Below are 72,089 nucleotides of genomic sequence, written 5' to 3' on the forward strand. Positions count from 1 at the left end.
CTGTGGGGATATTTTTCATCTTCAGGGACAGGAAAGCTGGTCAAGATTGAAGGAAATATGGTTGGCACTAAATACAGGGCAATTCTGGAGGAAAATCTCTTTGAGTCGGCCAGAGATTTGAGACTGAGATGACTGTTCACATTCCAGCAGGACAATGACCCTAAACGTACTGCTAAAGCTATACTGGAGTGGTTTAAAGGGAAACATTTAAATGCCTTGGACTGGCCTAATCAAATCCCAGACCTCAATCCAATTGAGAATCTATGGCATAACTTGAAGATTGCTGCACACCAACGCAACTTGAAGGAGTTGGAGCAGTTTTGCCTTGAGGAATGGGCAAAAATCTTAGTGGCTAGATGTGCTAAGCTAATAGAGACATAACCCAAGAGATTTGCAGCTGTGGGCGGCACGGTGGTGTAGTGGTTAGCGCTGTCGCCTCACAGCAAGAAGGTCCTGGGTTCGAACCCCGGGTCCGGCGAGGGCCTTTCTGTGTGGAGTTTGCATGTTCTCCCCGTGTCCGCGTGGGTTTCCTCCGGGTGCTCCGGTTTCCCCCACAGTCCAAAGACATGCAGGTTAGGTTAACTGGTGACTCTAAATTGACCGTAGGTGTGAATGTGAGTGTGAATGGTTGTCTGTGTCTATGTGTCAGCCCTGTGATGACCTGGCGACTTGTCCAGGGTGTACCCCGCCTTTCGCCCGTAGTCAGCTGGGATAGGCTCCAGCTTGCCTGCGACCCTGTAGAAGGATAAAGCGGCTAGAGATAATGAGATGAGATGAGATTTGCAGCTGTAATTGTAGCAAAAGGTGGCTCTACAAAATATTGACTTTGGGGGGTGAATACCTATGCACACTCCAGATTTCTGTTTTTTTTCCATCTTAATTATTGTTTGTGTCACAATTAAAAAAAAACAATTTGCACTTTTAAAGTGGTAGGCATGTTGTGTAAATCAAATGATGCTAACCCCCCAAAAATCCATTTTAATCCCAGCTTGTAATGTGACAAAACAGGACAAACACCAAGGCGGATGAATTCTTTTGCAAGACACTGTACACTGAAAAGATCTAGATGCTGTTCAGTTTCATCTCTAGAATTATTCTTTTCAGGCTGAAATATCTAGATTAAAAGCTGAGCTGTGTCAAGATCTCTTCAAAACAGTTGTGCACATCCACAGAACAAATTTTTCGTCACAAGGTGCCCTTTTTGTTGAACTTCAAGGTATATCCAATTGCTGTTTCTAAACATTCCACCAGGGAACCAGCTGAGAGAAAATCCAGCTCCACTTCAATAAATTTTATGTACACAGAAGAGGAGCCTCCATCCCTGGAGCAGTTTTCCTGCAGAAACTTGGTGATGGCAGGCTCAGGACGGCTACCACACTTCCCTGAACTCTGAAAGTGCTGGAAGAGGCATTGCTGAAGTGTGCGATCTTCTGCTATGCCGAGGTAGCAATAAGTTACTTTGGATGAAGTCCTCCTTCGCTTATTCTCACTCTCACCAAGTTCTTGGTCTTTTTCACCACCTAAAGAACCACTATTTTCTGAGTTAAAGCTACTCATCTCTTCCTGCTCCTCATATCCGATAGCGTAGAGGCCATAGGTTTTCGGAATGCCGCCCGGAAGCAGGTACTGTGATCCGTTGCTGTAACCCGAAGAGCTTGTTTGTGCAATAGAAATCCAGTCCACCTCCATGTGGAGCTCTAAGCAGCGCGCTTCACTAATCGTAATGTCCAGAAATTTATAATACACATTCTTCCAGTTCATCTTCTGCACCTTGGTCATGATCTCCCTGCCCTCTGTCTTCTCAGGGTTGAAGTACTCCCGTAGGCGCTTCCCGAGAGGTACCTGGGAGCTGATCTCTGCGTAGTGGTAGCGGATTTCCTCTCGCCATCGTGTGTTGTAGCCCACACCAAAGATGGCCAGCTTGTTAGAGAGGTGCAAGCGTGAGAAGTCTGTCCACGTCTGGAAGTGCTCCCATTTGACGTCCACTGATTCCAGTATGCGTACCACATTCTTCATCACTTCCTGACGCCTGCAGGAAATCACAGTACGATGTGGGCTTTAAAAAAATAAACAAACAAACAAACAAAAAAAATCATACAGCCATCCTGCATATAAAAGACAAAGATATATTCACAAAAGTTACTTGAAAACCTTAATTTAGAATAATATAGCAGAAATCTACTAAAGCTGATCTTGGATTATCTCTACACCTGCCAGGATCATCAAATTTGCATGAATACACAAATTGAGAACATTTGTATTTATGACTGCTAGTTAATCATTAATAACCTAGCATGTGTAAAGACTACTGAGATTTGTATTGTCATATACAACCCCAATTCCAAAAAAGTTGGCATGCTGTGTAAACTGTAAATAAAAACAGAATGCGATACTTTGCAAATCAATCATAGCACAATATATGCTATATTTAGCATACATTATGCCAAATATATATTATTTAGCACATATTACAACTGCATGGCTCCATAGTAAAAGAGTCTGGGTGCTAAACTGGCCTGCCTGAAGTCCAGACCTGTCTCCCATTTAAAACATGTGGCACATTATGAAGTGCAAAATACGACAAAGGAGATCCTGAACTGTTGAGCAACTGAAATTGTTTATCAGGCAAGAATGGGACATTTCTCTTTCAAAACTATAGCAATTGGTCTCCTCAGTTCCCAAACGTTTACAGAGTCTTGTTAAAAGTAGAGGTGATGCAACACAGTGGTAAACATGCCCTTGTCCCAATTTTTCTGTAATGTGTTGCTGATATCAAATTTAAAATGAGCATACATTTTTCAAAAAACAATAAAAGTTCTCAGTTTCAACATACATGTTGTCTTTATACTATTTTCAATGAAATATAGGGTTTCCATGATTTGCAAATCTGCACATTCTGTTTTTGTTTTACAGTGTCCCAACTTTTTTGGAATTGGGTTGTATTCAGTGCTTTATTGTGAAGACAATTCTGTCAAAAAAAAAAAAGGCCATCAATCACAATCATTACTAACATCACGTAGGTTATCTAGTTAGCAAGCTTCATGTCATTCTGTAATATGCATTTGCATATCAGACTGTGATAGGCTCAGCAGCTCAAACACATTTGTGACATCACAAGTGAGCTTATATGCTACATGCACAGATTTTGAGCAAATATTTATCTAAACAGAAAATGTGATTTTTAGTGCTATGTTGACAAATTACACATGAATCGGAATTACAGTTAGGTTCATATATATTTGGACACTGACACAAATTTTGTTTTTTTACCTGTTTACTGAAACATATTCAAGTTATAGTTATGTAATGGACATGGACATAAAGTTCAGACTTTCAGCTTTCATTTGAGGGTATCCACATTAAAACTGGATGAAGGGTTTAGGAGTTTCAGCTCCTTAACATGTGCCACCCTGTTTTTAAAGGGACCAAAAGTAATTGGACAATTGACTCAAAGGCTATTTCATGGGCAGGTGTGGGAAATTCCTTCGTTATGTCATTCTCAATTAAGCAGATAAAAGGCCTAGAGTTGATTTGAGATGTGGTGCTTGCATTTGGAAGATTTTGCTGTGAAGAAAACATGCGGTCAAAGGAGCTCTCCATGCAGGTGAAACAAGCCATCCTTAAGCTGCGAAAACAGAAAAAACCCATCCAAGAAATTGCTACAATATTAGGAGTGGCAAAATCTACAGTTTGGTACATCCTGAGAAAGAAAGCAAGCACTGGTGAACTCATCAATGCAAAAAGACCTGGACGCCCACAGAAGACAACAGTGGTGGATGATTGCAGAATAATTTCCATGGTGAAGAGAAACCCCTTCACAACAGCCAACCAAGTGAACAACACTCTCCAGGAGGTAGGTGTATCAATATCCAAATCTACCATAAAGAGAAGACTGCATGAAAGTAAATACAGAGGGTTCACTGCACAGTGCAAGCCACTCATAAGCCTCAAGAATAAAAAGGCTAGATTGGACTTTGCTAAAAAAAAGCATCTAAAAAAGCCAACACAGTTCTGGAAGAACATTCTTTGGACAGATGAAACCAAGATCAACCTCTACCAGAATGATGGAAAGAAAAAAAAGTATGGCGAAGGTGTGGTACAGCTCATGATCCAAAGCATACCACATCATCTGTAAAACACGGCGGAGGCAGTGTGATGGCTTGGGCATGCATGGCTGCCAGTGGCACTGGGTCACTAGTGTTTATTGATGATGTGACACAGGACAGAAGCAGCCGGATGAATTCTGAGGTATTCAGAGACATACTGTGTGCTCAAATCCAGCCAAATGCAGCCAAACTGATTGGTCGGCGTTTCATAATACAGATGGACAATGACCCAAAACATAAAGCCAAAGCAACCCAGGAGTTTATTAAAGCAAAGAAGTGGAATGTTCTTGAATGGCCAAGTCAGTCACCTGATCTCAACCCAGTTGAGCATGCATTTCACTTGTTAAAGACAAAACTTCAGACAGAAAGGCCCACAAACAAACAGCAACTGAAAACCGCTGCAGTAAAGGCCTGGCAGAGCATTAAAAAGGAGGAAACACAGCGTTTGGTGATGTCCATGAGTTCAAGACTTCAGGCAGTCATTGCCAACAAAGGGTTTTCAACCAAGTATTAGAAATGAACATTTTATTTACAATTATTTAATTTGTCCAATTACTTTTGAGCCCCTGAAATGAAGGGATTGTGTTTAAAAAATGCTTTAGTTCCTCACATTTTTATGCAATCATTTTGTTCAACCCACTGAATTAAAGCTGAAAGTCTGAACTTCAACTGCATCTGAATTGTTTTGTTCAAAATTCATTGTGGTAATGTACAGAACCAAAATTAGAAAATGTTGTCTCTGTCCAAATATTTATGGACCTAACTGTAGCTTTCCGAGAGGAGTTAGCCATTCAAACATTTGGCATAAGTCTTCTTCTTCTCCTTCTTCTGGCTGCTCCCGATTAGGGGTCGCCACAGTGGATCTTTCGTCTCCATTGCTCCCTGTCTTCCACATCCTTCTCTACCACACCTGCCACTTTCATGACCTCTCTCACCACATCTCTCCTCTTTGGCCTTCTTTGTTTTCATGTGCCTGGCTGCTCCATCCTCAACATTCTCCTTCCAACATGCTCTGCATCTCTTCTCAGGATGTGCCCACACCATCTCAGTCTTTTCTCTCTTAGCTTAATTCCCAAGCTCTCCACATGTGCTGTCCCTCTGATGTGCTTGTTCCTTATCCTGTCCAACCTTGTCACTCCCATCGGAAACCTTAACATCACCACCTCCAACTTTGCCTCCTGTCTCTTTATTAAGGGTACGGTCTCCAATCCATACATCACAGCTGGTCTCACTACTGTCTTATACGTACATCTTACATTTCACTTTTCCTGGGACTTTCCCATCACAAATGACTCCCGTAATCTTTCTCCAACTGCTCCACCCTGCCTGCACTCTCTTTCTCACCTCACTATCACAGCCCCCATTTTCCTGCACAGTTGACCCCAGGTACTTGAATTCACCAACTTTCTTTACGTCTACTCCTTGCATCTTCACTACACTCTCATCCCCATTCTCACTGATGCACATGTATTCTGTTTCGCTACTGCTCACCTTCATTCCTCTTCGTTCCAATGCATACCTCCATCTCTCCAAAGGGTCATTCCACGTCAATTCAACCGGGGCCCACGCACTTAGGTCTCAAAAAATTCTGAAAAAGTCACCAGATGCACCCATGTTACCTAGGAGAAACACTGTAAAGTTATTTGAATGTAAGATGTATACTTTCCATGTTACAGCCAGTTTTACTGGGGGAGGGGGGTGTCAATTTTGTTCAGACTTTTTTTTTTTTGTCAAAGTTCACAAGCCCATAGCTCAAGAATTAAACCATGTAGGAGGCTCAAATTTTGCATGTTGGTACATAAATAGGAATAGTATGTAGCAAAACTGTCATTTTGGGTCTGGATGATCCTGCATGGTCATAGCACTCCCTCAAAGATGATCAAAATTTTATTGGAGTTTTTGGCTGTGCTCTGTTTGGGCCTTCAGAAGACATATTTTTACCCAACATAGGCTCTTGATTTTTTTCCCTTATTTTGATAAGTAGAAACACTCTCAAAAAAAGCAATAAACAGAAAGGAAACTCTATCAGTGTTTGAACAGAAGACCTCACAAGTCTGACAAATCATTTTGGATGTCATTTTCAGAGCACTGTAACACCTTGTGGGAATGTGCACAGATTTTTAAAATATTTTTTTCTTTATTCTCCATAATCCCTTCTTTTTAAAAACACCAATTTGGCTTGTCTTAGGGCGTATTCACACCTACGTTGTTTGGTCCGGACCAAACGACCAAACGAAACAAATTTCCCTTGGTCCGGACCTTTTGGGTTGGTCTGAATACAAACCACCGAACTCTGGTCCGGACCAAACAAGCGGACCGAGACCGAGCTGCAAGGTCGGACTTGGTCTGGACCAAAGGAACTCTGGTGCGGACCTTTTGGAGGTGTGAAAGCAGACCGGACCTAATCCGACAGTTTTGCTTTTTTGTACCTCGGGAGCTTCCGTCATTTGTCGAGCATTATGGGAAACAGAGTCTTGACACTCCACCGCAAAGTGTAAACACTGTTTCAGTTGTCAAGGGAACCTTACAACAGTCGTTCAGTCATTCAGACCAGTGGTAGGCTAGACTACAGAGTACAAAAAATGAGTAGGGGCAAACGTGGGCCGAGGAAGAAACGCGCACCCTTGTGGATATGGGCAGATGTCCACATATCTGAGCTTTTGGAGAGAACACACAAAAATACCGACATGTTTGCTGTATTCAGTGAGAAAATGAAGGAGAAGGGGTTCACGCGCTCCCCAGAACAATGTCGGCTAAAAGTGAAGAAACTCCGTCAGACCTACATTAAAATCAGGGACATTCTTTCAAAAAGTGGCGGTACTAGCGACGCAAAAAAGAAATTCATCTATTATGATGGATAAGGCGAATATCCCGACACATACCTCCTCCGTCTTGCGTGAAGAGCCAAAACTGTCACAACATGATGTGCGCTCATCAGCGCTATCCTCCGTAGCCACCTTGCCCTTTGAAGTCGTCGTTGATAAATTACTTGTACAACAGCATAGTAATCGCACAATTGTGAAAACAGTAAAAACTGGAAAAAACATATAGCTTTGATGACATTAAAAAGAATAACAGTACGAAAAGCCTCCATGACTACTTTTGAACTTAACGCTTTGTGCGCGTGTCGTCTCTGACCAATAGCTGAACGACCTCAGGGCGCGTGGCTTTGTTGACAGATTTTGGTCCGCTTACTAAAATGTACAGTGTGAAAGCGAACCGCACCAAAATGAAAAAATAAAAAAAAAACATTTGGTTCGGACCAAAGCAAGTGAACTATCGAACTATCCTGGTCTGAATACACCCTTACTTGAATCTTTCTTTTTTATTTTCCACCCTGAACATGGGCAAAATGCACTGATACTAGATTACAATCTAGTATCAAATAAAAAAGAAAGATTCGAGTAAGACAAGCCAAAATGGTGTTTTAAAAAGAAGGGATCATGGAGAATAAAGAAAAAAATATTTTAAAAATCTGTGCACATTCCCACAAGGTGTTACGGTGCTCTGAAAATGACATCCAAAATGATTTGTCAGACTTGTGAGGTCTTCTGTTCAAACACTGACAGAGTTTCCTTTTTGTTTATTGCTTTTTTTGAGTGTGTTTCTACTTATCTCAATAAGGGAAAAAAATCAAGAGCCTATGTTGGGTAAAAATATGTCTTCTGAAGGCCCAAACAGAGCACAGCCAAAAACTCCAATAAAATTTTGATCATCTTTGAGGGAGTGCCATAGCAGGATCATCCAGACCCAAAATGACAGTTTTGCTACATACTATTCCTATTTATGTACCAGCATGCAAAATTTGAGCCTCCTACATGGTTTAGTTCTTGAGCTATGGGCTTGTGAACTTTGACCAAAAAAAAAAAAAAGAGTCTGAACAAAATTGACACCCCCCTCCCCCAGTAAAACTGGCTGTAACATGGAAAGTATACATCTTACTGTACATTCAAATAAATTTACAGTGTTTCTCCTAGGTAACATGGGTACATCTGGTGATTTTTTCAGAATTTTTTGAGACCTAAGTGCGCGGGCCCCAGTTGAATTGACGTGGAATGACCCCAAACCCAACTCAACCTCCTTTCTACTTTCACCACATATCACAATATCATTTGCAAACATCATGTTCCATGGTGACTCTTGCCTCACTTCATCCGTCAAGCTATCCATCACTATGGCAAACAAGAAAAGACTCAAAGCAGATCCTTGAGGGAGTCCCACCTTCACCTTGAACCATTCAGTCATTCCAACTGCACACCTCACTGCTGTTTCACTGTTCTCATACATGTCTTGCACCACCCTAATATACTTCTCATTCACTCCACACTTTCTCATACAATACCATAACTCATCTCTCGGCACTCTATCATATGCCTTCTCCAGGTCTACAAACACACAATGTAACTTTCTCTGGCCTTCCCTGTACTTCTCCATTAACATTCTTAAAGCAAAAATTGCATCTGACGTGCTCTTCCTTGGCATAAACCCATACTGCTGTTCACAGATTGCTACCTCTCTTCTCAATCTCGCCTCCAATACCCTTTCCCATAACTTCATGGTGTAGCTCATCAATTTTATCCCTCTGTAATTACTGCAGCCCTGCACATCTCCCTTATTCTTGTATATTGGAACTAGCACACTTTTTCTCCCTTCATTTGGCATTTTCTCATTCTCTAGGATCTTATGAAACGATCTCGTGAGGAACTCCACAGCCGTCTCACCCAAACATCTCCAAGCCTCAATCAGGATACCATCTGGCCCGACTGCTTTCCCAGTCTTCATTCTTTTCATGGCTGCCCTCACCTCATCCTTACTAACCAACTCCGCTTCCTGATTTGCTGTCTCCAATGAATCTGACCTTTTCTCTCTTGGATTCTCCTCATTTAATAAATCCTCAAAGTACTCTTTCCACCTTCTTAATACACTCTGTTTGTTAGCACATTTACATTTACATCTTTCATCACTCTTACCTGCTGTACATCCCTCGCTTCCCCATTTCTCTGCCTAGCTAGTCTGTACAGGTCTTTCTCTCCTTCTTTGGTCTCCAGTCCTTCATACAACTCCTGGTATGCATCTGCTTTTGCCTTCGCTACCGCTCTTTTTGCCTTCTGACTCGTCTCTCTAACCACCTGCTTTCCTCATCTCTCTGATCGTCCCAATTCTTCTTTGCTAGCCTCTTCTCTTTTATAATTTCCTGCACTTCTTTGTTCCACCACCATGTCTCCTTGTCTTCCTTCCTCCTTCCTGATGACCACCCTAGCACCTTCCTTGCTGCCTCTCTTACTAGTATAGCAGTAGTATCCCAATCTTCTGGCAGACTTCCATTACCACTCAATGCTCATCTCATTTCTTCCCTAAACTCCTTCTGATGTTCAACCTCTTTTAGTTTCCACCACTTAATCTTTGGCTCCACTATTTCACGCTTCCTCTTTTTCACTTTCAAGCTCATCCTGCACACGACCACTCGATGTTGTCTAGCTACACTCTCCCCTGCCATCACTTTACAGTCTCCAATCTCCTTCAGGTTACCCCTTCTGCAGAGTATGTAGTCCACCAGTGTAGATCTTCCTCCACTCTTAAACGTCACCCTGTGCTGCTCTTTCTTCTCGAAGTATGTACTGACTATTGCCAAATTCATCCTCTTTGAAAAATCAACCATCATTTGCCCTTCCACATTTCTCTCTCTTACACCATATCTGTCCATCACGTCCTCATCTATTCTGTTTCCCTTGCCAACATGTCCGTTGAAATCTGCTCCTATCAGCATGCGCTCCTCCCTCAGTATACTTTCTACCACTTCATCCATCTTTTCCCAGAAAGACTCTCTCTTCATTCTCACATCCAACCTGTGGGGCACACACACACACACACACACTGATTACCACTTCTTGAATCTCCAACTTCATGCCTATCACTCTATCTGACACCCTCTTCACATCAATCACACTGTTGACCAACTCGTCCCTCAAAACAATACCAACACCATTTCTCTTTCCATTGACTCCATAATAAAACAACTTGCATCCACCTCCAATGTTCTTGGCCTTGCTTCCTTTCCACCTTGTCTCCTGCACACAAAATGTCCAACTTCCTTCTTTCCATCATACCTGCTAACTCTCTTGCTCTGCCAGTCAATGTTCCCACCCTCAATTCTAAGCTCCTTCCCTTCCATCTTTCATGCTCTCTCCTAACACGCCTCCCCCCTCTCTTTCTCCTCCTCCATTTTGGTGCAACAGTAGCATACTTTCCACTGGCACCCTGTTGACCAAGAGTACTGGAGGCGGCCATTGTTAACCCGGGCCCCGACTGATCCGGTATGGTATTTCTCTTTTCAATCCGCATGTTAGATTTGGCACAGTTTTACGCTGGATGACCTTCCTGATGCAACCCTCTCCAATTTATCCGGGCTTGGGACCGGCACCAAGAGTACGCTTATGCACCCCCAGTGGCTGGATTAAACATTTGGCATAAGTATATAAAAATATAAGCTGAATAGCACAAAATGACAGCTCTAAAGCTCCCAAAACTATTTGTCTCATGGAGTAGTAGGAAATCAAGCTACAGTACTGTGCAAAAGTCTTAGGTACCCTAATTTTTTCCATATAACTTTATTATAGATTTCTATTTTATAACTTCTACATTATCATGTCAATACAAAAACATTTTAGAGTTCCAAACATTCGTTTTTCAGCACAAAATTAAATGCTACAGAAGAAAAAAATATGTTTGTATCTGAGTAGCACAGAACATAGACCACTTTTCAGATTAAAAAAAGAAAACATAACGAAGGCTACTGGGATTTGCTGCAAAATTAAGAAGCAAGTGTGACAAAGTGTCCAGAAGAACTGTGGTTGGTTCTGCAAGATGCTCAGTAAAACCTACAGCTCATTTCCTTATAAAACTGCACTCACTGTACCTGGAGGCTACTATTTTTTTTTTTTAAAGCAAAGGGTTGTCTCACACCAAATATTGACTATGTTTCATTTATTATGGCTTACTGCTGCTTATAGTATTTTTTAATGCTGAAACGTTTCATTATTTTCTCAGCCATTTTTGGTCTACAGCATTTCTTTCCATGTGCTTAAGACTTTTGCACAGTACTGTATAGTACTACACAATCCTCTGGGGAAAAACAGGGCTGGAGGAAAGGCTTCTGAAGGTAAAGTGACTACAGTAAATACTACTTACTGGGCATGCTCAGAAGCATCCGGTCTTAACTGTAGAACTCTGTTCTTTGGAAGCTGGATCTCCTCTGTGAAACACATAAAAGATTTATTACACAATTATAATTATTTTCAGACTGTATAACACCCACAACTTGTAATGTGGCACCAATAACCTGTTTGTCGTTCTATTTGCACTACTTCACCACTACTACCTCTACCTCATTGATGCAATTATTATATGCATATATATATATATATATATATATATATATATATATATATATATATATATTTCTTGAATTATTTTTTACATATACACATATATATTACACACACACACACACACACACACACACACACACACACACACACACACACACACACAGAGTCTACCTGTAATGTGCAATTTTTTTCCGAGCCTCTCAATAAGGCAATATTTCTATACTTTTTCACGGTAGATAATGCAAATAGCCCTCTGTATTTAATCTTTCATTTATCTAATTTTTATTTCAGTTTTATTTGTTATTTGTATGACATTTTCTTGCTACTGTAACACGTGAATTTCCCCGATGTGGGATCAATAAAGTGAATCTAATCTAATCTAATCTAATCTAATCTAATCTAATCTAATCTAATCTAATCTAATCTAATCTAATACCCCATGGATTCTGTTGTAATAAAGTAGCTCTCTTTTTGAACTAAAAGAGAACATAGCAGGGCTCGGCATTAACTTTTTAATCCACTTGTCCAGTCAGACAAACAGCAAGATTTTTCACTTGTCCCAACCAAACCTTTTTATTACAATGTATTTACTAGTTCAATGAAAGAAAAGTGGTTGTGACACCCGCGCACACTGGCGCACACAACAGACTTTCACTTGAGCGCTCTGAACAGTGTGTGCCTCTAACGACAAGCACCTGCCCTGGATTAAGCGCAATCAGCGCCCGCATAAAAGGACACTGCCAACACCTACATGGTGTGAAGTACTGCGTTGTTTATCACCATCACTGAGCCAGTGTTACTGTTTTGCCTTGCTGGTTATTGGCTCTAGTTTCTGTGTTTTGGTTTCCTATCTTATCCTGCCCAGTTTAGTCTGTTTTGTGCCTCACTTGACCCTTTTGCCTGTTTATCGTTATTGATTCAGCCTGCCATTTTGAACTTTATGCTTGTTTGTTTCTTTTATAATAAAGACACTCTTCCTGCACATACTGTACATCCGTCTCCAAACAACCTGCGCTTTCTGACAGTGGTTAACAAAAGTTTATCAAAAAGTAGGTATAGTCATGATAATCATTATGCTTTAATGATTTATAATTTTTCAATAAAACTCAAACTTTCACTGTAACAATAAACAAAAACTATCCAATCCCCATTATGGTGCATGTGTTGTGATAACCCATTACCTGAGCTGCAGTTTTAAGAGTTAGACTCACCCAAATTCAAAGCTTCTGGAGGAAATAAAGTTAAATCTTGATTAATCCAGTAAAACATGAAGTATAAATTAATTTAAAAATAAAAAAGAAACCAAAGAAAACAAGTTGGATGTGATAAGGGGGACAGAATCACAATGTGAATGAAAACAAACCGTAAGTGAAATGAAATGAAAACGTCACCACCGTAAAATTCCCCCAAAATATTTTACAATAATGTGTTAATGTGTACCATACAAAAGAAAAATACAATAAAAAGTCTGAATGAAATGAAGATTCGCCACAGATATTTATTTTACTGAGGTATTTGATTGCCAGTTCTCCGATTTCGATTAATTCAGAGTTTAATAATCTATAATTAGATATTACGCCGTGGTTATTTTTACACATGCACATGCTGTACTCTGTTTCCCCAGAATTTTGCAAACAATGACACAGTCGGCTCACTGAGGGGATTGAACTGGTTTTGTTGGAACTTTACTGATGTAACTCTGGAATAATTATTATTAAAAATGGTGATTTTCAAAAATCCCTAAAAGATGTAGTCCCTAAAAGATATAAAAGCATAGGGTATCATTACTATAATGTCTGGGGTGGCTATATGTAATACTCTGAGTAATTTTCTCTCGTCTGTAAACCAAATTAGATCGGCCTATATGTAGAAAATGTAACAAAATATGCAGACTACTTATACTATTTATGTAAACTGCTTATTATACCCCTGCAAACAAAGTTGGGGGGGGGGGGGGGGGGGTGCATATATAGGAATCACCCTGTCCGTCCCTCAGCCTGTCTGTCCGTCCACGTGTCTTATAAGCACAACTCCTCCTAAACGGTTTGATGGATTTTGATGAAACTTTACACAGCTGCAGTATACCACTTGAAGATGTACAGAAAAGAAAATAATCTCAGTCCGATGTTTCAAAGGGGAGATAATTCAACTTATTCCCTTACATATGACAATATATGATGACAGGCTTGTAAGTGCAACTCCTCCTAAATGGTCTGATGGATTTTGATTGCACAGTTGCAGTATACCACCTGAAGATGTGCAAGAAGAAAAATAATCCTGAACCAAGGTCTTAAAGATACTTAAAAGTAAATAAAAAATCCCTGTCAGAAATACAAACGATGAAAAAAGATGCTAAATTCTCACTCTCTGTTCCACTGTCATTACAAAAGTCAGCTACCAGATATTTGAAAGTGAATATCTTGAATATCAATTCATTCATTCCTCATTTTTGTTCTCCGGTGAAAGATGAAAGTGTCCACCAGAGACCTGGCTAATTCCTTGTGACATCCACCCGGAAATACAAAACTTTAACTGCTTGCGTCTTGATCATGTAGGTTGCCAAAGAAAATGAAGAAATGGTGGATTGCTTCTCTATATTCATCAGGACATGTATTTAGTGAAGCAAATGAATGTGAGAGATGTACCGATTTGATTATCAGATGATTATTGTGTCACCAGCTGAGGATAGAGCAGTGCGTTTTGTGTTTCTCACACTATACAATCATCTGAAAACCAGCGTTCAGGATTTTCTTTATGGAATGGAGAGACTTTTATCCCAGATTTCAGATAGTGTTAAAGCTGTAGTTATGGGAGACTTCAATGTAGACATTTTCACTCAAAACAGTAATACAAAGAAACTCTTGGATCTTGTGCAAATATTATGGATTTTGCCAGTTGTGCAAGTTTCCCCACACATAGAAGAGGAGGGTCTTATTGACTACTTCTACACAAACATTCATTTAGAAGATGTCATTCTGTCAACAATACCCATGTACTACAGTGATCACCAACTTTTGTCTGCAGCCATACCATTCAAGTTTTTTCAGCAAATTATGCTGAGTTTTTAAAATACTGAGTGCATATAAGTAATATTACAAATATTCTTGGCCACATCAGTTGATTTATAGATTCTTATCCATAAAATACACAACAGATGTGAGCATTTCTTATTGAATGGTTTTCAAAAAATTAAGAATATTAATATATATTGTTTTCAAAAATCTTTAATCAACCAATTTCGGTTTCAAAAACGGAGATGATAGAGACAGTTATAAATCAGTTTATAAAATCAATTTGAAATGGCCTTATTCAGTCTTCAAAAAGACACACTGTGTTTGCTCTGTTTCTTAATGTGTCCTTTCTAGACTTTGCTGTTCCACTCTATGAAATTGTATCAAATGAATTTAGACCCCATATATTATTGAGATGAATGACTAATAGGAATTTGAATCATGGTGTTGCAGGTAGGCCTGTCACGATAACAAATTTTGTTGGACTATCGTCCAACAAAATGTATTGTCTCAGAAATTATTGCAATAAACGATATTACTGTTGACGTCTTTTCAAGACAATTTTATCCCACTAGTAAAATAATAATAATCATGCAAATTTACCCTTTCAAAGAACAGTAAACTTTTTTAATTAAGTCAACTTATTCAATTCAACAGTGGAACATAAAAAATATATAAATAAATAACCTAAAGAAATAAAACAACAATCAAACAAAACCACTCACAACAAAAACAATAAATAAAATACATGGCTTTTAAAAATTGCACTTAAGCAAGTATTAACTTGGCACAGGGTAATAAAAAGACACTCTTTTCTTCACAGGCAACATTCTGCCAATCCAGTTTCTCAAAGATTAGTACCCAGATAAACAAAAAGTGCAAAGGAACAACGTATTGCCAGCTGTCATTTGGATAAAACTAACAACAATTAGAACGATATAACATGTAGGCAAGGGCATAGGTTTGGTATTAACATTGGTGGGGACATAAACCCAATGCCAACCCCCAGTGGTGCCAACTTCAAGTCAACATTAGAGGGTCACAATATTTTGCTCCGCTGTGTTCCACCAAAAGAGTATCCATCATCTCTCCAAAGTCCAGACTTTTAAAATTTGAAGTTCAGAACTGTAGTAATTCATGAATAATAATATGCAATTCATTTGATTAATTGCAAATATTGCATGTGATGATTAACTCATCCTACCAATTTACAAATGTGTTTTACAAGCAAATAACGCACTGACTGTCGGGAAGGAGTATGTTCCTTCCTCTCATAAATAGAAGTAAAACACATACAAAGCCTTAAACACTGCGTTCCATGAGGCTGGCAGGGAGAGTAGGCTATCTTCTGTATGAGCTTTCACTAGTTTTAAAATGCTAGTTTAAGCTGATATGTGATTGATCTAACGGTAAAACAGGACGAGGTCTCTAGAATTTTTCTGACACACTGAAAGGTTACAATTTTACTTGGCAACAGAATGTATCTGAATTCTGATTGGTTATTGTTATATTACTGCCCTTTTGTTGTCTTCTTGAGCTCAGAGATGAGAGGGGAGGGAGAGGAGGTAGTGACAGGGTTCTACAGAGAAAAGTTTTAGCCTACCGCTTTCAAATGAACCCCCTTGAAAATCAATCAGTTCAGCATATGTATGTACTCGGTATGTGACATTTTCAAAAGAGAGGTGGGAGTAGAGCTGTGCAATATATCGTATTTTTATCACGATATCGATATTGGTGTCAAACGATATCAAAATTCATAATATCGATATGAAACGATTTTTTGTCATTTGTAAGGTAAAACAACCCTTCTGTCCCCTAAGGCACACCGTAGCCTTGTATACGTCATCCATTCTACTCCCGCGATATCTCCGCAACAGTAAAAAATCAGTTCTTCTGTTTTCATACGTGTTGGGTGATTTGATATATTGATTTGTTAATATGTTGTTTGATTTGCTTGCTAATAGTTATAATAATACAATTAACATATATTTATGTCATATTTTTGGATGTGGGACTGGGTAATGTAAAAATGGCATCTACGGAAGAAAACAAGCACAACAATATTAGCACATATCCAGCTTGCTAGCTGTGTTAGATGTGTTAAACCGTGTGGATTTAAGTGGAATAATTGCGAGTCGTCCTGTGGTCAAGGCAGCGTTTTAAGGTAAGGCAATTTGGTTATTAATGTTGCCCGCCGCGGCATGTTTACTTGGGTTCATTTGATTTTGACTTGTGCATCTGCAGCTAGCATCATGCTTTGAAGTAGGTTCTGCTAAGGACGGGTTTATTGCGCGATGTAGACGGACTCAGATGTAATTACATTGTTTTTAAAATTCCGTGCGCTTAAAACGGTGTCCCCCTGCTAATCATGTAGCCCTAATCATGTGTTGCTTTTACTTTTCCTAATGGCGAGTGAAATATCTCTGCAAATGGTATTTCAATGCTGACATGCCAAAAAGATAGCGGAGTCCACATTTGGAAGATGAAGGAAGAGAAGCCTGATGCTTGAAAATAGATCGCTTAATCCACAACGCATATCTGTATTTGAGACATAACCTGCAACTAGTGGGGATGTTTTGGAATGACTGTGCATAGGGTGTTTTTGGCCACAGAACACTAACCCACAGTAGTAGGAGGACTACTGGGTTCGTGGATTTTGTCTGTTGACTGAGCGAAGCATGGTGTTTGCCTTGTGCCATTTCACGTAGCATCTAGCCGCAGTGCCACCTACACTTTCAGGGAATGTTTACATGCCGCTGAGCTATTTTCATGCATGTTAATTCTTAAGGACTTGTCTCTATATTGTGCATGTTCACACACGGACTGGCCATCGGGAGTAGCGGGAGTTTTCCCGGTGGTTCAGTGTGGGCCGGCGGAGAAAAAAAAAAAAAAAAACAGTTGCGCGCTGGCCTTTTAATATGATAAGCAATGTTAACAGTTTCTTTAAGAAACAGTTAACATTGCTTATTACAGTTGCGCGTTGGCCTTTAATATGATAAGCAATGTTAACAGTTTCTTTAAGAAACAGTTAACATTGCTTATTACAGTTGCGCGCTGGCCTTTAATATGATAAGCAATGTTAACTGTTTCTTTAAGAAACTGTTAACATTGCTTATCATATTAAAGGCCAGCGCGCAACTGTTTTTTTTTTTTTCCTCCGCCGGCCCACACTGAACCACCGGGAAAACTCCCGCTACTCCCAATGGCCAGTCCGTGTGTGTGCGTGTTTAATGTTGGTGTCTTAACAACACACAAGCTTACGTTGTAGTGTGTGTGTGTGTGTGTGTGTGTGTGTGTGAGAGAGAGATTTTATCCTTGGCTGGCTACGAGCCAGTGTGGACGTTACGCAGTAATCACTGGTAATACCAGCGCTGGCTCCATCCTCTGTGATCGGAAATGTTGAGTGAGGAGAACGTGAGCCTTGTGCAGGCTATAGGACCTATGCAAAGTACGCGCTTGCACAGTAAATAGTTTAAGTAAAAGGCGTTTCAGGGTACAACGGGAAGGGTTGACAGGTAGCCTATGAGGCCTGTACTATAAAAATGTGGCCCGGTGCCTCGGGTGTTGATGATCGGGGCTTTAAAAAAAAAGGTGTATAAATATCGTTTTAAAAATCGCGATATCGATATTTACTGAAAAAATCGTGATATTGATTTTTTCCAATATCGAGCAGCCCTAGGTGGGAGTAACCAAAAATTTCTGATCAAGAAGGCGGAGGCTGTTATGCTTATTACGTGAAAATGTTTTATTTGATTAAAAGGTGTCTGGGCCACGAACAATGTCCACATCACCATTGGGTTGTTGTTTACATGTCATGTTACACGAACTTGGTCAGAGCTCTCTGTAGGTCTTCGCTGAAGCACTTCAAATTAAGGGTTAGTGGGCTGCGAAAGTTTGCAGGCACTTCACAAGCAAGACTAAGTGCAATATTAGCCAACATTAGCACAATTTTATATGATTTAATGATGTCTTTGTGACCTTAATGAACACCAGTTGTTGTCGGTATCAAGTCAGATTGCTATTTACATGCCACACAAACTTAGAAAACAGTCGTCATATTCATATGCTGTCATTGTCGTTTTTACACACTGAATATGAACCGTTGTTAACTGATTAATTTTACGAGCTAATCTAACATTACATTCCTCAAGGACAGTTTACTAGCTTGCTAGTTAGCAGCCAGTCACTGCACTGCAACTGCACTTGCTAACTGACATGGTAGCCAAATTTGCTTGCTGTTTTCGTGACCACACCCCCAGAGTGAATATTCTTGAGCGAATTTTGCGTGGCGTTTTGCCCAGTGGAAACCTACAGTAACCATTTGTGTACCGCCCATGGAGCGTGATTTTTTTTTCCTTCTATCAGAAATATTAGGAGCGTCGTGGCTCAGGTGGATAAGGCGCCATACCATAAATCCAGGGACCCGGGTTCGATTCCGGTCCGAGGTCATTTCCCGATCCCTCCCCGTCTCTCTCTCCCGCTCATTTCCTGTCTCTACACTGTCCTATCCAGTAATAAAGGTGAAAAAAGTCCCAAAAAAAATCTTTAAAAAAAAAAAGAAATATTGGTAGGGACACGTTCATACTGTCCATACCCAATTCTACACCTATGGTCTGTACAATGGAGCAACGTGTTGTCTTTTCCCCATTCGGTGGATACCCTGGTTGGATAACTGTTACATGCTGGGAGGCCCTGCCTCTGACAGAGAGCCACGTGAGACGACAGAAAACAGCGCAGTGTTTTATTCAGTCAGTGGGTCAAGCTAATACTCTGGCGACTTCCCTATGTAGATGCACAGCGCGTAAATGCCAAAATCGCAGTGTAAAAAAAAAAAAAAATCGCCGAGTTAATTTTCATTTACCGTACGATAAGTCGGTATATCGAATATCGCGAAAAGCCTAGTTGCAGGGGTATTATTTAAGTTCACACACAGTTCCAGTTGACAAATTTTGTTGTGAGCGGGGGGTATTCTACAGTGAGTTACTCACAGTTCTCGTTGCTATTTAACTAATTTTTAATATTCTATTGCCAGTTTAACCCATTGATGCCTGAAACGCCTGCAAAAAAATGTCTGCAAATGCCTAAGCCAGTTTTTAGAAAAGGTCCCCATCTGCCTGAGGGTTTTCTAAAATAAAAATAATTAATTGAAAACGCCTATGAAAAATTCAATATCTCAGCCTCTGAAGCACATAAAGACAAGAAATAAGTTGCATTTAAAAGATAAGATTCTCTGCTTTTATTGGATCATGCTCATTCAGCATTAACACTAACACATTTTTATAAAAAAAAAACAAATCTGGCATGCGTCTTGAAAATAACGACAAATCAACAATGCTGCGTTATGCAGCAACCAGCATTTGGGGCAATGTTGCGTTATGCAACAACTGGCGCTAGGGGCAATGTTGCGCGACGCAGCATCCGGCGTCAATGGGTTAATCAAGTTTTCAAGGAGTTTGGCCTTATCATGTGGCCTTAGCAGCGAGCTAGCGGGTATAATCTGTACATGAACAAATGACACTGTTAAACTCACCTCAACATGTCTTTTACAATCGTTTATCTGAGCAATGCTCAGGTCACTGTTACAAACAGTACAGAGCACAACACCATCGTTATTTTACCCCTGTGAGGCAAGGGGACACTTTCGTGTAGTTTGAGATGAAGTGGATTTTGTATTTTTGTTTTTTGGGGCACTATGGATACACTGAACTGATGGACTCTTAGTCCGGGAGAGATGTCAAGCTCGCCCACACAGAACACTGATTGCTCTGTCTTGTTCAGTAGACCAATCAGGATGCGCGCTCTCTCTCAGTCTCTCTCTCTCTCTCTCTCTCTCTCTCTCTCACGCTTTCTCGGTTCGGGAGAAAAGATGTAAAGCCCGCCCACACAGAAAAGTGATTGATCTACTTAGCAAGACAGAGCAATCAGCATGTGAGCTCTCTCTCTCTCCCAGGGAGCCAATATCAATATGTGGGTGACTCCCGGAACTTCTGGGAGAGCTGGAAATAATTCAACTTGTCGTGACGGACAAGCAGATGCGGATTTGACTTGTCTGGACCAAATATTTAGTTGTCCCATCCAGTCAGACAATGTCGAGCCCTGTATAGCACTTTAAATAAATGGGGTTACATTTTGGTCCACTCACAGGCTTAGCTAGCAAGCTGTGCAGCCGTGTTTTACATGGCCAATTCTCAAAAAACACGGCCATAAATCCCCAAACACGGCTTATAAATTTTATATAAACCCGTGTTAACCCAAATTTTGTGAAATTTTGCTGTTTTGTGAAGTAATTTTGTGCCTTTCTGTGGACATTTTTGTCAACGATCAGAGGTTTCCCGGGGTGTGCCCGGCGCGCGTGCTTTCCATACATGGAAGTTAAATCGAGAAAATCAAATTTACCGCCAAAAATGTAGTGTTCTTATTGGTCAGACTTCGAAACAAGGCTTGAATGGAAGCAAAATACTACGAGTTTTGAGAGCTTCACCGGCGAAGCTCGGCAGGTTTAGAATGAGTAGGTCATGTATTTAGATAAATATCTTTGCGAGTTTTTTTTATCATAAAAGCATGATAAACATATTGACAGAAACTTTATACTTTCCTATGTGCCCACTGCCAAATAATATTATAGTTTTTAAATGACCTAAATTAGATGAAGCATAAAACTTGTCACCTTCCTCAGTCACACCAGACTTGGCGTGCTGAGAACCCATTTCTGCATTCATAAAAGACTGTTCCCATGGTAACGGCATGACAATCACTTTCACTCTTTCGGTTTCGATTGGTTTCTCTTTCACCAAGATTTACATAGCACTTTCATAAACTAAAATTATTTAATTTTTTGTATTGTTTACAGTATTTACATTTCAAGTAACTACAGGAAAATTTCCTTTCATTTGTAACTTAATTTCACTTACTTTTAACTCCTGTTTATTGCACTTTTTAACAGAATCAAAATGATTCCTAACATTTTGTGATGTAACATTTGCATTATGTATATTTTGTAAAATCAAAGCTTGCTAAAGGTATCTATTATTTTCAGTTGTATATATTTCATAATATTAATCTTCAGAGTTGGCTGAATCTCATTTGTTATCTTTATTGTATATAGTAAAGATGTATTCTGTGTAATAGGACTTGATTGCAACAATTTGTATTTTGTTTTTTGTCTTAAGTGCACTAGAAATGATAATTTAAGGTTTCTGCTTTTATTGCAAGTATTCGTAGAAGATTTTATTGATAATTACCGTGATTTCTAAAGTTCTGGTTAATGAATAAGAAACTAAATTTATATTTTGTTATAACATTTTATTAAGTTAGTAAATAAAATGTGTGTTAAATGCCTAATAAAATATAATTCACATATTAAGGCTCAATTGCAGCTCCAGAAGTCCCCCCCCAGTTGCGACTAAGTTACACTCCCTACTTTCAGAAAAACACTCCCAACCTTCCCAATCCTGGTTAAGCCCCTGGGTCCACTCACCCCCTTATTCTATGATGAAAATTTTCTACGCATGTCGACTATGTTGATTTTAACATTTCATCAATGTAGATTTTTATAGTTGACACCAGGGCTGTGTTGAAAAAATCGATTTTCCGATTCTGAATTGATTTGCATATTATTTCCTGAAGATTGATTCGTACGTCCAAAGATCGATTTTTTAATTACATTTTTCCCGGTGAACTTTAACCCCACTCATCGCGTCATTGAATTCGCACAGGCGGTCTGGATGCAAACGGCGCGCCTTTTGGCGGATGCCGCCTTTTTCACGGCTGAATCGTGCAGATCCGATTTTTTTTTTAGGGGGGGGCGTTGGAGTGTCAGAAGAAAACAGTAAATCAGAAAGCTGCGCACATTTGCGCAGCTTTCGCGCAAACTTGCGCAGCTTTCTGATTTACTGTTTTCTTCTCATACTTATACTTCCTATGTTTCATGGACTGTAACGGCATTTGCTTATTTAGTAATTTTAACACAGAATTTACTTTGATGAAATTATAATCAGACACTCCAACGCCCCCCCCCCCCAAAAAAAATCGGATCTGCACGATTCAGCCGTGAAAAAGGCGGCATCCGCCAAAAGGCGCGCCGTTTGCATCCCTGCAAGAAGCTGCCTTACTCCTGGGCATGTAAATGAGCTCCTTTTTCTGCAGAAGAATCTTTTTGTACCCAAGTGATGGCAGTTGATGGACAGTTTACCCAGTCTGTCTCAGGTCAAGTTTAAGGTCCAGTCAGAATTTATTTTTGTGTACACTTTAACAGGAAACAGCGTTTTTATTTACAGTCTGAAGTTGAAATTTAAGGTTTATTATTTATTCAAGTTTAAAATTTAAGGTAAATTTAAAGTTTAAGTTTAAATGTCCTGTTTACATGTTCGCACTTTAAAGGCAATTGAATGTTTTATACTTTTTATATTTTGAAGATTTTACACAAAACTGTGAGACACTTATGTTTCCTAAGGTGCTGTATCTTTGGTTCTTATTTACAAACGGTATAATGACCATTAGGTTACTTTGAAGCCAGTAACCAGCAATCTGTTTACATTTACACTGGCTAAGAATCTCTTTTTTCACATTATAAAATAAAAATGCATTTGTGTGCAACAGAACAGCTTTTGGGTGAATTCTTAATCTTAATAATGCACCAGGTTAGTGTCCCATTTGGACACTATTGTTGCAGGTATAGAGACCTCTGGCGTCCTCTGTTTGCTGTCTTGATTGGCCTTTCTGTGAGGGGGTTTGATCATTATCATTTTCACCAGTCTTACAGCCATCATTAACTACTAATACTTGATTAATTTGCTGTTGAATGTCAATATAATACAAGTATTAATATGTTGCTTAACTACACAGTCAAAAATGGTTCTAATAACACTAACCCGAATCGATATTGGATCGAATCGAATCGAGATCGGATCGCATCAAATCGTATAGAGTCGTGATAATCGATTCTGAAGCTTCAGAATCGGAATCGAATCGATTCTTGAAATTTGAATCGATACCCAGCCCTAGTTGACACTGGCAGTTCACAAATATGACAAAAACATGATTCTTGAAGACATTTCTACGATACACAATATCTATCATGATACACACGTTTGGGAAAAGTTATCCAGCAATCCAGTAGCATTGCATTAAAAAAAAAGTTAATTTCTACAATTTTTAATATATTTATTGATGCATCATTTTATTTATGAAATATTAAAAATATTAAAACTGAAAAATTCTAAATCTGCATGGATTTTGTATCCATTGTAGCCTCTTGGAAGCATACACTCTTTCACCTGAGCAGCAAAGCTTATTTTCAGCTTATCTTGCAAAGTGTGCAGATTACAGTTTACTTACCAGCTTCTATCTCTCCCTCCTGGAAAGCAGCAGAAAGATCCTGGCTGCACCAGTCCTCTTGAGGGTAGTCCTCCATTGTGCTGCCATCTGACTCCATCTCCTGATAGAGGCCGCTGCTGTTAATTAGCACGGGCTGGCAGCTCTGAGAGTCCCAGCCACCCTGGCCAAACACCTTCTCCAGCTGCTCGATGGAGTAACTGCTCTTCCTCTTCCCAATGCCGTGCTCCTTCACACGGCTGTAGCATCGCCGTAGTGTCTGTGAGCAACCAAGACAACATTCCCTATTAAATATCACAATATCAAAATTTAATTATAAACTACCTGAGAATTCAATTACCATCACTGATCAGACTAGTGTACAGTGCCCTCCATAATTATCCGCACCCTTTAAAATCAGCAAACGTTATGGTATAAAATAAAGAATACAAGCAATAATTAAACATTCCCACTCAACCAATTGGTGAAGTGGTTTATCTTTGTTCTAACAAAGAAAATGTCACTGGAATATTGTTAAATGATATTTTTTAAACTAACAAGATTTTTCAAATAATAGTATTATCTCTTAAAATGTATGTTCTAAAATCATTGACACCCCATGGAATACTTAAAAAAAAAAAAAACATACACAGCCAACATATACTATTTTTCAGTACCCAGAAATTCTGCTGCTGCTTTAAACTATATCCTGTTTCCCTGAAGTATAATTGAGATGCTGCACAAATGTTAAATCCCTTTGTCCCAACTCAAAAGAAACAGGTTGTTGTTGTTGTTGTTGTTGTTGTTGACCTGCACAGATTAGGCAAAGGGTTAGAAAAAGGTATACGCAAACGCAGCCATTAAGCAGAACTAGGGCAATAAAAAAAAGCTTAATATTTTTGAAACAGAAGAAAATTTGCAAGGCATACGAACGCACTGCCCCCAACACAGTGAGAATAGTGTTGGTGAGAAAAGACAGTTTAAAAATCAACTATTAAATGGCACTTTTCTAACAACTGGCTGCAATAAGCACCAGGTGTTTGACCTCTGCTCTGTATGCAGACTCTCACTCAGTACGTTTACATGCACATCCAAATCGAGCTACTGTCGGTAATCGAGCTAAGGGTCCCAGCAGGGGTGCCAAAGAAATCCAATGCACACAAGGAAATCGAGCTGTGTGAGGTACATTGTGCACCCGAGCCACAGGTGGCGCTACACGCCCCATCGTGTTGGTACACTTCTGGTTGTCGTCATGAAGAAAAGCTATTCAAGAGTATAAACAAAGTTATCAGCAGTGTTGCCAGATACTGCTGACGTTTTCCAGCCCAAAACATGTTCAAATCCGCAAAAATGCACTTAAAACCTCCCAATCTGGCAACACTGGCAGTTCCGTGTTCACAAGTTCCGTGCTCAAGCTGTTAGGCTTGCTCTAACAGACTGTATGGCTACAAACTGTCCTGCGCAGACCACTGTTTTGTAAGACAACTTATTTTGCACAATTGTATATTTTTCTAAAGTCCATTTTTTGCTTACAATTTAACTTATGTCTTAAACACACAAAAAAGTTCAATTGTTTTGTTTTTATTGACATTCTTCAGATGTTGGACATATATATACACACACACACAAATACAATGACTTGTTTATGTACACAATTCACAGCTATGCAACAGCTGTACAGATGTATTTGGTGATACAATAAGTGAGCTAAATTTTAACAGTGTAAACAATGTCACAAAAAGAAAAGATTCATGCCATTGTCATGCCGACCGAGGCTGTTGTGTTTCCCGCTTGTGGTCTCGTCACTCGTCACTTCCAGAAGGGGCAGTGCTGAAGTAAGTAGCTCGAATACGTAGCTCAATAGGGTTTACATGCACTAAGTAGCTCGGCAGAAATCACATAATCTAGGTCGTGTAGCTCGATTCCGAGAAATCAAGTTCGGTTCAATTTCAGCTGAATTAAGGTGTATACATGGCATTTTGAACTTCGATTTCAGTCGAGCAACGGCAGAAATTCGATTCTCTCTATGTGCATGTAAACGCACTGACTGTTGTTACTGATGAGACCCACTACTGTTGTGTTGTCTGCAAACTCTAATTACATCAAGTTTGGAGACGACAACAGTAATGGGTCTCATCAGTAACGACAATGAGTCTGCATACACAGCAGTGGTCTCACACCTGGTGGAATGGTGTCAGTACAACAAGCTGACTCTTAGAGGCTGTCCACACGGCAACGGATTCAGGTGAATCTGATAAAATTGTTTATCGTTTCGGCCTGGTGTCCACACGGCACCGGCGTTTTGGGTGCCCCAAAACGATATTTTTTGAGAACGGGTTCCAGAGTGGAAAAATCTGGCAACGGTGCCGTTGCGAAGTCGTCTGGATGAGTAGAACGGGTTTGTTTATGATGACGTCACAACTACATGACTAGAACAAGCAGCAGTCTCGCTGTTTTGTATGAACCACTGCATTGCATTCACTTTTGCATACAGCTTTTCTTTTAAATAAACAAGTAACTGAACCATTTCTTGAATTTCTTTTTTTTTATCGGATAAGACTGCTTTTCAAAATGTTCACACACACTATAAAAAGTTATATAAATTATATAAAAATGCTTTTCAAAATGTTCACACACAATAAGAAAATTAAGTTATATAAAACTATGCACACTAATAAAACTAATTTGTACACACAGAAGGCACGATTTCCTCGCGTAGTCGCAGCCATCTTCTTCTTCTTGTTGTGTGTTCCTGTGAGTGCTTCACGCCAGGTAGAGGAAGGGGTTTATGTGCATGCGTCCTACTTCTTCTATTGTTCTGGTGTCTCCAATGGGACCGTCTTACAGCGCACGTAGAGGTGTGGCATGTGCATTGCATCGTTTTCAGCAAGCGTTGCGTTGCCATATGTACCTGATATTTTACTGATCCGTTGCCCATGTGGACGCGATATTTTTTTTAATAAAATCTCGTTGCCGTTGTCGTGTGGATGTAGCCTTAGGCTACATCCACATGACAACGGCAACGAGATTTTTTTTTTAGCGGGTAAAAAAAATATTGCGTCCACATGGGCAACGGATCAGTAAAATATCAGGTACATATGGCAACGCAACGCTTGCTGAAAACAATGCAATACACATGCCACACCTCTACATGCGCTGTAAGACGGTCCCATCGGAGACACCAGAACAATAGAAGAAGTAGGACGCATGCGCATAAACCCCTTCTTCTACCCGGCGTGAATGAGTGAGTGCTGCTTGTTCTAGTCATGTGGTTGTGACGTCATCGTAAACAAATCCGTTCTACTCATCCAGACGACTTCGCAACGGCGCCGTTGCCAGATTTTTCCACTCTGGAAACCGTTCTCAAAAAATATCGTTTTGGGGCACCCAAAACACCGGTGCCGTGTGGACGCCAGGCCGAAACGATAAAAAATTTTATCGGATTCACCTGAATCCGTTGCCGTGTGGACAGGGCCTTAATGTTGAGAAGATGAAAGAGATGGTTGTTGACTTCAGAAAGAATCCAGCTGCTTTCTCTACACTGCAAACCAGTGGCTCTACTGTTGAAACAGGTCAGCAGTATGAAGTTCCTGAAAGTGCATACAGAAGACAACCTCTCCTGGACCCTGAACACCACTGCCATCACCAAGAAAGCTCAACAGCATCTACACTTTCTGTGAAAGCTGAAGAAGGCCAGCCTCCCTCCTCCCATCCTTCTACCGAGGGACCATTGAGAGTGCTCTCTGATCTTACATCACTGTCTGGTTTGAGAACGGCGACATCGCTGAACAAAAGTCCCTGCAGCAGATAGTGAGGATGGCAGAGAGGATCATTGGGGTCCCTCTCCCACCCATGTCCCAACTCTATAAGAAGCACTGCCATGCCAACAACATAGTGCAGGACAAGGCCCACCCATCACATACACTGCTCTCCCTCCTGCCATCTGGCAGAAGATACCAAAGCATCTGAACCGTCACTGGCAGACACTGCAACAGCTTATTCCCCCAGGCAGTGAGAGTCCTCAATTCACTGTTACCGCCGAAGAACTGACAGTTCAACCTGAAGCTACAGTTTTCTCATTCATTTGCACCACACTGCCCATACAAAATGCTCACTTTGCACTTGTTTGTAAAATCCTGAAAAAAATTGAACTCTTCAAACTGAACTGCAGTCTCTTGTATTTTTGCAGTAAAATGAACATTTGCACACAAATGCACAATGCCACTTTGTACCTGTCTTTGTCATTTATTCTACTTAGATAGCTAGATGTTTAGACATATAAATATCTACTTAGATAGCTATAGATCATCATTTATATACCTTGTTTTGTAATCTATTTTCTCTATAAATGCACCTTGGGGAGCCTGAGAAAAATCAGATTTCAATGCACTGTATACTTGTATATGGCAGATTCTACCGTAACTGGATCCATTAACCATTTGCCCACAAAATAAGAAATTTTTCTTGTCCTTTTTTCAGTGAGGTAATATTTTCAAGATTGAAAATATGGTATTTGGTCTTCTAAAACAGCACGTCATTTAAAAATACACTGAGTATATCAACAAAAGATCTTTAAAGAATAAAGTTCTATTTCTTTGACATATCTGACAGACATAACTCCCATTTTAAAAATCACTTTCATTATCCCTGTTGCTATCGTCAGTGAATTTCTGTCAGATGACCTGACGATAGACTCAGCCATTATGGATCTTTGGTAGTTATCGTGTGGAAGCAGGCTTTATAACTTTTGGGTGTCAACAGATAGAGTTGAAATAGATTAACAGCAAAAAAAACTATTTCGTTCACGAGAGAAGCCCACAGTTATTTTAAAAAATGCTATCGTCAGTCTGTCAGTCAAATGCACCTGACGATAGCAAAATTCAAGCCCTCACCACGCACATGTTGACTGACGCAAAGAGGAAATTCTACTGCGCATGATTTTTGTGACAGCAGACATTTACTTCCGGGCAAGACTTGGAGTTCTGACAGCTAGATTTCATCAAATAAATCAAGGTAAGATTTTCTGTCAGCTATCCTGACGATAGAAATTTTTGACGATAGAAACATTGAGAATATATTTGTGCATTCATATTTAAAATTTTCTGGAGGAAAACTATCGTAAGTTGAGATAAATCAGAGCCACTTGCGACCCTTTCAGCCGACAGGCCATTTCAATGTGTTATTTCCCCGCGAAAGTGACACAGTCGTGTCTATCGTCACTGTTCTGACAATTATTGTTGATATTTCAATTTTGAAAATAAATTTTATCTTTTTTATTTCAATATTTGGTTCTAGTGATGAGGTATTTAATATTATTACTAAATTTGTCAGATTAATAATGTAAGAAACAGTTTTGTTGCTATTGTCATCTAGAGTGTCTGTCAGAATATGATGGTAGACGTTAGTTTGTCTGTCAGATTTTGATGATAGAAACTGAAGTGTTTCTATTGTCATTTAGCATGTCTGTCATGTCAGGCTTTTATTAATTAGTTACCAGGTTACTGTGAATTTTCACATTCACATTACTGTGAATGTCCAAGACCCCAAATCCTACTAGAAAAACTTAATAGAATGATCAAAATAATCAATTCAGCAATTTAAGGAGATGGGACTTAACTGGCCTCTGTAATGGTAGAATCTGCCATATGGATGTATTAACAATAAAGCTCTCTTGAACCGATAGCACTGCAAGAAAGAAGTCTTTCCTGACAGCATGAACTAAAGTTCATGCTGTCAGGAAAGACTTCTTTCTTGCAGTGCTATCGGTTCAAGAGAGCTTTATTGTTAATAAAGTGTCATTAAAACTACCATCGTGTGTTCTGGTCAGCTAAAATCAAAATCAAACTTTTTGGTTCTGCACATCATAAGCATGTTTGGTGAAAAAGTGGACTGCATACAAGCAAAAGCACCTGACACCTACTGTAAAAATGTTGGTAGATTATTGATGATTTGGGGATATTTTAGGGCCGTTGGTTCGAGGGCTGTTGTTAAGATACCAGGCTATTTTATCCCAAAACCTGGTTGCATCTCCCAATAAATTAATACTTGGCTATAGACAAAGTTTTCGACAAGCCAATAAATCAAACATGCTTCCAAATCAACTGAGAAATGGTTAAAGAAACACAAACTACAGGGTGTTTAAAAAAAAAAAAAAATTATATTGAGATGTAAATATCCCAAGAGATATAAAAAAATTTAAACACCCTGCATATGACCATCTCAGCTTCTAGACTTGAACTCTCAAAACTGAGATGGTCAGTTTCTAGAACTGAAGCCATGGCCTTATAGTTAGAGAAGCAGCTTCAGGACCAAAAGGTCACCAGTTCGATTCCCTGAACCAGCAGAAATGGCTGAAGTGCAAGCCACTTAACCCCCTGCTGTACATTGCTCTAGATAAGACTGCCTGCTAAACGCCTTTAACAATATCAATGGAGGAGTGTACCAAGATCTCCTCTACAAATGTCTTCAGGCTTGTTAGAATTAATCTCTCCACAACTGATTAATTGTAAGGGAGCAGATGATGCTGAAACCAGTGCACAACTTCTTTAGGATAGCCTGTCATGGTCTGTGTTTTGATCTCATCTCATCATCTCTAGCCGCTTTATCCTTCTACAGGGTCGCAGGCAAGCTGGAGCCTATCCCAGCTGACTACGGGCGAAAGGCGGGGTACACCCTGGACAAGTCGCCAGGTCATCACAGGGCTGACACATAGACACAGACAACCATTCACACTCACATTCACACCTACGGTCAATTTAGAGTCACCAGTTAACCTAACCTAACCTGCATGTCTTTGGACTGTGGGGGAAACCGGAGCACCCGGAGGAAACCCACGCGGACACGGGGAGAACATGCAAACTCCACACAGAAAGGCCCTCGCCGGCCCCGGGGCTCGAACCCAGGACCTTCTTGCTGTGAGGCGACAGCGCTAACCACTACACCACCGTGCCGCCCCACATGTACTTATATGATAGTCAAAATAAATAGCATGGGAAAAGATTGTGATTTAGTTTTGCCTTCATGTTTTGACTTTCATAGCTCAAAGAGATTAAAACTACTGGAAGGTGCAGCATCAAACTTAGACCACAGTTTAACCACAGTTAATAGGAGGATCCATGCTACTCTAAGAAGTGCTATATATAAAATATAGTACGTGTTTTTATAAACAGAACCAGGTACACACCATAAAATTCACTGCAGCATGTTATCAAGTGGATACTGTGGAAGTGAATAAATTATGCTCATGACAAGCAGGCACAAGCTTTCAAGAGAAATTTATTATTATGGCAAAAAAAGTTTTTTGTATTCCATCATTTATTAGGAATTATTTATTAGATCAATGGTTAATAATAGACATTAATAACTGAACACCAGGCATGGCAGTGTATTACATCAGTCACAGACCCTGTTTTGTTTTTTGACACAACAATTCACAGTAAACAGTAAAGCTAATATTATAACTAAACACTGTTCAGGGTCTAAATCCTGCATGGACCTGAACGCTGAGTGCTGCTCGGCTTCGCTGGCCATTTAACATTACCTTCATCCTCTCCCTGCACTGAGACGGAGTCCGATCATACCCGAGCTCTGACAAGGCTCTGGAAACCCGCTCGTACATGGCCGGTCCGGGCGCCTTGCCGGAAAATACCGTCCCTGCCACTTCCAGCTGCTGCATGCGAGCCTCGGCGAGTCGTTCGTTACCCCAAACGGCGATGAGAGCGTTGGTTTCGGATGGAGTCCATGACATACCGCGACACACCGTGAAGCCGCCTCCGCCAGCGACGCTGCTGCTGTTGTTGGAGGCAGAGGCCGAGCCGCCTCCGGCCCCCAGCGCTGATATGGACACATTCAGAGAGGGGAATCTGCTGGGAGCCGACGGGTCGGAATGATACTGGTTGCCATCACTCAGCTCATCTGATTCGGGAGATGGGAGCTCAGTTTTCGGCGTCTTCAGCGGCGCCGACCTCTCAGGAGAACGCTCAGCGTTACTGGGGGCAGCCATGTTTGCTGCTGCTCTGTTGCTAAGAGGAGGGGTAGAGGGAAGAGTACGCATGCGCATCCGAAACGGCCTTGGTGGCTCGGGGTGGACGATACAACTGATTTTCTTTCAACTAGTATGAAGATTAGTATAGGTGGTACCAATATTTTCGAAAGTTTTCTTGTGTATATAAAGAAATTTGTAAATATGGACATCAAGAATTATATGTAAAATAAATAATCATGATTTTTGGGGTGCCTTTTAATTACAGAAAAAATCCAGAAAGAAGTTGTTATTCACTCAAAACAATAAATATGAATGAATGTTCAGTCACCCCAAGGTTCTGAAAGTCAGCTGAAAATATGCGCTAATTCAATATCTCATCTCATTATCTCTAGCTGCTTTATCCTGTTCTACAGGGTCGCAGGCAAGCTGGAGCCTATCCCAGCTGACTACGGGCGAAAGGCGGGGTACACCCTGGACAAGTCGCCAGGTCATCACAGGGCTGACACATAGACACAGACAACCATTCACACTCACATTCACACCTACGGTCAATTTAGAGTCACCAGTTAACCTAACCTGCATGTCTTTGGACTGTGGGGGAAACTGGAGCACCCGGAGGAAACCCACGCGGACATGGGGAGAACATGCAAACTCCGCACAGAATTCAATATGCTTATATGAAATAATAATCAAGTTAAACCATCAGCTGTGGTTACCTCCAGGGTGTTTCTCTCTCTCTCTCTCTCTCTCTGTGTGTGTGAGAGAGATTTTGTCATACCCATCCATTATCTGTAGCCACTTATCCTGTACAGGGTCACAGGCAAGCTGGAGCCTATCCTAGCTGACTATGGGTGAGAGGCAGGGTACAAGTCACCAGGTCACTGCAGGGCTAACATATACAGTCAATTTAGAGCCACTAAGGCCAAGTTTACATTAGACCGTATCTGTCTCGTTTTCTTCGCGGATGCACTGTCCGTTTACATTAAACCGCCTGGAAACGCCGGGAAACGGGAATCCGCCAGGGTCCACGTATTCAATCCAGATCGTGTCAGCTCCGGTGCTGTGTAAACATTGAGAATACGCGGATACGCGGATACGCTGTGCTGAGCTCTAGCTGGCGTTGTCATTGGACAACGTCACTGTGACATCCACCCTCCTGATTCGCTGGCGTTGGTCATGTGACGCGACTGCTGAAAAACGGTGCGGACTTCCGCCTTGTATCACCTTTCATTAAAGAGTATAAAAGTATGAAAATACTGCAAATACTGATGCAAATACTGCCCATTGTGTAGTTATGATTGTCTTTAGGCTTGCCATCCTTTCACTTGCAAGTGGTAAGTGATATGTACTGGGATCACACACACAGCGGCTCAGTCCTGAATCACAGCTTGTGCACTACACTCGCGCGCTCTGTGAGCTGCGCAAGGCCGGAGTGCGCACCCTCCAGAGGGCACTCGCTGTTCAGGGTGGAGTGATTTGGAGCGCAGGATGCCTGCAGAGCCGAGCGTATCCGTGTATTGGTGTTGCTGTGTGCACGCAAATCGTGTATTGGTGTTGCTGTGTGCACACTAATCGTTTTAAAAACGTTAATCTGATGATCCGCTGATACAGTCTAATGTAAACATGGGCTAATTAGCCTAACCTGCATGTCTTTGGACTGTGGGGGAAACCGGAGCACCCAGAGGAAACCCACGCAGACACGGGGAGAACATGCAAACTCCACACAGAAAGGCCCTCGTCGACCACTGGGCTCAAACCCGGACCTTCTTGCTGTGAGGCGACAGCGCTAACCAGTACATCACTGTGCCGCCATTTTGTTATACCATAACCTCTAATTAATCTCATCATCTCATCTCATCATCTCTAGCCGCTTTATCCTTCTTGATGGCAAACATCAAATCATCCAATTAGACTGTGCTAGTTAGTTCAGGTATATTCTTTCCTCGTCTCGTCTCGTCTTCTTCCGCTTTATCCGGGACCGGGTCGCAGAGGCAGCAGTCTAAGCAGGGAAGCCCAAACTTCCCTTTCCCCAGACACCTTGGCCAGCTCCTCGGGAAGAACACCGAGGCGTTCCCAGGCCAGCCGAGAGACATAGTCCCTCCAGCGTGTCCAGGGTCTTCCCCGGGGCCTCCTCTTTCCTTTCATCTGACAAAACTCCTGAATCACTAATTTCAGGTCCCAAACTCTTTTGAGAACTTTTCCCAGGCTGAACCACCTGCGAGCTGTGTGGTAGCCCACATCAGCTTCTCAGCTTCAGTCTCATGCTCCTCCAACAGTGCAACAAATTGCCTCTGATTTAATGCTCTTGCCCTAATGAAGTTTACAATTTTTGTATTATTACCCATGTGATCGATCGATCGATCTATCTATCTATCTATCTATCTATCTATCTATCTATCTATCTATCTATCTATCTATCTATCTATTTTTGTACAAAATTGCATAACACCTTTTGATTAATAATACAATGCAAAAATAATAGTTTCTGTTCTGAGTTAATCTCTTTGTCACTTAAAACAAATAAAGACAGATCAAGTTAATCACTTTATCATGGATCTAGTTTAAAAGGCCAACATTTTTCCCAGTTAAATTAGGACATCCATCAGTTGTAAGACTGACTAACTTTTCCTACTGTAGTCCTTTTGCATGTTTTTTTGCAACTTTTCCTATTTACCTCCACAAATAAATTATTACCAGTTATTGTCCCTTTCACTAATTGCATGGAATTCAGTTCTTCTGTAATTTCAAAGTCTTTGTGCATTCCTTTTATGAAGATCAGTAGCTGTGCTGTGCCACGCACATCACAGCTCTCATCCAGGGCCAAGAAGACATTGAAATTGTCTGTCTTGCTTTTCAGCTGTAGCTCCAGATTTCCTGTGGTGTCCTCAACCTGCCTTGTAACCATTCGCCTTCAGAGGGATAAATATTGAAAAGATTGTCTTATCTGGGCAGAGTATTGCCATGGAGTTCACAGGCACTCTTTAATAAATTCACCATCAGAAAATGGCTTGCTCCTTTTAGCAATTTTGTGAGCTAATACATAACTGGTTTTTACATTTTCTTCCTTTGTTGTATGAAGTTTTGGTAAAAAAAAAAAAAATCATTGCTGCTTTTGTAGCTTAGCTAGTAATCCGTCAGCTGTCACTGCCTTCTCATCTTCTGGTACATTTCTGTATTTTTCACATACAAAGGACAAAAACATGTGTGATGACTGTTGAGAGATATGAGCATTTCCCTTCTTTGTCTCTGTCAAGAGAAAAGTGGGCATCCTCTTTGGAGTCACATCACACATGGTGTTAAGCCTAAGAGGGAGAAAGTTCCTTTCTTTTATGGTCTATTCAGCATGCCAGCTGAACTCAGAGACAGTGAACAAAGGCTGTTTTTTGTTAGTTTGCACAAGTAATGTATACTTGTTTTGTGTCTTTCCAATTACTGCAAAAGTACTTTAATAAAATCTGTGGATGTGTGGTGCCTAGAACTGTATCAAATTACCAGAAAAAATGTAACTGAGTTAATTAAAACAAAACTATTGATACTGTTGTTAAAGGTCAGTCAGCTCAGCAAATACTTCCTTTGTGCACGAGTGTGAATGTGACAATGATGCTTGAATCAGGAAGTGCAGTCCACTCACTCACTTCTTCTAGCTTGAGGAAACCCACACAGACATGGGGAGAACATGCAAACTCCACACAGAAAGGCCCCCATCAGCCACTGGGCTCAAACCCAGAACCTTCTTGCTGTGAGGCAACAGTGCTAACCACTGCACCACCCAGGAAGTGCAGTCCATGACAGCCATATTTGTAGGCTGTGGTGTGTTCTAAGAAGTGGAGCATGTCAACAGAACCCCACTGAGGCCAATGCCGTAACTTCTTTTGGCAGGTGAGAATTTTCATGAAAAGAATGCCACTGGAAGGAGTCCATGGAAAGGAAATAGCTCAAACTATTGTCAATATAAGTAATTGCAAATTTTCCCAGCATGTTCCTTAGGATGTCATTGATCAAGCTTTGAAAACCCAAGGGAGCATAAGAGAAACTATAAGACAGTACTCATAATGGCCAGAGGCATTCTACTCCTCTCCTTCTCTAATTCTGAAGAGGCTATAGGCATAGTGCAAATCCAGTTTGGTGAAAACTCTGGGATTTCTGAGCTGTTCTAAGGCTGAGGTCACCAGTGGCATAGGGTAGCTATAGTTCACTGTGATTTGTTTCAACCTTCAGTGCATGGTCTGAGAAGAATCATGTGGATGCTGGAGAGGTGGAGAGTCAGATGTAGCATTATTTGAGTGCCTCCTCAATATAATAGGTTTAGACAAGGGATAAATGTGGTTTTAAGGTGTGGTGCTTGCCAAGAGCTCACTGACACCGTCATATGATTTCTTCTGGGCTTTCCACTGAAGTTGAAACTAGAAGCCAAGACATAACAATATGGTGACCAAAAAATTATTTTATGGTCTGCCCATGAGATCTGAGACTTCTGATTTTGCACCCATCTATCCATCCATCCATTATCTGTAGCTGCTTATCCTGTTCTACAGGGTCACAGGCAAGCTGGAGCCTATCCCAGCTGACTATGGGCTGGGATACACTCTGGACAAGTTGCCAGGTTATTGCAGGGCTGACATAGAGACAAACAACGACTCACACCTACGGTCAATTTAGAGCTACCAATTAACCTAACCTGCACGTCTTTGGACTGTGTGGGAAACTGGAGCACCCAGAGGAAACCCACGGGGAGAACACGCAAACTCCACACAGAAAGGCCCTCGCCAGCTGCTGGGCTCGAACCCAGGACCTTCTTGCTGTGAGGCGACAGCGCTAACCACTACACCACCGTGCTGTGATTTTGCACTCATAGGAAGCAAAAAAACCCTGTTTGATACATTGTTAAGAAGGTGACCAGAAGTGATAGGTGTTCTTGGTAGAGGGTGGAACATGAACATGATAGGTTCATTGTGATGTGTGACAGAGCCACCACTGATGGGTCCACCATCTGGAACCTGAATCTGTAAGGGGTTTATTGAAAGGCTGAGTGCTGATATTCAGCTTGTTAATGAGGACTTGGTCAGTGAAGTTACCAACAGCTCCAGAGTAAATCAGTGCTGAAACAGTGGAGATACCTTTTGAATGCCTTATCTTTACATTAATAGAAAATATCTGAGATGATTAACAACAGAAGAAACTCACCATAGAGGACTGAGTAAAGGGTTTGTTTTACCATTTTTCTGTTCCATAGCCTTGAGTTTGGCTTGCCTGATTTGCACATATTCAAATCTAAGGCTGGATTCACCCATACGAGTTAACCTCTTCAGTTATGCAGCAGCAGGTCAAGGCAAATCGAGTAGTCGGTGAGGGAATTCAGAGACATGGCCATCCAGAGACATGGTCAGCATGCAAGCTCAGTGATAACACATTGGCAGTGGTAAGTGTTTGGAACTCAAGTGTAAATTTGGCAGTGCTGTAGTTCCATTGTTTGATTGACAGTATTTGTTACCCAATTTATTACCTTCTGGGGAGTGATTGAAGACATGTTGGAAGTGCTTGATGAAATGGTAATTACATGTGGTTTTGTCCCTTCCATTTGACCAGACCACTATAGCCCAAGTGAGTGCTTTATCGGTGAGGAGGTTGATGAATTAAGCAATTTCAGATGCTCAGAGACTCCTTGACCAGAGATGTATAGGGAGCACTGAAGCATGAAACCCATACACTGAGCTGGGTCTCCAGCATCCTTTTCTGGATGTGAGATAAGCTGGTGAGATGATATTACCAGGGCAGCTAGTAAAGAAGTCAGTGTGTTAGTGAGCTGTGTGATCTTTGTTTTTAGCATTGCTTGCTTCTGTTGTTGCTCCCCTAAAAGTTGGTCTTGAGCCACTATTACTTGTTGCAAATCAAGCATACTTGCTACATTCATGTCTTACGCCAGCGTTTCTCAACACTAGAGGGTGTTTCGTGGCCCATTAGTGGGCCACCAAACACCCTCTAGTTGGCCGTGATTTTTTTTCCAAATTGAAGCTAATTTTTCCTCATAGTAGGGTACAATTGCTGGGTTGCATCCGACGTCACATCCACCTCATGAAGCTACAGTCACACAGCTCACGATACTTTGTGATAAAAATGAGGCATTTTGGCTCTGATGCTTAGCGATATACACGTGAGCTAAAAGTTGTGGTCACACAGCATGTGAACACTTGGCTGTTATGCCTTTGCGGATTTGAGTCTGGTGCAGCTCGTGCAGCCGTGCTCGCTCACAGAGTGTGCTGTGCGCATGCTTGGGACCCGGTCATTATGGAAAACACCTGATATTGATTTGAGTACAACCAGCAGATACAGACGCTGTTTTCATGGAGGCTTTGCAAAGTATTATCATTATCATTTGTTTCTAGCCAAGTTTATAATGCTGTTTAAATACTCTGCTTTATGATTCTGCTTTGTTTTCCTTTCATTTTTGTAAATATCACACCTGCTAATAAACACTCTTCCTGCACTTAGGTCTGTCTACCGCTGTCTATCTTGTAGTGTCCTGATTCCCAGATCTTTAACCCAGCCACTTATAAAAAATTTTGTACGCCTCCATGCTCTTCCAGGTTTTCATCTGTTTGCCTGTGTAGAATGATGTCTACAGCACCAGGTAGTTTGAGATGTTGGGGAACTCAACGGATGGATAATTTTCCAACTCATGGGAAAAATCCTTCTTTGTTAATGTGGAAGGATCTATTCTATTGAGCGCTTTCTATATTCACTTCTTTTGAGTGTACTTCTTGGTTTTAATAACTTGCTTGTTTTCTGTACACAAACATGGCAATAAGTTCTCGTGTTAATCGACCAGACTCCACTTTTGGATCTTTAATCCCTTTTGGCTGAGAATGCCCTGCATGCATGGTTTTATGTTGGCTTCTGGCACACCCATATAGTTTTAAAGACAATACCTCAATTAAAAAAGTTTGTTCTTATTGCATTTATTTAATTCCTTGGCTCCCATCTGTAACAGGGAGTTAAGTTGCATCCCATTAATACACTTTTTACAATAGATTTACAATAGATTCTAATAGAATAGATGAGCCAAAAATAATTGGGGGTCTTTTTTAATGGGCCTCAACTCATTACAAGTATGAATAGGTGGGCCTTAAAGTAGAAAAGGTTGAGAACCCCTGCTGTAGGCGATATACACAGATCAGCCATAACATTTAAACCACCTGCCACATATTGTGGCAGGTCCCCCTTGTGCTGGCAAAACAGCTCTGACCTGCTGAGACATGACCTCAACAAGACCTCTGAAGAGGTACTGTGGTATCTGGCACCAAGATGTTCACAGCAGATCCTTTAAAGCTGCAGTAGGTAACCTGTACAAAAGTAACTTTTTGTTATATTTGCTAAAACTGTCACTATGTCCTGAGAGTAGTACACAAGACAAATAATATGTGAAAAAATTAGGCTCCTGTGGCTCTACCTAGTGCTCCTAATGTCATTTGCAATAATCCACTGTGCCTGAAGTAAAATAACCAATCAGAGCCAGGAGGAGTGTCTCACGGAATGTCAGTAACTGCTCATGCAAGTTTTGTCCCAATATTTGCATGTGCTTGTACTTTCACAGCTAAATATTCTCATAAGTGGGTTTATTGCTTATGTAGCACTATTCACAGCAGTTCCTGTTATCAAACAACTATAGTTGCCATGGTTGCTGGCCTGCGCATGCATGACAGCCTCCTCTGCAGGGAAGGGCTTTGGAGATAGGGCCGGAGCATAGCGGAGAGGGAGGGGAAAGAATCTGGAAGTTGTACTTGTTCAAATTTTCAAGCTGAAGTCCACTCTCTTCTCAATCCTACCAACTGCAACTATAGACCCCTTGTGCTAACAGCACATTTACATTAGCAACCATCGCTACCCTATAGCTGGGGGACAAGCAAATTTTGTTTGCATACTGTTCACATACTGAAGCCAAGCAAACATGTCCAGCATCTGTTGCTGTTGTCTGAAGAAAACTACAGCTAAAAAAGCTCTACTACTAGATTACTTGGATAATCTTAGTCAAAAAGAAGCAAAGGATAGATATGCATGGAAATTATAGTTTATTAGTGGTTATGATCTGTACAAAATTTATCGAAACGACTGGAGTGACGGTGCAGATTTGTGGCCTAGTGTTAGCGTTAGTGTTAGCTACCTGTTGGAATATACCTTCTTTTTTTCCAAAGAGTCCCGACACGGAAGAACAGTTAAAAAAAAAAAACGACAAGTGCAAGAATACATTCTTTGTGTAAATAATTTTTCTAGACATCAGCTTGTGGGAACAGAATGTTGCAAAAGCCAAAGCATTTACTCTCAAAGGGTTCCTACCTGAACTGTGGGCTTGATGATATTCCCGGCCCAAGGACATCTAGCAACCCCAAGAACATCTAGTTACACAGCTATTTGCACACTATCATTTACAGTGGTGCTTGAAAGTTTGTGAACCCTTTAGAATTTTCTATGTTTCTGCATAAATATGACCTAAAACATCATCAAATTTTCACACAAGTCTTAAAAGTAGATAAAGAGAACCCAGTTAAACAAATGAGATAAAAAATATTATACTCGACCATTTATTTATTGAGAAAATGATCCAATATCACACATCTGTGAGTGGTAAAAGTATGCAAACCTCTAGGATTAGCAGTTAATTTGAAGGTGAAATTAGAGTCAGGTGTTTTCAATCAATGGGATGACAATCAGGTGTGAGTGGGCACCCTGTTTTATTTAAAGAACAGGGATCTATCAAAGTCTGATCTTCACAACACGTTTGTGGAAGTGTATCATGGCACGAACAAAGGAGATTTCTGAGGACCTCAGAAAAAGCATTGTTGGGGGCATCGTGGCTCAGGTGGATAAGGCACCATACCATAAACCCGGGGACCCGGGTTTGATTCCGACCCGAGGTCATTTCCCGATCCCTCCCCATCTCTCTCTCCCACTCATTTCCTGTCTCTACACTGTCCTATCCAATAAAGGTGAAAAAAGCCCAAAAAAATATCTTTAAAAAGTGTTGTTGATGCTCATCAGCCTGGAAAAGATTACAAAGCCATCTCTAAAGAGTTTGGACTCCACCAATCCACAGTCAGTCAGATTGTGTACAAATGAAACAATGTTTCCGGTAACTGTTGATCAGTCCTGCACACCGGCTTAGAGGAATTTTAGCCCATTCCTCCGTACAGAACAGCTTCAACTCTGGGATGTTGGTGGGTTTCCTCACATGAACTGCTCACTTCAGGTTCTTCCACAACATGTCGATTGGATTAAGGTCAGGACTTTGACTTGGCCATTCCAAAACATTAACTTTATTCTTCTTTAACCATTCTTTGGTAGAACGACTTGTGTGCTTAGGGTCATTGTCTTGCTGCATGACCCACCTTCTCTTGAGATTCAGTTAATGGACAGATGTCATGACATTTTCCTTTAGAATTCGCTGGTATACAGTCGGGCAAAAAAGTCTTTAGTCAGTCACCAATTGTGCAAGTTCTCCCACTTAAAAAGATGAGAGAGGCCTGTAATTTTCATCATAGGTATACCTCAACTATGAGAGACAAAATGAGAAAAAAAAATCCAGAAAATCACATTGTCTGATTTTTAAAGAATTTATTTGCAAATTATGGTGGAAAATAAGTATATGGTCAATAACAAAAGTTCATCTCAATACTTTGTTATATACCCTTTGTTGGCAATGACAAAGGTCAAAAGTTTTCTGTAAGTCTTCACAAGGTTTTCACACACTGTTGCTGGTATTTTGGCCCATTTCTCCATGCAGATCTCCTCTAGAGTAGTGATGTTTTGGGGCTGTCGATGGGCAACACGGACTTTCAACTCCCTCCAAAGATTTTCTATGGGGTTGTAGCCTTTGTTACGTTGGTCCCAGCTCTCTGCAGGTCATTCACTAGGTCCCCCCATGTGGTTCTGGGATTTTTGCTCACCGTTCTTGTGATCACTTTGACCCCATGGGGTGAGATCTTGCATGGAGCCCCAAATCAAGGGAGATTATCAGTGGTCTTGTATGACTTCCATTTTCTAATAATTGCTCCCACAGTTGATTTCTTCACACCAAGCTGCTTACCTATTGCAGATTCAGTCTTCCCAGCCTGGTGCAGGTCTACAATTTTGTTTCTGGTGTCCTTTGACAGCGCTTTGGTCTTGGTCATAGTGGAGTTTGGAGTGTGACTGTTTGAGGTTGTGGACAGATGTCTGTTTGAGGTTGTGGCTCAGATGTCTTTTATACTGATAACGAGTTCAAACAGGTGCCATTAATACAGGTAACGAGTGGAGGACAGAGGAGCCTCTTTAAGAAGAAGTTACAGGTCTGTGAGAGCCAGAAATCTTGCTTGTTTGTAGGTGACCAAATACTTATTTTACCGAGGAATTTACCAATTGATTCATTAAAAATCCTACAATGTGATTTCCTGGATTCTTTCCCCCCATTCTGTCTCTCATAGTTGAAGTGTACCTATGATGAAAATTACAGGCCTCTTTCATCTTTTTAAGTGGGAGAACTTGCACAATTGGTGGCTGACTAAATACTTTTTTGCCCCACTGTAATTCAGAATTCATTGTTCCATCAATGATGGCAAGCTGTCCTGGCCCAGATGCAGCAAAACAGGCCTAAACCATGATACTACCACCACCACCATGTTTCACAGATGGGATAAGGGATAAGAAAGCAATGCCTTCTACATTTACTTTGACTTGTATCTCATTGCAGACAGTACGAACCCAAGATATTTCATGTTTGCTCTTGTCAACGTCATTTCATTTGTTAATATACATCCATTCCTGGGCTTCAGGCCTGCAACACATTCCAAAAAAAAGTTGGGACGGGCAATTTACTGTGCAAAAAGGAAGCCGTATATTTGCTGTGTCCAGAAGCACTGTCAACTTCTTTGGGCTTGGAGGCATCTGGGATGGACCAACACACAATGGAAACGTGCATTCTGGTCAACTAAATTAGTGTTCCTAGTCTCTTTTTGAAGTAATTGACACTGTGTGCTCTGGACCAAAGATAAAAAAGACCAACTAGATTGTTACCAGCAACTAGAAAATAAGAAATAATTGAAATGTTTAAAAACAATATACCTCAAAGAATGATAGGAAGGGATTTGGATATTTCACCCTCTATGGTGCATAATATCATTAAATGATTCAAGGACCTGGGAGAAATTCTGGTGCATAAAGGGCAAAGGCGCAAGAACACCCGTGATCTCCGATCCCTCAGATGGCACTGCATCAAGAACTATCATTCATGTATAGCTGATATAAACACATGGGCTCAGGATTATTTTGGCAAACCTTTGTCAAGCACTCCAGTATGGAATTACATCCACAAATGCCAGTTAAAACTTTACTCTGCAAAAAGGAAGCCTTATGTTAACTGTGCCCAGAAGCTCCGTTGACCTCTTTGGGTTCGAAGGCATCTCAGATGGACCATCACACAGTGGAAATGTGTATTGTTGTCAGACGATACAGTATTCCAGGTCTTACTTGTAAGAAACGGATGCCATATGCTCCGGACCAAAGACGAAAAGGACCATCCAGCAACAAGTCAAAAAGCCAGGGTTTGTCATGGTATGGAGTTGTCAGTGCCCTTGGCAAAGGTAACTTACACTTCTGTGATGGCAGGATTAATGCAGAAATTAAGATTAAGATTTTGGAGCAAAATATGCTGCTTTCAAGATGACATCTTTTCCAGGGATATTTCAACAAGACCACATTCTGCACACATTACATAGGCACGGCTGCAGAAGAAGAGGGTGCCTGTCCCCTCTGTCCCCAATAGAGAATGTGTGGCAAATTTTGAAATCTCTTCCAATTTTTCTTTGAGGAAAATTGTTTGAGGAACATTTCAATAATTTTCTCATGCATTTGTTGACAAACTGGAGAACCTCGGCCCATCTGTGCTCCTCAAAGATTTGATCTTTTCTGGACATGAATTTTGTACCAAATGGTTACAATTACTTGTTGATATCACCTGCTTCATATCACATCATTATTTAATTGTTTTACCTCATTACTATCCCTAAATTTTCCCCGTCCCAACTTTTTTTTGGACTGTGTTGCAGGCCTGAAATGCAGGAATGGATGTATTGAGGTATTTCACCTGACGTCACAGGGTCACGTGACGCCCCGGTGTCCGCCATTTTGAACGTCAAGCTAGCTAATGTCAACAACAGTAGCTGGTATGTTACTGTAGCAATGTTTACGTTCAGTCATTTGGATGACTGTTAAAACCTTTCAGTCTCAAGTTTTTCCTTTACTGGATTTACTAGTTTACTGAGCTAGCGTGCCAGCCGCCGGCAGGCTAGCGCGCGCTAGCTCCCAGCTTGCCCGAGCGCGCTAGCTCAGTAAACTAGTAAATCCAGTAAAGGAAAAACTTGAGACTGAAAGGTTTTAACAGTCATCCAAATGACTGAACGTAAACATTGCTACAGTAACATACCAGCTATGATGTTGTTGACATTAGCTAGTGCTAACAGCTAGTTGCTAATACACTGCTACAACTAGACCGACCCTAATAATACAGTTCTTTGTCATTGCCTGGTAACAGCAAATTTATAACGGGCCATGTCTCAACAGACTTAGAAGTTATTTCAATGACATTTAATAACATTTTGTTTATCCTGAGGACCGAAAGTAAATGAAAATGTGAACAAACCTTAGCTGTAATAAGATGGCGACCACCGGCTCCAGGGACGACCCGCTGATGTAGGCATGTTACCCAGCCTGACACAAAATATTTGTACGCATCCAAACTCTTATACGCTTTCAGATCAATACCTGTGTATGGCGATGGGTTTTTAACGACATAGGTATACAGATCATGTGGGCCGAAGTCAGGTAAAGACGAGGGCTTCGTGTACTTCCGTACGTCAGTGAACAATCCTGGTGGAAGCAGGTAAACGTCGTTCTCTAAGCCTGCTAACCTCAATTTTTGCAAATACCTCTCCCTCTGCTCACCCTGTAAATGCCCTACGTCGCTGGATAGTGAAGGTGTTTTCTGCATCTCGCTCCTTTTTCTTTTATGTTTTTCGTTTGTCGCCTTCCTTGCATTCAAACTGATTTGAGCTGTGCCGTCCAAAATGGCAGCATCACATGACTTGGTCACGTGGGTGAAATACCTCAATATGAACAAATGAAATGAAGTTGTCCAGACAAAACATGAAATATCTTGACTTCATACTTTCTGCAATGAAATACAAATCAATGTAAATTTAGAAATCAGTCCTTTCTTTTTTTTTAATTTGCATTTTCTAAACTGTCCCAACTTTTTCTGATTTGGGGTTGTATTTGGACAGTGTGAGGAAAACAGTTAACCTCTAGGAAACCCATACTTACACAGGGAAAACATTCACAACTCCAGACAGACAGCAATCAAAACAGTGTTATACCGAGAGTATAACATAAACCAAAAGTTTGTAAAAGTCTACACAAAATGCACATATGGTACAATATGATGTAATTGAATGATCCTGGGTTGAAAATTGCTCTGGGCATGACATTTTACATTCAAACATTCAATTCAGTTCAAAGTAGATTTATTTGAGATAACTGTATAATGACGCCTTTTGTTTTGTTTATTTATTTAATTAATTTTGTTCAGAGCTTTGATAAAACCAAACTGGAATGGGATAATGACCAATTCACATTTTGTCCACTAGGCGGTGATGCCAGTCTTTTTGCAGCAAGTGAGGCGGCAGATCAGGTAAAAATAAATAAATAAATAAATAAATAATTCGAGATTGAGAAGGTAATGAAAATATATTAATAAATAAAGTAATTGGGCACAGTATATTATAGAGCTGAAGAGCACTCATAGCATATCTATTATTGGCTATTATCCTAATAGACCCCCTCTCAGGGCTAGAGTGACCACCTCCAAAAAGACAAAAAGTGGGACAAGTAGTACAGTGGTGCTTGAAAGTTTGTGAACCCTTTAGAATTTTCTATATTTCTGCATAAATATGACCTAAAACATCATCAGATTTTCACACAAGTCTTAAAAGTAGATAAAGAGAACCTGGTTAAACAAATGAGACAAAAAATATTATCCTTGGTCATTTATTTATTGAGGAATATGATCCAATATTACATATCTATGAATGGCAAAAGTATGTGAACCTTTGCTTTCAGTATCTGGTGTGAACCCCTTGTGCAGCAATAACTGCAACTAAACGTTTCCGGTAACTGTTGATCAGTCCTGCACACCGGCTTGGAGGAATTTTAGCCCATTCCTCCATACAGAACAGCTTCAACTCTGGAATGTTGGTTGGTTTCCTCACATGAACTGCTCGCTTCAGGTCCTTCCACAACATTTCGATTGGATTAAGGTCAAGACTTTGACTTGGCCATTCCAAAACATTAACTTTATTCTTCTTTAACCATTCTTTGGTAGAATGACTTGTGTGCTTAGGGTTGTTGTCTTGCTGCATGACCCACCTTCTCTTGAGATTCAGTTCATGGACAGATGCCCTGATATTTTCCTTTAGAATTCGCTGGTATAATTCAGAATTCATTGCTCCATCAATGATGGCAAGCCGTCCTGGCCCAGATGCAGCAAAACAGGCCCAAACCATGATACTACCACCATGTTTCACAGATGGGATAAGGTTCTTATGCTGAAATGCAATGTTTTCCTTTCTCCAAACATAACGCTTCTCATTTAAACCAAAAAGTTATATTTTGGTCTCATTCGTCCACAAAACTTTTTTCCAATAGCCTTCTGGCTTGTCCACGTGACCTTTAGGAAACTGCAGACGAGCGGCAATGTTCTTTTTGGAGAGCAGTGGCTTTCTCCTTGCAACCCTGCCATGCACACTATTGTTGTTCAGTGTTCTCTTGATGGTGGACTTATGAACATTAACATTATCCAATGTGAGAGAGGCCTTCAGTTGCTTAGAAGTTACCCTGGGGTCCTTTGTGACCTCGCTGATGATTACATGGAGGGCCGCTGACAGCTTTGGCTGGGCCCGGGACAAAATGCTCTGAATGGGCCCCCCCCGAAAGCCATTAAATGTATTCCGTTATGCCCCAAGCCTGCATGCGACAGCCCCCGCAATGCCTTCCTAAACTAGTGGATAGTCTACTATAATCACGCGATTGGGGTGCTCTTGAAGGATCAGCGATGGACGGGGGATTTCGGGCAGGGCTGGGGGCGAACATAGTATACTGTGCGTGCGTACTGTCCAGTGTGAAAAGCAGAGAAGAACACACCGCTCGAGAAACGGCGGGATATGATTGCGGGCTAATGTGAATATTCTTCGCTTCAATCAGATATGAACAATTCCAGCGTTATGGACGTGACACTTGAACTCAAAATGGCAACAAATGACCCAGTGCATGTTTTATTGTCTCCCAGTATTTAAACAGGTGTTGCATATTTTAAGGCTGTACCATACTGGAGAAGTGATAGAACAAGAACAATTCCCATAGTACATCTAGGGCATGCCAGAAAATGCCAATAAAAGATGCGTTATGGATGTGACAGAAAAAGTATCACTTTTCTTGGGTGACTGTACATTTTTATCAAACTCTGTGAAATTGTAAACCTAATGTCGAAATGGAGATATCCATTTGATAGAGGGGTCCAAGGTGAATATTAAAAAATCTTTGTTTAAAATGTTTTGTATTTCATGCAGAGTTTCGGAAGGAAAAGTCAGCGTTATGGATGTGACGAAATTCCGTTATGGATGTGACGCATCTGAAATAGACATGGCATATGTTTAGAAAATCAGCAATTTAACCACCATAACCCTTTGAAAAACTCTCTAAATATCAGCTAAAACTATCAAAGTTCTTAAATAATATTTAGGATGGCTATTGTTTTGCTGTTTTGTGGATTTTAGCATACATTTCTGTGGCTTGTGGCAATACTATAGAATTGTACATGATCAAAGTTGATTTTAGCTTGGGGTTTACATTATAAGAAAGAAAGACTGACAGTGACATATTAGGTTGGTTACAAATTGGTTCAACTTATTCACATCTGTAAAATACAGGCCTAGGTGATATCTCTGGGAGTGGTTTTGATGTATTACATGTTGCTTTATTTTTGCATGGTGAGGTTGACATTTACATGGAATTGCCCATATATGAAACACAATGTTATTAAGCTGTTGTGGTTATGAAATGATTCAATGCCCTGTGCGTTTGATATGGTGTTCAGTGTGACTTGCTCTCCCCTCGTTTGTAACATGAATTGCGTGCCGCGCTTGGGGTTACTTTACGGGGCTGGAAAAAGTCGGCTGTGTCTTACCTGGCTCAGCTGCCCCACTACCTTTGCTAGTACCTGCTGCATCATCCGAATCTTTTTTAAAATATTTATGCAGTGAGCCCCTGAGTCTCTTGGTTTCTTCCTCTCTTTTTCTCTTTTCTTTTCTTTGCTCCTGACTTGTGCATGTTGGCAAATGGCACGCACACTGATTGTCGAAGCGCTATGATCGAACGATGTCGTTTTTTTCCCCTTAATCAAAGAGTCAGACCAAACCATTTTTGCATTAGGGGTGGTAGGGGGTTCTTGACGCCTTTTTCAAAGACTATTGAGGTTTTTCACCCATGTGACCAAGTCATGTGAGGCTGCCATTTTGGACGTCACAGCTCGAATCAGTTTGAATGCGAGGAAGGCGACAAATTAAAAACATAAAAGAAAAAGGATCGAGATGCAGAAAACACCTTCACTATCCAGCGACGCAGGGCATTTACAGGGCGAGCAGAGGGAGAGGTATTTGCAAAAATTGAGGTTAGCAGGCTTAGAGAACGACGTTTACCTGCTTCCACCAGGATTGTTCACTGACGAACAGAAGTACACGAAGCCCTCGTCTTTACCTGACTTCGGCCCACATGATCTGTATACCTATGTCGTTAAAAACCCATCGCCATACACAGGTATTGATCTGAAAGCGTATAAGAGTTTGGATGCATACAAATATTTTGTGTCAGGCTGGGTAACATGCCTACATCAGCGGGTCGTCCCTGGAGCCGGTGGTCGCCATCTTATTACAGCTAAGGTTTGTTCACATTTTCATTTACTTTCGGTCCTCAGGATAAACAAAATGTTATTAAATGTCATTGAAATAACTTCTTAGTCTGTTGAGACATGGCCCGTTATAAATTTGCTGTTACCAGGCAATGACCAAGAACTGTATTATTAGGGTCGGTGTCTGTGTTGTAGCAGTGCACTAGCAGCTAGCTGTTAGCACTAGCTAATGTCAACAACATCATAGCTGGTATGTTACTGTAGCAATGTTTCCGTTCAGTCATTTGGATGACTGTTAAAACCTTTCAGTCTCAAGTTTTTCCTTTACTGTATTTACTAGTTTACTGTAATTATGATCCGGCAGCTATTTACACTGGATCCAGTGTAAATAGCTGCCGGAGCACGCTCCGGCTTGCTCCCCCTCAAATTAAGCAGCGCGCTCCGGCTTGCTCCCCCTCAAATTAAGCAGCGCGCTCCGGCTTGCTCCCCCTCAAATTAAGCAGCACGCTCCGGGAGCAAGCCGGAGCGCGCTGCTTAATTTGAGGGGGAGCAAGCCGGAGCGCGCTCCGGAACCTCGGCCGGAGCACTCCGGGAGCAAGCCGGAGCGCGCTGCTTAATTTGAGGGGGAGCAAGCCAGAGCGCACTCTGGCAGCTATTTACACTGGATCCGGTGTAAATAGCTGCCGGATCATAATTACAGTAAACTAGTAAATACAGTAAAGGAAAAACTTGAGACTGAAAGGTTTTAACAGTCATCCAAATGACTGAACGGAAACATTGCTACAGTAACATACCAGCTATGATGATGTTGACATTAGCTAGCTTGACCTTCAAAATGGCGGACACCGGGGCGTCACGTGACCCTGTGACGTCAGGTGAAAAACCTCAATAAAGGCAAAAGATGTAGAAATCATTTATTGAATGCAAATATAGCACATTTCTCCCCCAAATCAACACATTTTGAAATAGGGCTGCAAGATTATGGAAAAAATGATAATCACGATTATCTTGATCAAAATTGTAATCACGATTATTCTTGATGTTAGGGAAATCACTTAAATTTTATTTCACTATATTCAAACAAACAATATGAACAGCTTTCAGTGCAGAATTCAATTTAAAAGAGAAATTCTGATTTCCAAATGACAAATAAATGAATTTATCCAAGAAATTACCAAAGGATGAAGGAACTGAAAACTCAATTGCAACAATTACATAGCATTATACTGAGGCCTACAAGTTTTTAGCTAGAAAGACCAGCCTATCAACATGCTCTGGCTTTAAACATGAGCGAAAGCAGGTCACAACATTGCCTCCAGTGCTAAATACGCTCAATCTGTTACCTACTCTCACGCTATCACCCCTTGAAGAAGATACCGCCAGTGTTGCCAGACACTGCTGACGTTTTCCAGCCCAAAATATGTTCAAATCCGCCAAAATGCACTTAAAACCGCCCAATCTGGCAACACTGGTACAGCTGCACTGAAGCTCTGCGCACTTGGCTTGCTTATTTAGGCGGAGTAATGAAACCTTACATGCGTCGGTTCGCCCCCTAATGGTTTGGTGGAGTACTGGTCAAAAAGTGCTTGATCAGATATGCAGCAGAGCTCGCATTTTAAATGGAAATAAATCGCGATTTTCATTTAATTTAATCGTGGCAGCCAAAATCGCGATTTTCGATTAAATTCGATTAATTGTGCAGCCCTATTTTGAAATGAAATAAAATAATCGCAACTTCATGAGAGCCCAGTTCTGGGCCCTCCCCATTCCTAGGCCCGGGACAACATACCCGTTTGTCCCCCCCTGTCGGCGGGCCTGCATATATATGTATATATCCTATATCTTACCAAGAAATATTTGTATTCTGCCTTTAAACCTGTAAACACTGACCATACACGTCACAATTTAGACCATAAGGCCAATAAAACAAAACATTTGATGTATGCCTGTTTTCATCCCCAAAACACACCAGTGTTGCAAAGTAATGTCTTTATTGAGACATTATCATTAGTCAACTCAACTGTCAGCACTCAAAAGCGCTGACAATAGCAGTAACTACTTAAAGGACATGGGACATGAAACATAAATGCACGCTATATCAGTTTCTTTCCATTAAAAATATGAAATAATTGCATCAACAAATACAAAATTATCTATTAAATTCAGCAAAATCGTTATATTCGTGATGATTATATGGCATTTCTGCTCGAGCTCCGATATGCATATTTTACAACCGGAAGAGTCGCTGTCACGTGATCATACGTCACAAAAACTTTCGGGTACAGCACAAGCGGGTAGATGAATATGGAGAAGTGTGAATCGTGATGATGACGAATGCGACAAAATAGTTTTTGTGTCTTGGATGACAAGAAAATTGTTTCGTTTTTAGAGTGTTTAACGTACATTGAACATCATGGTGTATTGTGCTGCTTATGGTTGCAATAATTCCAATGGGAAATGCCCTGGAGTAAGTTTTTTTGCATTCCCCAAGGACCCGAAGCTGAGGAAAGTGTGGGCTCACTATTGTCGTTGAAAAAACTTTGTACCTACTGTTTCCCACAAACTGTGTTCGGACCATTTCACTGAAGATTCTTTTAACATTAATACTCAGTTACTGAGCGATATTAATTGCCAAGCCAAATTTAAGAGGTTACTTAAAGATGGAGCCGTTCCCAATGTCCCAATTCAGGAACAAGATGCTGAACAAGATGGCGGAGTGAAACCCGAAGTGCTACGGCTACCACGAGGTGCATTCGCTAAGCGACTGAAAGCCGAGGTAAGAATTAGTATTATAATTTTGGGTGTATCAATTATTATCATAATTCTGACTCATTTACTCTTATATCTGTCCTTCTTTGTTTACGTACCGAATCGAAGAGTTGTAGTGTGTTAGGCCTACATAGATCTATGATGAACTTTCAATGTATGATACAAAAATAATACTTCTTTCAACAGATCATTAGCCTTTGAGCAGAATTGTTTTTAACTTACCAGGATGTGTTATCGAGCAGCACGCTTTCAGTTTCATGGGGATTGAATGAACTCTCACTCTCAGAATCATCTGACCCGTCAGAGTAAAGACAAGATCTATGTCCATGTGAATTTCCAGCTATCGGCTCGAATTGATAGGGTCTAACTTCACATCTCTGTGAAACATCGGGAATGTCACTGTCGATGGTGTCCATTACGGTAACCTGTTTACATTAGATACCCAAGTGCTGGCTCCTTGAAAAGTTTTTGTGACATCACGGGTCACGTGACCGCTTAGCTAATTAACGAATCATTGTTTTACGCTGATGTATAAAAAAGTTGAATAATGTGATGATTTTCACATTTTTGACGCCCTGCAGTGATTTATATGGCATTTCTTATGTCCTTTATACATAATTATACCCAGAAAAAAATCCATGTCCCATGTCTTTTAAGCCTTTCAAGTAGGCAAGTAACCTATATGCGCTTCCAAATTACTCCACACTGACACAATTCAACTAAAGGTACAATGAAAAATCTGAAATAAAATAAAAAAAATAATCTTATGTTAAATAAAACTTCAGTGCAAACATTTCTCAAACCAAAATCTCAAACTGGTGGATAAACATGGCTAGCTGGAATTAAAAAAAAAAAAGAAGAAGAATTCTATCAGACTGTCTTTCCTCTTGACAATCAAGCAGGTAGGCCAACAGCATCTCCCAGTACCATGGGTAGCACATTGCTGAAACACAGGAGTAACAACACACCAAACAAATATTAGAACCAAGCAAGATAAGATGCCTACACAATTTAACATATATTTATTCTACAATTTAAACAAAGGAATACTGATCTTACCTTAGTTCTTCTTCTTGAATGTATACTTTTTGTTTGACCGCACAGCCTCCAGTAAGGTCCTCTCTTTCACTGCATAACTGTAGAACCCTGTGCAGCTATAGGAAAAGTTGTTCTTCACTTGAATCTCACTCTTGATAAGATCCACAGAGCACTGGTTTCTTTGGTCAGGCCATGCTGTCGTCATCAGGGAGAACACTCCACAAATGCATTGATGACAGGGATACTAAAGAGAAAGGATCCAAGTGCAGTCAGATTTGGTGTGTTTGTGCTCTGGAGCAATGTTGACCACTCCTCCACAACAGGAACTGTTCTCTTTACAATCTCCTGCTGGCATGGCAGTGTCACACAGTATTCTTCATAGAGTTCATCCATGTCTAGTTTATCCTTTATCTGAAGGACCTCCACTACATCACAGAGGTGGGAGAATGTGAACTCCTTTTTAAGTCCCAAGACTACCACATGCTTGTGAAAATTGCTGTCTGAGAAGTCGTACCATTTTCCAAGGTAGTGGAGTACAGCCTCATAGAAAGAGCAAAAATCCTGTTTGATTGCTGCTGCTTTACTGTCTGGAAACTGCTGGAGAAGTGTACTGGTCTCTACTCCAAAAAAGGAATCCACCTGTCACTGCTGGAGCTTTGTTTGAAGTGTGGACATGATGTCATATAGTTCACAGACAGTCCTATCATCTCCTTCCAACAGCAGGATAACATCATGGAATATCTTCAGTGCATTATGGAGGAAGGACATATAGGCCTGTAACTCAAGAGGTTGCCCCTCACTGTCTTGATCCTTCTTAAACAGCTTCCACAGCTCCTTTGGACAATGCTCTCCTAGAGATAAAAAGTATGCCTTCACAGCAGGCCAGCAGGCATGCACCCTTGTGACAGCTGGCCATATACTAAGCCATCTTGTGGGCACATTTCTCAGTACAGCATGATATTCCTCTTCCACAAATTCAAAGATTCTTTTAAGTTCCTCAGTGTGTTTGGATGATGAGGAAAAGTGACTGAAAATCTTGTTGACTACACATTCAATGTCTATGTCCAGTCTGTCTCCAGCATATTTTGCACAGTTATGCACTATGTGAGCCATGCAGTTTGCCTTGATAATGCCAGCATTATCTGCCTTCAACTTCTGACAAACAGAATTATACTTCTCATAATTTACACTGGCATTATCAGCTGTGTAGGCAGAGATCATACCAATTTGTAGGCCATTTTCTCTTACTAGTTTATTAGTTATTTGCCTGTGAATTGATTCAGATGTCTCATTGCTATCCTCATAAAAGTCAAGCACATTGGTTTGCAGCCCCATCTCTGGTGTCCAATATCTTAATGTCAATGGAAAAAGCTTGACATAGCTGTGATTTGAGGCATCTGAGGCCACCGAGAAAAATGGTGTGTGCTTGTGCTCGTCACCTGGGAGTATGGGAGATGTCAATTCCCTTATGCATTTCTCTACTGACACAAGGGTGAGGACGTTTGTGACAATGCACGCTGACTTTGTGCAGCCACAAGGCATTTTCTTTGTGATGTCTGAGTCTGGGAAAATGACAGGGGCTAGCTTGTTACTGCAGTCAGTGGATCTATATGAATGTGCATGTTGCACTGAATGGTAGATGCTGGTAACTTCAGCTGCTGTGACTTTATCTGACTCACTGTCATGCTTCGGACTTAAGAGAAACAACTGCATAGATTTAGACGTTTCTTTCTGTTGAATCCTTTTCTGGTGAGACTCGCGTCTGCCGTGTCTCTTGACGTCGTGCTCACCACCGTGAGCAACTGAAAAACTACTTTTGCACAAATAACAGGAAGTTCTGTCGGGTTCATCCATTGGTCTTACCCAGGAATATGATGTCCATTCTCTACTGAAAGAGCGCACTCTCTTTTTGGGCGGCACACTGGCTATAGTTTCACATTCAGGCACCGACTCTCTCTCTCTCTCTCTCTCTCTCTCTGTGTCTGTTTGATTTAATGTGGTGGGGCGTTTACATTCCGACGGATGTCCTCATTCTCTCCTGCAACCATTGGATGAAATGAAAGCCAAGCGTGCTGTCCAGAGCCATAGATAGATCTACCGCTCTGGTGCTGTCTCTGCGTTGGAGTAATGCACCAGGCAAATGGAATAGATTGCATCCGTGTTTTTCATGTTGTCAATGAATGACCAGTGAAAAAGCGTGACATGATCCTAATATGCGTGACGCGGGACAAATGCTCAAATGGCTGTACAGAATAACCTAAAGTGGGACGGGTGGTCACCCTACTCAAGGTATGGGACCCTTGAACTAACAGGCTTAAACACCAAGAATGAGTGAGTGGAGGTGTTCTACTGTAGTATGTACCAGAAGGTCTTTTATATCTGTTTCAGACAGTTTATAGGAGTATGGTCTCTGATTTGTTCTGGCTTGGTATTGTGGTCTTGCTAGTCCAGTGTGGATTTTTGTGTTAATCATTCATCACCTGAATCAGACATTGAAGTGATTAACTTTTTAACAAATTTGGCTTTTTAATACTCCACATTCCTCCTCTCTACAGACTTAAGATGATTTATGACCAGATCAATTACTCAAACAGACCTACACCAATCATGACAGAGTTTTGTATATCACAGGTAATGTTTTGTCATGTCTAATATGCTGTTATCAGTTGTATGTGTAATTTACATTCTAGACTACAGGTAATACAATATGCATTCAGTATACACTGAAGTTCATACTCCAACAGCATATTGCTAGTGTTTTAAGGAATTATACAGCATATGACTCATGTAATCTCCAAACTGTTATCCTTGAATACATTAAGATAAACCAAATACAGTAGGCATCAAAACATTAATAATACGTTATTTAAGCATATTTCCCAAGCATGATTCTGTCACTCTGTCAAATTGTCGTCAATTCTTGGTAATGGATCTTATTATCATGAACAGCTGCCACTTTTTTATATTTAGTTCTTCATACTTAGTTGAGGTGGCATGGTGGTGTAGTGGTTAGCACTTCTTGGTTTGAGCCCAGTGGCTGATGGGGGCCTTTCTGTGTGAAGTTTGCATGTTCTCCCCATGTCTGTGTGGGTTTCCTCTGGGTGCTCCAGTTTCCCCCACAGTTCAAAGACATGCAGTTAGGTTAACTGCAGTAGGTTAACTGGCTAGGCGTGGATGTGTGTGTGAATGGTTAAAGGAGGTAAAAATACCCAGCCACTGGGGTTGTCTTCAGGATAGTGCATGCTTAACACCGGTCCCATGCCCGGATAGACTGGGGAGGGTTGCGTCAGGAAGGACATCTGGTGCAGTGGCAGCTCCTGAATTTTTTTTCAGGGGGGGCAATTTTCCCCCGTTATGTCTACACGGACCGTAAATGTCCACAGGACTGAAGTAAATTGACCTAGGTAGCAAATCAATTGGCCGAACTTGTTTTTGCCTGGTAAATTCAGATATCAATATAGACAATATCTCTTCTCTCCACTAGATGGCAACACTAAACAAGTTAAAGGTGGCAAACTAAGGTAGCCTAGTAAACTAGACCCACCCGCCTAGCAGCCAAAAATATTTTTGCCTACGAGTGGCAAATATTCACAGTTAGTCTGGCTTGCCAGGCTAAAACTAAGGAAGATTCATTGTGAAGCCTTCAAAGCAAAACATCTGGCATCACAATCAATTAATATTACATTACTCATTTATTTTCTCATATTATTCCAGTATTCTATAATAAGTAGACAAATTCTTAATTATAAACATATTCTAATTTCTTCAATTCTAAAGAATGCAATTAAAGTGGCAGGATATAAATCCAAAAACAAGTGTTTAAGTTTTGGAAAAGATGAAGAAAAGCAGAACCATCAAACAAACATGTGCAGCTTAATTATGTTTATTTTATATGGAATTGCACCATTTTAACAACAAATAATAATTCTAAATAAATTCTGCAGTTTTTTTCCCAAGAATTCCTCCAGAAAGCCATGCCTTAAAAGGAAATTTAAAGTATTACAAGCATGTCAATGAACACAAAAGGCTTTAGTTATTTAGCTATATACACACAAGGTTACACAAGGTTTTGTAGTCAGTGCAACTTGGCTTAACAAGTTGGAAAAAAGGTAAGGTGCTGCTGGCTCCAATGAACACATACTGTACAATATATAAAAACTGAAAATATGCTTAATTTACACCAAGTCAGAGAGAACTTGAGGCTACTGAAATATTCCAAGCATGGCAATGTTAAACTGCCATTGGTAAAACAAAAACATGGCAATGTTAAACTGCCATTGGTAACACACACACACACACACACACACACACACACACACACCTTTTGCCTAGTAAATTCAAATATCAGATATCACTGTACCGTCTGCTGTGCTACTTCCAGGGTGGAAGAGAACGCAAGGGTAGCAAAAAAGAGCATTGACTACATCACAGCCAGCTAGCCAAGTTTTCCGGTGGTACCAGTTCTTGTTAAAACCTCTTGAGTAGGTCTTCTCCCCCTTCGTAGACACTTGCTTGATGTTTAAATTCAGTGTAGGAGGTCCTAGCTGTTTGATTGCCGTTTTCTCCTCATTGGTACGACGACTAAAGGGAACTTCTTTCAGAGATGCTATCGTATTGTTGCACTCAACACTCACCGCCATCTTCATAGAATGTTCACACATTTCCCGCACAAGTTGCGTTTTCCAGCCCAAAATTATGTTCAAAACCCACCAAAATGCACTTAAAAGCGCCCAATCTGGCAACACTTGCGCGGTGCAACAGGCGTATGATGTAAGCATGCTGCTTGTGCGAGCACATAAAACCTAATAGAAAATGCATTGGGAGCATGATTTTCGAAAAAAACGTACGTACCATTAGTGTCAGTGGGAGATTTTGGGGCAAATCTGAACCTGACAGAAATCGCCCCAAAAGGGCGTGGCTACACCAGGCGCGACCTTAGCCTGATTGGACAATGACATTACTGTTGCCATGGTAGTAGGAGTAGATAAAAAAAAAAATCTCCCTCCCTGTTTGGGAGTGCATCGCCCAAATCGCCCCTATTAACGAGCCGCCAGTGATCTGGTGTAAAACTTTTTAAAATTTTTGCCAAATCAAATATGCGGAACAGATCCACTGTGGTCATCCTGAACATACGGGAGAATCCAAAAGAAGAAGAGGAAGATACTTAGATGGTCATCATTCAATTACCTGTGTAACTTGTCACTGACAGCAATGTCTGCAGATCAGATTACAGAGTTAATCACAGGCTACATTTTACAGCTGTAAGTGCATGTGTCATGTTTCCTTGGTTTTTAAAATGTTATGTGGATAAAAAAAAAAAACCTCTGCATAGTGGATGACTCTCTCAGAGTCTTCATGCAAGGCAGCAACTGCTATGGACAGTTGTGTGTGTTTACAATTTCAAATCCATATTACACATCTTAGTATACAGAATATTAACCTTGAAAGTAGTCAGTATTAACTTGGGCTGCCTCTGAACAGGTGATGTTATCCATGAGCCATGCACTGGCACCGCTGGAGTCTGGAGAAAAGTAAGTGTGCATCAGATCAGAAAGGTGGATGTGGATCAGGTGGGCTCCTGCATGGCTTATCTGGTTTCATATTTGGAAACTCTGTTTTGTAAAAGTCAATATCAAGATGGCTTTCCCCCCCAAGATATATCAGTGTAGGTACCGTCCGTCTAAGAACTACAACAGCCTGTCTCTTTAAGAAACTACAGTTCCCATCACCAGCTTCCGCGTTGACCTGCGTCAAGTGGGGGCGGGATCACCAACGTCACATCCTCCATGAAGGCATAAGAAACCCGGAAATCCGCCATACTTTCTCTTTCCGTCTGGAGCAGCCGCCTGGACACAAGGAGGAATCGCTCGCTACGCCGAGCAAACCCAAGAACAGACGTCTTTCTTGCAAGATCCACGATTCAGCGCGATTTCTTTGTTTACCCCTGGCCACGGTAAAAATCCAAAATCGTGCGATCTAACTCAGATGAGTTACAACCGGTTTTTATTTCTATTATCAAGTACGTACAAACTGCAGCCCAAGCAGTTAATTTAAAATTAGAAGCGACCGGATCCTTCTAATTTTAATTTTCTGTGCACATTGTTTAATCAGAGTTTTTCTTCCCACAAGCTACGAAGCGTCGGACCAAGAATTCTCTGCTTTCCACAGACATGCTCCACGAGCTCCTGTGAAACTCAGCCTCTCCAAGAATTCTCTGCTTTCTACAAAAAGGGCGAGATACTGAAGTAAGACTTGGCATTTGGGCAAAAACCTAGTCTTAGGAATTAGCTTTTATGAAGTGTGAATTTAAACTCAGGAACGGTTTAATTGTTTACACTGTAGACACGCAGCGTGTTGAATTGATGATTGTATCATTTTGTTTTAATCTCTCAATTGTTTAATAGATAGGCTGTGCATGCTTCTCTTTATTCCTTACTAACATCTTCAATTTCCTTATTACACATCTTGACCCCATCAAGATTTCAGTGGATTTAGTACTATTATAAGCTAGTGAAATTAGCCTATGGCTAATTATTTTGTCCCATTAGCATCCAAAGCTAAGTGTATTGTCTCAAGGGAACATGTGGCAGCCCTCCTCCACACTCACATACACACCTTTTGTCTTAACTCCACGAGGTAGGATCCTTGGGCCTTAGCTAGCCACATACGGCTAATTCTTTTGTCTAATTAGCAACCAAAGCTAGCTCACCAGGCCTCACACACACAAACACACCTTAGCTAGCATTCCTTTGTCTTAGCTAGCGACACAAGGCTAATCTGTGTCTCCACACGTGGCCACAGGCCTCACAAACACACCTTAGCTAAACACACTGCTAATTCTTTTGTTTCATTAGCATCCAGGGCTAATTGTATTATCTCAAGGGACCACGAGGTCGTCATCCTCCCCCCACAAACACACATGGAGTTAGCTACCAGAGCTAATTCTTTTGTGTAGGCCACACACACAAGGCCTCTCTCTCACACACACACACACTCATCAAGTACATATCATATTTGTATATATTTCAACTACCATTATTCATTTTATCTTTGTTATAATAAATTCATTTATTATTGAAACGGTGTGTTTGTGTTCCAATATCTTTGAAGTATCCAATCTCAAAGAATTCAAAGGTGCATATGAGTTATGTAATATGGTAAGTGATCATAATAATTTGGAGTATACCATAATTTAGCTGTTTGGTAATTTATTATTAAGCACCAAAATTAATGGTATTAATTAATGAGACTGATTCCATGAGTGATTTAATGATAATATGAGACTGATTCAATGAGAATGATTCAGTGGTATGATTCAAATGAGACTGATTCAATTTTAATTATTAACCTTCAGATTTAATGAGATTGATCACTCAATTACCAATTGCACCTACATCAGCATGGGTTTCTTAATTACTTCAGAGCCACCTTCTATAGAGAGCGTGCACGTGACGTCACGAAGTCATGTGATATTTGTTTATCTGCCATCTTGGACGGCATGGTCGCGCATAGAACTTAGACGAACCCGTTCTAATTATCAAGTGTGTGGGAGTAGATCTTTCGAGAATGGTTATATCTTGTTCAGCATTTGGTTGTACCAATAGACAAGGCCAAAAGGAGGGCCTGTCATTTTATAGATTCCCCGCAGACGAGGAGAGACGCGCAAAATGGGTGTCTGCTGTGCGAAGAGAAAACTGGTACCCCAGTTCTACCAGCCGAATTTGTAGTGAACACTTCATATCAGGTAGGTGTAATCTTCTAATTCAATACTCCTAGTACATCTGTTAAGTTGATTTTCGGATTGAATGATAACTGCATTTGTGATTTTTTTTTCAGACAAAAACATACATATTTACAACCCTGTCATTATCTGGAACTGAGTTTAGATTTCGAACATTCTTACGATAAAACATCCTGCATAGTCTCTTTATGATAAACGTCTTAATGCCACTTACCCGTGAGGTTATCAAGTAGACATTCTTCTTCGGAACCTTCCAGAGGTATAGTTGGGATACCCATCCTGCAACAAAATATTTATAAGCTTCCAGGCTCTTGTAAGCTTTGAGGGCTTTGCCAGTGTAACACGATTCACGATTAACAAGAAAATTGTAAATGTCATGGTAGGCCAGATCGGGCAAATCGCCGGCACCGCAGCTCCGAATTTCCCTGAACAAGGATTGCGGCAAGTTGTACGGATCTGCAATCCCCAACCTGGAACACTTTTCCACGTAACGCTGCCTCACGTCACCTTCAAGATGCTGAACAAACTTAGACAAGTTATCGCGCGATGTAGATGGGGTATTTTCCGAATTTTCTTGGGGATTACTCCCTGGATCCATTACGCTTGCGCAAGGTAAACAATCCTGAAGCCGTCCAATATGGCGGAGTAAACATGGACAGGTCACGTGACTGCACATCCCCTATACTGCCTTATTTACATTTTAGCTACTTTAAAGTAATTGTTCAAATTTTACTCACCTCATGTTAAGTCAGTATTGTTTGCTTCTCTAGTTTTTCAATAAAAAGGCAAAACTACTGTAATTAATAACTAAATTGGAAGGCTATAACCGCTAATAATTAGAAAGGCAAAAACGGAAGAATTTAGTCGTAAACACTCAAAAAATTCAGGGTGAAATCAGGGTTAATTGCTTTCCCACAATCAAGTCTCACTACAGAACACTTAAAACCAGACTGAGACCAGCTTGTTTTGGTGCACACTCGAGTGTTATCACTGCATTCTCACTTGCATAAATGAACTGTGCCAAGAGGGAAAACACATCAGGTTTTTGATTCAATGGACTAAGTGCGAGAAACAAGTCAATTTTACATCAAAAATGATGTGGCACTGATAAGTTATATTGGCTGTTTTGTTGTTCTTTTCAGATTACACAGGTGTGGAAGTGTTGATTAATTTTTGTGCTTTCTCATTATGGGTAAATGTGTAAATGAATTGCCCATTATATTAGTATAAACATGCATGATCACTGATAACAAATAGTTTAATATGGGCATATTTTCAGTTTGCATACAGTGTAAAAAATAAATATGAAGAAAAGTTGTGTCAATTAAGAAATATATGTGGGCTCAACATAATGGTTGCATCAAAAAAGAAAAAATATGCTTTGTCAATTATTGCATAATTTTCATTACTGTACTGCTGAAGTTTCATCAAACGAACGAGTATAACTGTGCTAATGCAACTTTTAAATTTGCACAAAATTTTTTATTTTGGCCAAGCAAGAGGGGACAGTGATCAATCCTCTGAGCATGTGCAAAAGAACACTTCCAGGCTTCTGGACTTTTCCGTGATAACCTGGCTATCCGTTTCCAGTCGAAATGAGTGGTGAGCACTGAGCTCTATATAAAATCTGGAGAGCTCATGGCCTATTCCCCATTGTAGAAATGAGTGAAGCCATCTGGCTACCATATTACCACTCCCAGCACATGTATTTGGCTTATGTGTTAAACCTTGGTATCCAATCAAATTTGCCCCAAGAAAAGTATCTCCTGGCTTTTTTCCCCTTTCATTACCTCCTCTTATTTTCTCAACTTTACCTACATTACTTACATATCTTTATAGTGCTCCCCTTCACTGTTGTCTTTTTTCCTTTTCCAGTCCAGTCTCTGATAATTTTTTTTTGAATGGCTCTTTTTTATTACTATAATTATTTTTACGGAGATTATTTCAGCTTTTCTCTTATACAGTGTACCTTTCTCTTTCATATATTTCTTCTTCCTTTTATACACACACACACACACATTTTATATATATTACATCCATCCATTTTCTGCTGCTTGTCTGGGTCGCGGGGGTAGCAGCCTAAGCAGAGCTGCCCAGACTTCCCTCTCCCTGGCCACCTCCACCAGCTCTTCCAGGGGAATACCGAGCCGTTCCCAGGCCAGCCGAGAGATGTAATCTCTCCAGCGTGTCCTGGGTCTGCCCCGGGGTCTCCTCCCGGTGGGGCATGCCCAGAGAGCCTCCCCTGGGAGGCGTCCAGGGGGCATCCTAACAAGGTGCCCGAACCACCTCAACTGAATCCTTTTGATGTGGATGAGGATCAATTCTACTCTGAGTCTCTCCCAAATGACCAAGCTTCTCACCCTATCTCTAAGGGAGAGCCCAGCCACCCTACAGAGAAAACTCATTTCGACTGCTTGTATCCGCGATCTCATTCTTTTGGTCACTACACATAGCTCATGACCATAGGTGAAGGTGGGAACATACAGTGGGGCAAAAAAGTATTTAGTCAGTCACCAATTGTGCAAGTTCTCCCACTTAAAAAGATGAGAGAGGCCTGTAATTTTCATCATAGGTATACCTCAACTATGAGAGACAAAATGAGAAAAAAAATCCAGAAAATCACATTGTCTGATTTTTAAAGAATTTATTTGCAAATTATGGTGGAAAATAAGTATATGGTCAATAACAAAAGTTCATCTCAATACTTTGTTATATACCCTTTGTTGGCAATGACAGAGGTCAAATGTTTTCTGTAAGTCTTCACAAGGTTTTCACACACTGTTGCTGGTATTTTGGCCCATTCCTCCATGCAGATCTCCTCTAGAGCAGTGATGTTTTGGGGCTGTCACTGGGCAACATGGACTTTCAACTCCCTCCAAAGATTTTCCATGGGGTTGAGATCTGGAGACTGGCTAGGCCACTCCAGGACCTTGAAATGCTTCTTACGAAGCCACTCCTTCATTGCCCGGGCGGTGTGTTTGGGATCATTGTCATGCTGAAAGACCCAGCCACGTTTCATCTTCAATGCCCTTGCTGATGGAAGGAGGTTTTCACTCAAAATCTCACGATACATGGCCCCATTCATTCTTTCCTTTACACGGATCAGTCGTCCTGGTCCCTTTGCAGAAAAACAGCCCCAAAGCATGATGTTTCCACCCCCATGCTTCACAGTAGGTATGGTGTTCTTTGGATGCAACTCAGCATTCTTTATCCTCCAAACATGACAAGTTGAGTTTTTACCAAAAAGTTCTATTTTGGTTTCATCTGACCATATGACATTCTCCCAATCCTCTTCTGGATCATCCAAATGCTCTCTAGCAAACTTCAGATGGGCCTGGACATGTACTGGCTTAAGCAGGGGGACACGTCTGGCACTGCAGGATTTGAGTCCCTGGTGGCGTAGTGTGTTACTGATGGTAGCCTTTGTTACTTTGGTCCCAGCTCTCTGCAGGTCATTCACTAGGTCCCCCCGTGTGGTTCTGGGATTTTTGCTCACTGTTCTTGTGATCATTTTGACCCCACGAGGTGAGATCTTGCGTGGAGCCCCAGCTCGAGGGAGATTATCAGTGGTCTTGTATGTCTTCCATTTTCTAATAATTGCTCCCACAGTTGATTTCTTCACACCAAGCTGCTTACCCTATTGCAGATTCAGTCTTCCCAGCCTGGTGCAGGTCTACAATTTTGTTTCTGGTGTCCTTTGACAGCTCTTTGGTCTTGGCCATAGTGGAGTTTGGAGTGTGACTGTTTGAGGTTGTGGACAGGTGTCTTTTATACTGATAACGAGTTCAAACAGGTGCCATTAATACAGGTAACAAGTGGAGGACAGAGGAGCCTCTTAAAGAAGTTGTTACAGGTCTGTGAGAGCCAGAAATCTTGTTTGTTTGTAGGTGACCAAATACTTATTTTAGCGAGGAATTTACCAATTAATTCATTAAAAATCCTACAATGTGATTTCCTGGATTCTTTCCTCCCATTCTGTCTCTCATAGTTGAAGTGTACCTATGATGAAAATTACAGGCGCCTCTCATCTTTTTACTTGCACAATTGGTGGCTGACTAAATACTTTTTTGCCCCACTGTAGATAGACCAGTAAATTGAGAGCTTTGCCTTTTGGATCAGCTCTCTCTTTACCACAACAGACCAGTTGAGCATCCGCATCACTGCTGAAGCTGTGCCGATCCATCTGTCCAACTCCCACTCCCCCCTACCCTCACTCGTGAACAAGACCCCAAGATACTTAAACTCCTCCACTTGAGGCAGGAACTCCCCCTGACCCGAAGTAGGCACTCCACCCATTTCCGGCTGAGCACCATGGCCACGGGCTTGGAGGTGCTGATCCTCATCCCAGCCACTTCAGAATCTCCTTGAGGCTGATCGAAAGTCATTTTCCATGGCCTCACTGAACTCCTCCCACACCCAAGTTTTTGCTTCAGTGACCACCAGAGCCATGTTCCGCTTGGCCGTCGGTACCTGTCAGCTGCCTCTGGAGACTGACAGGCTAACCAAGCCTGATAAGACTCCTTCAGCTTAACGGCTCCCCTCACTGCAGGTGTCCACCACTGGGTTTGGGGATTACTGCCACGACAGGCACCAATAACCTTGCAGTCGCAGTTCCGCACAGCCGCCTCAGCAATGGAGGTATGGAACACGGTCCACTCTGGTTCAATGTTCCCATCCTCTCCCAGTATGCAGTTGAAGCTCTGCCAGAGGTGGCATTTGAAGATCCAACGGACAGGAGCCTCCGCCAGATGCTCCCAGCATACCCTCACTACACATTTGGGCCTACCAGGTCTGTCTGGCCTCCTCCCCCACCATCTGATCCAGCTCACCACCAGGTAGCGATCAGTTGACAGCTCTGCTCCTCTCTTCACCCGGGTGTCCAAGACATACGGTTGCAGACCAGACGAAACGACTACAAAGTTGATCATCGATCTACGGCCTAGGGTGTCCTCATGACACGTTCACTTATGGACACCCTTATGCTCAAACATGGTGTTTGTTATGGCCAAACCATGCATCGCACAAAAGTCCAACAACAGAACACCACTCGGGTTCAGATCGGTCAGGCCGTTCCTCCCAATCACACCCCTCCAGGTCTCACTGTCATTGCCCACATGAGTGTTGAAGTCCCCCAGTAAAACAATGGAGTCCCCTCGTAGTACACTGTCTAGTACCCCACTCAAGGACTCCAAGAAGGCCCCTGAACTACCATTTGGCACATAAGCACAAATGACAGTCAGAGACCATCCCCCAACCTGAAGGCACAGGGAAATGACCTGCTTGTTTACTGGGGAGAACTTTGATGTTAGGGCGCCGAACTGGGGGGCTACCAATAGCCCCCCCGCCCAGCGCCTCTCACCCTTGGCAACTTCAGCACGGAAGAGAGTCCAACCCCACTCCAGGAAAATGGTTCCAGAGCCCTAGCCATGCTCTTTGTGAGCCCAACTATATCTAGTCGGTACCTCTCAACCTCACACAGAAGCTCAGGCTCCTTCCCTGTTAGAGAGGTAACATTCCATGTCCCAAAAGCCAGTTTTGTCAGTCAGGGATCAGTAAGCCAGGGACTCTGGCTTTGGCTGCCACTCGAGCCACAATACACCGGACTCTTATGGCACCTCCTGTGGGTGGTGGGTCCACAAGATGGTAGCTCCATGCCACTCATTCGGGCTGGGCCCGGCCGGGTCCCATGGATATAGGCCCGGCCACCAGGTTCTCCAGGGTGGGGCCCCGGTATCCCTGGTCTGGGCGAGGGCACTTGGGTCCTTGTTTTTCTTCTCATAAGGGTCTTCAGAACCACTCTTAGTCTGATCTCTCATCTAGGACCTGTTTGCCTTGGGAGACCCTCAGAACAAATGCCCCTGAGAACATAGCTCCTCGAATCAGTGAGGCACTCAAGCCCCTCTACCATGTTAAGGTGGCGATTCAAGGAGGAGTGTCTCATCTCATCATCTCTAGCCGCTTTATCCTTCTACAGGGTCGCAGGCAAGCTGGAGCCTATCCCAGCTGACTATGGGCAAAAGGCGGGGTACACCCTGGACAAGTTGCCAGGTCATCACAGGGCCGACACATAGACACAGACAACCATTCACACCTACGGTCAATTTAGAGTCACCAGTTAACCTAACTTAACATGTCTTTGGACTGTGGGGGAAACCGGAGCACCCGGAGGAAACCCACGTGGACACGGGGAGAACATGCAAATTTCGCACAGAAAGGCCCTCGCGGGCCACAGGGCTTGAACCTGGACCTTCTTGCTGTGAGGCGACAGCGCTAACCACTACACCATCATGCCTGACGATTTGTACAGTTCACTGCTGCACATGTAGGTATTTTTCTTGTAATTTTTCTCATCAACTACACCAGTGGTTCCCAAACTTTTTGGCTGGGGCCCCCCTTTTGGACTTCAGAATATTTTTGGGACCCCCTGACATCGACCCCCCCACCCCACCCATTATGCAGTGTGTAGTGTAGTAATAATAACCATAATAATAATAATAATAATAATCAGACAGATATTAAAGTTGCTATTTTTTATTCACAGAAGAGCATTATCCACAAAAGAGCATTGCACATCATAATAAAACAGAACATTACACAGAACATCAGAATATTCTTTCAGTGACTTGTGTGTGCTTGCTTTTAAGTACAGTTTTTCAAATCTTGGTGATAACTGTGAGATCGCCACCCTTAGTTCGTTTTCAATGTTCAACTTTGCCCTGTATTTGGTCTTGATGGAGGCCACTGCAGAAAAGCCCACCTCACAGAGGTAGGATGTGGCAAAAGGGAGGAGTATGGCCACAGCCTTTCCACCCAACAGTGGGTAGTCTTTTTCCACCCCAATCCAAAAGGCAGACAGTGACTTGGCCCTAAACTGCTGTTTGTATCCTATGTCTGAGGTCACATCAATGAACTGTTCCTGTTCAGTAACACTGAGATGAGCAGGTGGCCTTGTATTGAAGGGGTCTGTGATCCATTCATAGTGTGCCAAATCCATAACAGGAAAGTACCTCTGAAAATGTTGTTGGAGGGCAAAAATGTGTGAACGAATGCATGGCATGATTGTGTTGTGACTGTTGGTGTTATGGAGAAATGAATGCAAGTTCTGAAAGCAATCTGTTGTTCCCTCCTCAATCATCTTTCCCCACAGTTCCAATTTCCTTGTAAATGACTGCATTTTAGCGACAAGCTGAGGGAGATGGGTGTTGGGTCCTTGCATTTGCAGATTCAGTTCGTTCAGTTTTTGGAAAATGTCACTGAGGTAGGCAACTGTCATCAGGAACCGTTCGTCGTTGTAACAGAGTGCCAGTGCATGATTCTCCTCCTCGAGAAAAATCCGTATCTCCTCTCGCAGCTCAAACACCCTGTTCAATACCTTCCCATGTGACAGCCATCGCGCTTCGCTGTGAAACAGAACTGCCGTGTGTTTGGAGCCCATTTCTTCACAGAGAGCAGCAAAGAGTCGAGCTTTAACAGGGCGCGTTTTGATATAATTGACAGTGGCGATTACGTCCGTCATCACCTTGTTCAGTTCGGGACTCAGCTGCTTCGATGCCAACGCTTCTCGGTGGATCATACAGTGGGTCCACTGCACATTGGGGGACACACGCTTTATGAGCGCTTGTAGCCCACTGCGCTTCCCAGCCATAGCCTGAGCCCCGTCCGTACACACTCCAACACAGCACTCCCACTTCAATTTTGCCTCTTGCAAATAAGTGTCAATCACTCGGAACAGTTCATCAGCAGTGGCTCGTGTTTTCACCTCCTTGCAGAATAGCAGATCCTCTCTCATGTCCTCTGTATCAACGAAACGGATGTACGTGATTAATAAACAGTCTCGGTTGCTGTCAGTGGCTTCGTCGACCTGCAGAGCAAACCGGGTGCTTGCACGTACTCGGTTGGTGAGCTGCTCCTCAATGTCGCCAGCGATGTCATGTATGCGTCTTCCAATCGTATTATTTGAGAGGGGGATCGCCCGTAACTTGTTTGCTGTTGCCTCGTCGACCATGGTCCTCACCATTTCAATGGCACAGGGCAGGATCACCTCCTCCGCTTCTGTGTGGCTTCTTGCTCTGCGCAAGGAGGTAGGCCACTTTGTAGGAGGCAAGCTGGACATTGACATTGACAGACGCAACTTTAGTGAAGTTCACCTGTTGTGCCTGAAAGTTCAAAAGTTTCCACCGAAAGAATTCAACCAGCTTGTCCTTGTGCTCGGGGTGTGCCGTGTCCAGGTGACGCTTCAGCTTGTTTGGCTTTAAACTTTCTGTCGCCAGCACCTTCAGACAGAGAACACACTGCGGTTGTTCCTCACCACCCACCAATGTGCTCGTAAAGCCCATTTCGATGTATGCATCATCATACCGCCTTATCTTTTTCGCTGCCGAAGTGCATGGGAACTCGTCCTGTGCAGCAGCCTTGCGTTTTGTAGGAAGCACGCGTAGAAACTTGTCCATGTTGTCAAAGTCGCCGTCCGATGTTTTGTTCTGAATCTCAAAATAGGGACCTGTTTTATACAGTTTGTATTCACAGGAGGAGGGTTTGCTAATAACAACAACAATATCAGAGCAATCCAACAGATTGGAGGGCGGGGAGCAATTATGGAGTGAAAGGGGGTGATTGGGTTCTATAGACTGATTTAATGACTCTCTGCCGGCTGACGCATTACCAACATTCCGACGCCATTCAAAACATTCCAATGCCCGTTTTTTTTTCTGTGTTATGCAAACAGTCCCGTCTCTCCGCGACCCCCAAAGGGGTCGCGACCCCCACTTTGGGAACCGCTGAACTACACAAATAACTTGTCCAGTTTTGTGTAGCTTCCAGTAGTCTAAATGACAGTTCTGTTCCATGATGGAAGTTGTAAGGTGGCGGCCAGCTAGCTTCACTCTGACGAGCCTGTGAGCTCTCCAGATTTCATACAGAGCTCAGTGGTGGTGAGTGGCTCAAGTTATCCTTGGGTTACGATGTAGTCAGCAAAATTAAGGTTTAGAATATATGTACTGTGTATATTTTTTGATATCTACAACAATTTATTAGTTATTAGTGTTTATTAGTTCTCTGGCGAGCCACTCATTTTCAGCTTGTCATATATAGAGTGGTGGCTACTATTATCGATATTCCGTAATTATTGACACCTTTCCAGATTTACCAATAAAAACAATCTTACAAAGGTGAGTTTCAGTTACAACAGTTATTATTGGTTAATTAATCAACTGGAAGAACCCCCTCACCCTTTGAGCTTGTCTTCTGATGACACAGCTCATTACCTGACATGGAAATTTTTTTAGCATGATCAGCAGTTTGAGGAAAACCCAGACGTTATCATCGCAGGTAGGCATGGTGGAAAGACCATGGACATGTTTTAACTTATCAAATTCACCAATATTTCATGATATCCTTGTTGAAACCTACTTTATTTCTTACTCTTTCAGTCACGTGAGGTGTCGGTAATAGTGATCACTTTCACCGGTGGCCACCATTATCGACACCCTGTGGAATTAAGTGACATTTATAACCGTTATGTATCGATCTTTGTGTAACATTGTTGAAGTAGATGAAGTACTTTTAAAAAAAAAGTGCTGTTATTTATAATAATTATTTTCTGATTCATAACAGAATGGAATGCTTATAGAGTATTTAGAATCATATTGCAATAAATAGAATTAGACCATAATTAAATTCCTAGTATATATATATATATATAAAAAAAAAAAAAATCACATGCTTGAAATATTCAGATTTTTCTATTCCATTCAGAATTTTTTTTTGCAGTTTGTTGCAAATATCTACCACATATTACAATATCAGTAGACATTTTATATTTTGGTTCGAGGAATGACATGTGACCTTTGATCTGGATTTTCATGTGGTTACAATGTCAAATGTAAATGCCTTTTGATATTTATCGGTAAACTACAAAACTAGAAATTAATACAAACAAAGAATGATTAACAAAATGTGATCTATGAAAATACTTAAAAGGTGGGTAAAAAGTGTAACAAAAAGATTTTCTGGCACAGGTTAAACATTATTAGTTCATTCGTTTACAAACATTATAATTACTTCCTCATTTACGAAAGCACTGACATCGATACATTTATATAAAAGATATTTTGTACAACCCCGATTCCAAAAAAGTTGGGACAAAGTACAAATTGTAAATAAAAATGGAATGCAATAATTTACAAATCTCAAAAACTGATATTGTATTCACAATAGAACATAGACAACATATCAAATGTCGAAAGTGAGACATTTTGAAATTTCATGCCAAATATTGGCTCATCTGAAATTTCATGACAGCAACACATCTCAAAAAAGTTGGGACAGGGGCAATAAGAGGCTGGAAAAGTTAAAGGTACAAAAAAGGAACAGCTGGAGGACCAAATTGCAACTCATTAGGTCAGTTGGCAATAGGTCATTAACATGACTGGGTATAAAAAGAGCATCTTGGAGTGGCAGCGGCTCTCAGAAGTAAAGATGGGAAGAGGATCACCAATCCCCATAATTCTGCGCCGACAAATGGTGGAGCAATATCAGAAAGGAGTTCGACAGTGTAAAATTGCAAAGAGTTTGAACACATCATCATCTACAGTGCATAATATCATCAAAAGATTCAGAGAATCTGGAAGAATCTCTGTGCGTAAGGGTCAAGGCCGAAAAACCATACTGGGTGCCCGTGATCTTCGGGCCCTTAGACGGCACTGCATCATATACAGGCATGCTTCTGTATTGGAAATCACAAAATGGGCTCAGGAATATTTCCAGAGAACATTATCTGTGAACACAATTCACCGTGCCATCCGCTGTTGCCAGCTAAAACTCTATAGTTCAAAGAAGAAGCCGTATCTAAACATGATCCAGAAGAGCAGACGTCTTCTCTGGGCCAAGGCTCATTTAAAATGGACTGTGGCAAAGTGGAAAACTGTTCTGTGGTCAGACGAATCAAAATTTGAAGTTCTTTATGGAAATCAGGGATGCCGTGTCATTCGGACTAAAGAGGAGAAGGACGACCCAAGTTGTTATCAGCGCTCAGTTTAGAAGCCTGCATCTCTGATGGTATGGGGTTGCATTAGTGCGTGTGGCATGGGCAGCTTACACATCTGGAAAGACACCATCAATGCTGAAAGGTATATCCAGGTTCTAGAGCAACATATGCTTCCATCCAGACGACGTCTCTTTCAGGGAAGACCTTGCATTTTCCAACATGACAATGCCAAACCACATACTGCATCAATTACAGCATCATGGCTGTGTAGAAGAAGGGTCCGGGTACTGAACTGGCCAGCCTGCAGTCCAGATCTTTCACCCATAGAAAACATTTGGCGCATCGTAAAACGGAAGATACGACAAAAAAGACCTAAGACAGTTGAGCAACGAGAATCCTACATTAGACAAGAATGGGTTAACATTCCTATCCCTAAACTTGAGCAACTTGTCTCCTCAGTCCCCAGACATTTACAGACTGTTGTAAAGAGAAAAGGGGATGTCTCACAGTGGTAAACATGGCCTTGTCCCAACTTTTTTGAGATGTGTTGTTGTCATGAAATTTAAAATCACCTAATTTTTCTCTTTAAATGATAAATTTTCTCAGTTTAAACATTTGATATGTCATCTATGTTCTATTCTGAATAAAATATGGAATTTTGAAACTTCCACATCATTGCATTCCGTTTTTATTTACAATTGTACTTTATCCCAACTTTTTTGGAATTGGGGTTGTACTAAATATAAGTCTATGTAAATTTTTTTTAATAAAA

At 41.3% G+C, this 72,089-nt stretch overlaps 1 protein-coding gene across 3 annotated transcripts; it reads right to left on the reverse strand.

The window, feature by feature from the left end:
• Positions 1–981: 981 nt before the first annotated feature.
• LOC132873088 (myb/SANT-like DNA-binding domain-containing protein 2) lies at positions 982–31,826 on the reverse strand. 3 transcript variants are annotated; one of them, XM_060908323.1, is made up of 5 exons: positions 31,358–31,826; positions 23,842–24,097; positions 11,295–11,358; positions 9,796–9,952; positions 1,836–2,029 (listed from the first exon to the last, which is right to left on the reverse strand). In XM_060908323.1, exons 1-5 carry the CDS (start codon positions 31,817–31,819, stop codon positions 1,925–1,927), a joined length of 1,044 nt encoding a protein of 347 aa, XP_060764306.1. In that variant the 5' UTR covers positions 31,820–31,826; the 3' UTR covers positions 1,836–1,924. The 3 variants fall into 3 exon arrangements, with proteins under 3 accessions (XP_060764305.1, XP_060764304.1, XP_060764306.1); XM_060908322.1 differs by lacking the exon at positions 9,796–9,952 and having other exon boundaries at positions 982–2,029; XM_060908321.1 differs by lacking the exon at positions 9,796–9,952 and having other exon boundaries at positions 982–2,056.
• Between the last annotated feature and the right edge of the window lie 40,263 nt (positions 31,827–72,089).

The sequence above is a fragment of the Neoarius graeffei genome, chromosome 25, assembly GCF_027579695.1.
Source record: "Neoarius graeffei isolate fNeoGra1 chromosome 25, fNeoGra1.pri, whole genome shotgun sequence".
Classification (NCBI taxonomy): Eukaryota; Metazoa; Chordata; class Actinopteri; order Siluriformes; family Ariidae; genus Neoarius; species Neoarius graeffei.

What these genes read in the sequence shown, in the direction of transcription:
- LOC132873088 (XM_060908321.1), bottom strand. Translation starts at nt 31,819, where the DNA reads ATGGCTGCCCCCAGTAACGCTGAGCGTTCTCCTGAGAGGTCGGCGCCG. An exon ending in AGTGCAGGGAGAGGATGAAG is followed by an intron (nt 24,098 to 31,357) that starts GTAATGTTAAAT and finishes GGTTGCTCACAG; the next exon opens with ACACTACGGCGATGCTACAG. An exon ending in GGAGGGAGAGATAGAAGCTG is followed by an intron (nt 11,359 to 23,841) that starts GTAAGTAAACTG and finishes TGTGTTTCACAG; the next exon opens with AGGAGATCCAGCTTCCAAAG.